Raw genomic sequence first — 60,948 nt, 5'->3', positions numbered from 1 at the left:
GACACTGAGCTCGAGCGAACTCAGGCAGAGTGTGCCGCTCGACCATCGCTCGACACTGAGCTCGAGCGAACTCAGGCAAAGTGTGCCGCTCGACACTCGCTCGACACTGAGCTCGAGCGAACTCAGACAGATTGTGCCTCTCGACATTCGCTCGATACTTCACTCAAGCTAATGTTCCAGATCACTTACAAATTAGGGTTTAAACCGTCTCATTTGATTGGAACTATAAATAGAATAGCTTAACTTCTGTTCTAAGGGTGGAAAATCAGAGCAAAAATCCTAAGGGCCTCTAAGAACTTCTTAGAGAAACTCTTCCCCATTTGGTTGATTCTCCCTTGGATATACACTTCTCCACCACAACATACTCAAAATCAACTCTTACATGAGTCTATTGAAGTGGACATATTTGCTGGCCGGAATAGTCCGGAGCTGCTGTTGATGCAGAGATCGAGAGGTTCTCATGGGAAGCTATAGAAAGGTCGGAGTTCTGACACTACATGCGTGTAGAGATCGAGTGGGTCACTCGTGGTATTGCAAGCCAAGTTTAGCTACTACAAAAGTTTTGTGAGTGTCTCTAAATTGGTTGTAGCGAACTAAAATTTCTATAGTGGATTTGAGGTGGTGTCTTACACCCGGAGTGGTTTTAGATTTTGAAGATGTTCTTCAAATCAGTTTTCACTCCGTGATCAAAATCATGTGTTGATTATTTGTATTATTTGATTCATTTACTAACTGCTTGTTTGACTAATTTTCAAAGGGCCATAAAAATTAGATTACACCTATTCACCCCCCTTTAGGTGAAGTGTCGTGTAGAACCACTGCTTTTTTAAAACTAAACCATCATTAATGTTAATTTAATCAAAAAGGAAAAGCAATATCTAATCAAGTGAAACTGCCATAGAATATGGAATTAATGTGATGTTAATACGATATATATAGAGAAACACACACCACAATATAGCATATGAAAGTGATCATCTTCTATTTATATACATCTGAATTGGAGAAGTCAAATACCATATTTGAAAAAATTGTGCAGTCACAATATCAGAGCTGAGCATATATATATATATATATATAGAGTAGCATCTACTAACTCATTAATGAAATTCTTAGACTTGATTTTGATGCGGTCATGAATTTGATGTCAGACAAAACGTTCTGCACCGGAAGAGAATAATAGTACCGAATAACCTTAAGAGATTCATGTTTTAATTAGAATTTCAATTCGGGTAATGTTACTCATCATCCTCTTATCATTTTATGATGTGATATTAGATGATTAGAAATTATTTATTATATTTTATTTATAAAGTACCTATCATCTAATGTCACGTCATGAAATAATGAAAAAATAAGTAATAAATAGATTTTTCCAAAACATAATTGCACAAGTAAATAATATTGATTATACCACTTGCAAGAGGTGTTTGAAGCCATGAGACATAAAATGCAACGGGACATACTTACCTCAATGCCATTAAAAGATACCCTAAAGATCAGTAAACCCAGTACAACATCTTGTCAGAAAAAAATCATTTGCTTGTAAGATCTTCTATTAGAACTCAAAACAATCTTCTGTACAGATGCATCTGTTATGGCAAATGATGAAACTTCCGTGTCAGCCAAGAGTCGTGCACATTGGCTGATATGGAGCATCTGATTGGGATAATCTTTACTTTAAAATTGTCAGAAGGCAGCAATTACTAAAAACCTATTTGGTCAAATTGCAAGCATCGACTTCTTCAAGCAACACAACACGTTCAAGATGTTGAATGTAAGGGGGACAGGGCCTTACATTTGAGGCATCTACGACATCTTTAAGGAGTTCAGTTTCAAGATGTTTTCATTTTCTTGTGTTGTGTAGGCTTTTGTTTCATAATATATTTGGTTCTTAATTTTTATGTTTTTATTACTTTTAAATCGAATGGTTGAAGTGGAATTAAAACACAACGTGTCAGCTTTTGATTGGTGCAAAAGTGAAGTTCTTTTGCTATCTGGTAATGGCTCACAACAACAACAACATGATGTTACATCTTATACATGATTTGATCCAAGCTGGAAAGGATCATCAAAATCCTTTGTTAGAATAAAAAAGTGAAAAGGTCATGTATGGGTAGGGAGAGGTTGAGCAGTCAAGAAAGAGTGAAGGAGGGAAAGAGCTTCACTAGGCTTGTTGAGAGGTACCAAATGACCTGCCCCTCTCACTGTCACAAATGTTATGCCTTCATACTCCACTATCCTCCCTCCAACCTGCATTTTATTTCCCACAATATCAATCAAAATTCATTTTAACGTGAATGGGTTTACAAACTGAAATACCAAATCACTGCCTGAGGACTGGGGATTGGGTTAGACCTTAATTTGAGGTTTGGGCCTTGAAAATGGAATACGATAAAGAGAAAAAAGACAAGGACCCATAATAAATATTTTTAAAATTGAGAATAGCCCATTGTTATAAAAAAAGAAGGGATGATGAAAGAACCTGATGGTTGTGATACCAAGAACGCCAAGGAGATTTGAGGGGAAGTGAAAGAGCCTCAATCCAGTATCGTGACCCAATGACTGGCACTCTGCCATCTGTGTCCCCACTGTTACCACCACTCAAACCCAACCAATATTTCTTATTAATCAAATTTAAATTTAGTAAATAGCAAACATAGTCAGAATTCAAAAAAAGCTGTCAAAAGCAAGCATGCATGCATGCATTCATGTTTGGCCGGTCTAGACAAAATAGTTTTTGTTCAGAACAAGAAAAAAAAGTTACTGTCATCTTCGTTTTATACACGCCAAAAAAGCCTCCTGCCCCCCCGCTAGCAGCAGCTCACGAACAGTCCCGTATTCACCTCTAGACAGATAAACCGTGACACAATCACCGGAAGGCTGACTGACTGTAGTCTATAAACCACTTTTAGAATATAAAAAATTATAATTACTTTTATATATTTTTTTCTACACTCTGTTAATAGAATTGATTATATTATTTTTTAAATATAAAATAATTAGACCACATTAAAAAAAAAAAATCAAACTGTAACATATATACACGGGAGCACCTACCTAGCCTATGAAAAGTCAAACCATGCTAATTTGTCGGTTTGTTTTTGCATTATTTTTCCGTCCCAAGGGCCCATCTCGACATGATCACGTGTTTCATTGAGAGAGATAAAGAGAGAGAAATTGATTTTTATTTGGGATAAAGAGACTATGAATGAATCTTAAATGGACTTAGATGATAATGAAATGTATTAATTAATTAAGTTTGACAGTAAATCTTTCTTTTGTACCTGTAAATCCATATCTTGAGGCCACCCTTGATGAGTTTGGTGTAGGTGGACAGGAGAGAATAGACGGTGATATTGTATGTGATATAATTACTGATCAAGAATAAAAGTAAAAATAAAAATAATTATTGTTTAGAAATGGGAAATAATATATACAAACTTCAAAGGCATATATCTCACCCAAACATTTTATAAAAAGAAAATCGTTAAATATACTTAAAAAAATTTATAAAATACTTATTTATTTATGTGTTATTTATTAATATGCTGATAATTATAAAATTTAAAATTCAAAAGAAAACTGACAAAACTAATTTTTGTAAATAAAATTGTAAGTATATAATTCTACTCTTCTAAAAAAGTAGACTCCAACAATAGAAATTAGTGTGAATAGCTCGTTATTTTTTTCTTGATGTAGCTCACATTTTTACAAAAATACTTATAAAAAACTTGTATATTTGAACTTTGTACGCATCATTACTCGAAATTTATATACTTACCTGCAGACCATCCATTTTGTACTAGAATCTCTTCCTTTGTTTGCGTGAATGGATGCTTGAACATCTACCCTGTTGAAATACTCTTCTATATATGTGGAAAAACATGGGTCATAGCCTCCTAAAACTCTCAACCTCCTCAACCCTTGATTATTCACCTTTTTGATGAACCACAATTAAAAGTTAATATATATATATATATATAATTGGCTCTGTGCTGCAAGCTCTTATATAAAATATAGCTTGTCAAGACAATGAAAAAGACAGTACTTTTAGTCACACCTTAATGACCTGTGAATGGACGCTGTTCGGCCTGCTGCTATGAGCCAATGAAGAATTGCTGTTGAGGAGGAGACACGAAGGGGCGTAAATGTTGTAGATGTCAATCTCTGCATATTTTTCAAAGACTTGGCCTATGGCATTGTTACATTGATTAGACCAGTTGGAGCTCTTAAAATCACACACTGTTTTAGCCGTGTCATAGAGCTGGTCTGATATGACAGCATGGCTCCAAGCATATTCGAGAAAACCCTTTGAATCATAGTAATCATCAGTTTCTGGGTTTCCTACCTGCATATGTACAGATGTTAGCTAGAGTGGCAAAAAGTGAATAATTTGTTCGATCGTCGTAAAAAAAAGTCAGTAGTTTGGCTTCATTTTACTCTGTAATTTCTCCTCTCTCGATTTCATTTGTTACACACGTACACACACATACATATATATATATATATATGTATAGGATGACTTCAATGACAACTCCATGTGCATGATATGTACATGGATGCATGCTCATCTTGATCATTTGTACAAGCATGCACGAGTATTTTAGGAATTCGAACATTAAAAATATCAGCGCTTGTATGGAACATAGTGTTTAATTGTGGGGCTCACGTACCATAAAACCTTTAAGATTTATCATCGGGTATTTAGTTCTATCCCTGTTCCGGTCATGCACAAGCTCCGCGAGTTGTGGAACGTAGTGGCCTGCAAAATAAGGATTACTGTTTAAATCCTACAATATGAGAGAGAGAGAGAGAGAGAGAGAGGTTAAGTTGAGCAGCTACTTGCCTGCGTAGCTCTCTCCTGCGATGAAGAAATCATGGGTTTGGAACTGTGGAAATCTTTGCAGCCAATTCACCAAGAAGTTGTAGGTATCCTCAGCTAATTAGTAAGATAAGGGATTAGAAGTAATTAACTAGTATATAATAAGGCAACTCGATAATAAAAGGCAGGAAATGGTGAATTACCCACAAAGCCATCATCCAGTGCTTTGGTGAGATCAGAAGATGTGTTGGAGTAAGAGAACCCTACTCCAACCGGCGACTCCACAAATAATAGGTTGGCTTCTGCAGGGTAGAATTTCCAAGCTTAAAATTAACTACGATGGCCCTTTTAATTTTTAGATAACCAAAATATGATGGCAATATTAATGTGAAGGACCTTTATTCCAAGCATATTTATTGAAGTGAAGGCCAACTCCATTTTTGTCCACTCTAAGAGGTCCCAACTCCACAGCTGCACCATACCCAACTGAGGAACATCCAGGTCCTTCAAAGACACAATTGGGCGAAGAAAGATCAAAACATAAATGATTTACATACAAACAAAGATAAATGCATACATCTATATATATACATATATAACTGAATTAAGCAAGATTTTAGAGTAAACAACAGATAAATAAGTCTGATTTCAGTAAAATTAGTCGATGCTTGCAAATTATTAACCTCCATTAAGCCAGAGAAGTAGAGGCTTCTTGGACGGCTGAGACTGAGCTTCAAAGAACCAGTAGAAGAGGGCCCTCCCATTTCCTGGATCGACATTGATGTGACCTGAGAACTGGGAGATTGGTGGGCTGGGAGGCTGGCCTGGTAATTTTATTACTCTGTCAGATTCCTGGGATTGTGGATACTTATCTTCTGATGCTTTAATGTAGGTTAGCATGGAATGATCATCAAGAAAGAGGGACATGGAGAAGAGAGAGATCAGAAAGAGACATCTATATGAAACCAGCGGATTGGCCATCTCTGTTGACAAGCTTTGCGTTTACTCCCACTGGTAGACAGACGTGTGTATAAATATCTAGATCAGGAAATGATTACATATGTATATACACACACTTCAAGACTTTGAATATAAGAAAATGGGTGGGGAGGATCTGATCTGATCTAAAGGAGTATTATTCCGTCGATTATGGTGGACAGAAATGCCAAAATCATTTACACTGATGTATTTGGGGGTGCAAATTAGCATTCTTCAGACTAATCAAGTTGACAATATTAGTTAAGATGGCTGAGGTTGATAGTTTGTCCGGCTTTTTGGCTCTCAATCAATATTCAGGCTGGTCCCCCTTCTCTTTTAATGAATTTGTCTCGAGGTTTATTCCAATCAGTGTCTGTACGCGTACTACTAGTTGCCAAACTGATGGAAATATTCATGCTTTTGAGCGGTTAACTTTTTACGTTCTTCCATGGCAATTAAAATGGTTAAATTTTTAAGGATAAATTTATTATGTCGCTTCATTATTATCGTTTTAGTTGACTGTTGATTAATTTTTTTATTTAATAATTAAAAAAGGTAATTTTAAATATATTAATATCTTTTTTTTTTAAATATTTAAATATATTTAAAAAAATTCAAAAATATTCTAACCATATCAATTAACGGTGCACCGCTCAATATTTAAATCGTGTTGCGTTTATTACTCTATACAAAAAATAAAAAGTTCAAAGTGCTTCTAATTTTAGCTTGTCAGCATTTGGGTTTGTACAATTTCTTGTCTGATAATTATTGGCTTTCTTGTCACGTGTATTCGGAAGTACATGGCAATAGGACTGTAATCAAGCTGAGTCGAGCCGAGCTTTGACTTGTCGAACTCGACTCAAAATATTCGAATTCGAGCTCGAGTCCGAACTCGAGATTTTTTTTAATTCTTTGTTTGATCTCGACTCGATAAGTTGAAATCTCAATTCGAGTTCGAGCTCGAGTTCGTCCCACAAACGAGTTCAAGTCGAGTCGAGCTCGAGCTCGAGCTCGAACTTGAATTATTTTTTTTAATAAGATTTAATAATTAATAAATTAAATAAATAAATAAAAAAGAATTAATATTGAATTTATACAATTAACAAGTAGAACCTCTATTAAATTATAAAATTTTAAAAAATTTATAAATAATTAATATCTAACTAGTTGATATTTATCCAAAATAACAATATATTATATGCCTACATATATTATTAATACATATACTTAATATGATAGAATATATCTATTTCATATATGGTTTCCACATACTAGTATATGAAATTATTAAATTTTATCAACTAATTATTATACAAATTATAAAATATACCTATGAAGTATATTTACTATATAGACATAAGTAATTAGAATACATATTATATATTTAATTATAAAAGTGGTATGCTTATATTATTAACTAATACATATATACATGCATAGGTGTATGTATATATTTATTAATATATGAATGAGTTTTAATCGAGTCGAAACGAGCAAGCCTAAACGAGCCTTAGTCGAGTCGAGTCGAGTTTTGTCGAGTATGTGTCATTTACAAATCGAGCAAGCATCTGCTTTAACGAACAAGCTTTTTTTTTTCACCAGTCGAGTTCGATTTGAGTTTAATCGAGCGAATACCGAGCGAGCTATTGAACAGACTGGTTCATTTACAGCCTTACATGGCAAGGTCCCAGTCGTCTTTCTATTTTGAATCATGCTAGGATACAACTGTACCACTACATTTTTCTTTTCTTTTTTTTTTCTCAGAAATTAAGAAAAAATTATTTAAAATTATTATCAAATTTTTATTTTTTTAAATATTTAAAATATTAAAAAATAATCTAAAAATAAAAAATAGAAAAAATATTTTTTAAACCAGCGAGAGCTTCCAGCAGTAGCTTTAACAGTTCCTTCTATTTTTATTTCATTGCATATTTATTTTATTTTCACTTCACTTCTTTATTTTTTTAATTTTATTTTAAAATTTAAACGATAAATTAAAATAGGATAAAATGATTTGAGAATTAAAAATAAAATTTTTTATATTTAATATTCAAAAAAATTGAATTATTTATTATATTTTATTTAAAAATTTAAAAAAATTATAATAATTAGTTAAAATAAATTGAGGTCAATTCTGAATACCCTTAGGTGCGACTTTGATAGTAAAGTAAGATGAGAGTTAAAAGTTTAAAATTTAATAAAATTTTATTAAAATTTTATTTTTTAATATTATTTATTATTTTGAGATTTAAAAAAATTAAATTATTTATTATATTTTATGTAAAAATTTAAGAAAGTTATATTATTAAATAAAATGAATTAAAATAAATTTTGTATCCAAATAAGGCCTTAGTCTTCTTTGTTTTTATTTATTTATTTATACCGATCTTCTTCACTTTTTGGTTGGCCAGCATCTTCACTTTTTGGTTGGTCTTCTTATGGCTGCAAAAGTAAAATAAATTAAATGAAATTAGGCTAATTGGCATATGAGTGGAATCTATTGTCAGAGCCTTGGCATTGCCAAGTCCAAATTTTAAAGTTTTAGCTAGATCCAAAATTTTTAGTTAAGTTCATCCACATTGGACTAGTTATTTTAAAAGTATAATAATAATATAATATTATATTTTTTTATATTTTACAAAATCACTCTATATATTAATTAATATTTTAATTTTTAAGTCAAATGACCATTGATCAGTAATAGTATCATCCACCTTTCAAAACTTGATTATCAGTATTTTTTCATTATTGTAAGACTATCAGCAAAACAAGTATAGAATCACTGAAACCAGATCCCAAAAAAAAAAAAAAAATACACACAAAGCATTAAATCATCAATACCCGATGCTTCAAACTCAAAGTTAAAACTGCTGCAATTTTCTCTGCAAAAACTACCTCATCGATTGAGAAAAAGTTGAAAAAAATGGAATGAACGAAAAAGCTACAGAGAAGGAGAGGGAGGGAGACAGAAATGGTTTGGGAGAAAAGCAATGCTTGCAAAAATACTTGGGAGAAGACAAAAATGCAATGCTTGGAAGAAGATGTGATTTGCGAAAACTTTATGCTTGGAAGAAGACGAAAATGGTTTCCTGAAAAGAGATGATGAAAAGGGAGAAAGGAGAAAGGAGAGAGTGCAGTCGGCATAACTGGGGGGAAAAAAAGGAAAGTGAGGAAGAGAGATGCGACAAAAACCAACAATGAAAGGGACCCAGTATTTTTCAATCTCGATCAAGGAAGAAAACACTGAGAGAAGAGGGAGGAAGAAAACAGAGAGAAGAGGGAGAGAAGATCGAGGGAGAAAGAGAGAAGTTGATGAAAAATCATAAAATATTGTTTGGTGCTACTACAATAGCTCGCCAGACTTGGAGAGGCACTAACAAATACTGTAGCATAAATGTCAAACTTCATATATATAGTTAGTCCAATGCCAGACGGTTTAAGCCTAAACTAGCCAAATTTTGCATTGGCCTAGCATTTAGCCAGGCCGATGCCAGTGCTCTCAGGCGTGCGATGCGAAGACGAGCAAGTAGAATTTTTCTTAACAAAAACGTGACGAGTGTAAAAATAAAAAAAATTTACATGTCAACAATAAAATAAAAATATATATATATTAGTTGATTAATATAAATAATCAAAGTATTTATATTAAAAAATTAAATTAATCCTTAAACGATTAATATAAATAATCAAAGATAAACAATTAAAAATAAAAGAATATACACCTCGGTAATGAAATAAAAAAGTTGAGTAATGTGGAATTAAGGCATGCATTGTCAGATCTCACATACTCTTTTTAAAGAATGGTATGGTCTATTATTAAAAAATAATTTTTATGTGAATTTTAAATTTACCTATTTTTTAAATGGAGTATGCAGGATTTGCACACCCTAAAACTGCAGATATCATTTCTAAAAGAAAAATTATATTTTGACGATAGTCTAGATCCCGGCCTTAATTAAATAAATCATCAAATGTAGTCAAAGATAAACTCATATACAAATTCAAATTTAAAGACTTAATGCATGCCAATTACTAAGCCACACTACTCTTAAGTAGTGTTTGCTGACCTATTATTCATATTCATAAGTTTACTCACCAATAATTTTCATTGGTGGTTTAATTTCAAAATGGTTGGTACAGTGTTTCTCCAATTATTTTATGGAATTTGTGCTGACTGTTGAGGGAGGGAATCTATCAATTTGCTATCTCTCTTCATTCAAACTCATTTTTTTTTTCCTTCGTTTTAGTGGGTTCTTATCAATTTGACTCTGAGCTATCGATTCCAAGGGATTGTAGTAGTAATGACGGAATGGACTAGATACAAGGAATTAGAAAAGCCGGTGCTTGGGATGAAACAACATCAGGACCTACAAGAACATGAAGTTAAAAATCATCGGAAGTTGTTAGATGATTCAACAAAGAAGATGGATCTATTATTGGAAACTCTTAATGAGGAGTTTCAATCTGAAGGTTCAGGTGTTCTTGGGAGCATGTAGTTCAGATCTATCAAGCTCGATTTCCCAAGGTTTGATAAGGAAAATCCTACTAGGTGGGTATACAAAGTTAACCATTATTTTGCATTACAACCTATGCCAAACCATCAGAAAATTCTGATATCCTCATTTGACACGGAGGGTGTTGCATTAGTGTGGTTCCAAGATGCTAAAGAATCGGGCAGCTTACACACATGAGATTCATTCATTCAAGCACTACAGTTCAAGTTTGGAAGTTCATCCTATGATGATCCCATAGAGGCAATCACTAGATTACGACAAACCTCAACTGTGGCAACTTATATGTCCTAAGTCGAGATACTCTCTAATCGACTTATGGAGCTTGCTGAAAATTATGAGTTCATCTGCTTTTTTAATGGGCTTAAGGATGAAATAAGATTGCCCATAAGAATGCTTAAACCCCACACCCTCAACTCTGCTTTTGGATTGGCAAAATTCAAGGAGTATATTAATAGCTCCAAGAGGAATGGTAAGCCAACACCAACAAATCAATTTAATACACCCTCACTAGGGTCTTGGACTAGTGGAGGGAAGGGCTCAGGTTTATCACCTGGGGCTATTAGGCAGGCAATTTCAGCTTCTAAGGATTCTCGCTTAAGGGTTCTTTCCCTATGCAGAAGGTCAGTGCAAACGAGATGAAAGAAATGAGGGATAAGGGGTTGTGTTACTATTATGACGAAAAATGAAACCCTAGCCATAAGTGTAAGAGGGTTACGATGAATGTTATGGAAGGGGTTGATTTTTCTTATGAAAATGAATTCGAGAAAGAGAGTAATGAGTTACTGGAGCTAGTAAAAGAAAAAATAATTGTACCAAGAGATGGAAGTAAACCACTTGAAATTTCTCTACATGCTATTGCAGAATCTCCTAACCCGAGAACCACGAGGTTGATGGGAAGGGTTAGAGAACAAACAATGGTCATTTTGGTGGACACTAGCAGTACTCATAATTTCCTTGACCCTACCATTGTCTCCAATCCTCACTTAACCCTTAATTCTAAAGATCAAATTGAAGTATGGATTGCCAATGGACAAAGGATCAGGAGTGAAGGGAAGCTAGAGGGTACAAAAATTCTAGTATAGGGGCATGTCTTCACCACAGATTTTTTTTTACTACCTTTGGGAGATTGTGATATTATGTTTAAATTGCAATGTCTTAAGACCTTGGGTCCTGTACTGTGGGATATTGCTGCTCTCACAATGTCCTTCACCCAAGATAATAGGTAAATTAGGCTCAAAAGGTTAAATCCTATTTACTTAGAATGGGTGGATGGTATTGGACTTTCCCAGTTGACTAAGGTGGAGAGGAGGGAAGCTTCTCCAAATTTTTGAAATTGGGCAAGATGAGGTGGAAATGACAGTACCGCGAGCTGTAGAGACAGTTTTGCAGAAGTTCAATGGGGTCTTTGACGAGCCTAGAGGACTACCTTCAAAAAGAAGTCATGATCACTACATTATTCTCAAGGAGTGAACTACTCCGATATCTATTCAACCTTACAAGTATCATTTTTATCAAAAATAAGAAATAGAAAAAATAGTTAGTAGATTATTGATTGCAAGGGGCCACCATATTTTATAAGATAGATCTAAGGTCAGGATACCATTAGATAAGGGTGAAGAATGAGGGCATTTCCAAAATACTGTTTATGACTCATCACGATCACTATGAGTTCCTAGCAATGCTGTTTGGATTGACAAATGCCCCTAGCACATTTCAGAGACTTATGAATCAGATGCTTGGTTCGATTTTGCCATTAGAAATTCACATCTCATCATTATAACTTTCCTAAATCTTCATACAAAATATAATAAATAACTCAACTTTTTCAAATCCCAAAACAATAATAATATTAAAATATATATCTTAAAACTCAAAATTCTCGTCTCAAAATTCTCAGTGGCCAAACTGAACCTTAACCTTATCTAAGGAAATTTGTTAATTTTTTTTTTAATGATATCTTGATCTACAACAAAAATCCAAAAGTGTATTTACTTCACCTAACTGTGGTACTGGAAACACTGGTAGCACACACTTTGTTTGCCAAGAAAAGTAAATGCAAGTTTAAGTGCAAGGAGATCGAATATTTGGGGGTCTTAGTTGAAAGAGTGAAAAATGATCCCTCCAAGATTTAGTCTATGATAAATTGGCTCTTGCCTAATTCGCTTAAGTCCTAGACGGTTTTTCTAGGGTTATGGGGTATTACAAGAAGTTTATAAGGCACTACTGGTTGATAGTTGTCCTTCTCATTACCTTGTTAAAAAAATCCCTTCCAATGGATAGCAGCATTTTCTAAATCTTTTAAGGAACTAAAAACAACAGTGATTAAGCCTCTAGTGTTAGCCCTACCAAATTTCTCTAAACCTTTCATTATTGAGTGTGATGCCTCAGGATTGGGTATAGGTGTTGTTTTGATGCAAGAGGGCAAACTATTGGCTTACCTTAGCTATGCTCACAAGGGAAAGGCCTTGAATCTTTCTACCTATGAGAATGAGCTCTTAGCTCTAGTCTATGTTGTTAACAAATGGAGGCCACACATTTTGGGCAAATCCTTTGTGGTAAGGACATACCAATAGATTCTGAAATTTCTACTAGAGTAAAAAATAGGCACTCCTTCTAAATAGAAATGGATAAGTAAATTGTTGGGGTATGACTTTTCTATCAAGTATAAAAAGAGGAGAGAAAATAGAGTACCAGATGCTTTATCCAGGCAACTTGAATTGGAGGGACAAATTTCCTTGACAGGAATCACAATATTAGACACTGTATGGTTACAATGCCTCAGAACTTCTTACAAAACTGACCTAGAACTTTTTGAACTATGCCAAAAGCTACAATAGAGGCAGCTTGTGAACCAAGGGTTCACATTGGTGAATGGCTTCCTGCTTAAGAAAGTAAGGATTTATTTGTTAAACAAATCACCCTTTAAAGAATAGGTCCTACATTACATACATGATAGCCCATATGGTGGGCATGCTGGATTCCAAAAAACTCTCCATAGGGTTAAAGCTAATTTGTATTGGCCTGGAATGAAGAAATACCTTAAAAGTTACATCAATGAATGCCCCACTTGTCAGCAGTGTAAATTAGAAAATGTACACCCTACAGGCCTACTTCAACCCTTGCCATTCCCACAAAAAGTTGAACAAATATTTCTATGGACTTTATTGATTCTCTACCTACATCTTAGGGATTTTTTGTAATTCTGGTTATGGTAGACCGTCTTACAAAATATGCTCATTTCCTCCCTCTCTCTTATCCTTGTACTGCAGCTACAGTGGCTAAGCTATTCATCTTACAAGTATTTAAGCTTCATGAGATACCCTCTACTACTGCCACTGACATGGATGTGACTTTCTCAAGCTCATTTTGGAAGGAGCTTTTTAGGTTGCATGGAATTTTCCTATCCTATAGCTCAATCTATCACCATCAGTCTGATGCCCAGATCAAGACTATTAACAGAATGATCCAACAATACCTAAGGTGTTTTGTGAGCCATCGCCTTAAAGAGTTAGAGCATTGACAATGGCCTAGCCCAAATCCAAATTTTGGCTAGAACTTCAAGTTTTGGCTTAGTTAACCCAAATTGGACTAGCTATTTTAAAGTCAAAATAGTAATATAATATTATATATTTTAATAATATTTTACAAAAAGTTTTTTTAAATATTTTGTAAATACATTTCATATCTTAATTAATAATTTAATTTTTACTTAAAATTGGCCTATTACATACTGCTTAAAACTTTTATTAACCAATAACTGCCAAAAACCACCTGTTCTTTGGTTCATAACAGCACATGTTAGCTTTGTGTCACTCATGTATACATTGTTTTAAAACATCAGTAACCCTCCAAAAGCAAAATTGCAAAACAACAATGACTTGTTCATCAGGCATGTTGCTTTTGCTCACAAATTGGCACTTGAATGAGATGAAATTCCCACTGCTAATATGATGCATGAGCTCTAGCTTTTGCTCTGGCATGTTAATATCATATTAACCTTTCATGAAAGATCTTGGGCCATGAAATTTTGGATCATCTCTTTCAAGGCAGGGGTGCCATAGGTTGCAAGAGCTCTCTTGACAGTTGTTGCTATTGCATTCACATCAGCTGGATCAACTACAACTATTATCCAACAAGAATAATTCAAGTTATAGTTTTTCTATTGCATTCACACAACAATTATTATCCAACAGTTGTTGCTATTGCATTCACACGAAATTTTCTAAACAGGATGTGATCATGCATGAAATTATAATTTTATAGTTCAACTACATATGATTTATCACCCAGTTTGCTGTCCAGTTTGTTTTTTGGGACTCAATCAGATGGCACCCATTATCAAATAAGTTTGATCTTATTACCTCAAAAACATGAAATTTTTTATCATTACACACCTCATGTAGGATGTAAGATAAGCCTTGATACAAAGGTAGCAAAAAACAAAGAAGTCTAATATGGTATGCAAAGAAGATAAACGGGCTCATGAAATTCTAGTGTGTCCATATGTGTGTGTGTGTGTGTTCTGTTTCGCATAATTTCAATCAACTAATGTCCAATAATGCACAAACATGCTACTAGACTTACATAATATGATTTGGTTGAGAAGGATGTTTTATAGTCAGTTGTTATCAACAAAATGGATATGATTTAAAGGCTCTGAAACTTTACAAACAGTTTCATATGCTATAGATGTGGGCAAACAGTTTCATATGCTATAGATGTAAACATCAAGCTGCTATATGCCTATGTTTGTTGTTTTGAACCATCAAGCTGGCAGTAAATAAGGGGTCAATACCCAATATCAAATGCAATACACCATATAATTTCAGAGAAAAAAATGCAATACACCATACCCAATAACAATATGCCAAAACAAAGAATCAAAAGCAATATCAATAGTTGCCCAAAAAAATACCAAACAAATGTGTGGCAAATTTAATACACGATATCAACATATCATTTCATCCTAAAAAAAAAAAAAAATCCTTCAACTACCCTTGATTCAATAATTTCTTTCATAATTGATAAGGAGATAACCAACCCATCCCATCTTATCCCTTCACTACCTAGCCAAGGCACAAGAGGCAACCGTAATTCAGGCAACAATGAAATTTAATTACTTATTCTTTGTCATGCTTTCACCAAATATGAATGTGCTTAAGAATCAGCACGTACAAAAACCAAGAGGCCTCTGACAATCATATTTCCTAGTGATTCTCAAGTGATTCTCAAGTTTTCCCCCGAAGGTTCTCCCTATAATTGGTACATACACGTGTACATTGACCCATGGTAGAAAAAGTATTTTCTTTCATTTTTTTCAAACTAAATCATACTTGGTGAATATGGATTCTATATAAAAAAAAATATTCATGGTATATGTATTTTCTTCCAATGATGGAAAGTGCAATGCTTGCCAAACTCCCTTATCTATTTCACAAAATTTCTGCTAGCTTTCAGTTTGTAATTTCCATAATAAATTCAGCTCATTGACATTTGAAACTTGCATCAACGCGTTTCCGATGAAAGAAAATCCAAGCACTTCCAAAACAATTTACAATAGCGAAACATGTAATTGAACAGAAAATGCCAATGATCTAATCGGCTCTAGCTAAATCACACTCCAGCGACGGCACAGTGGCTTCAACAGAGAAAAGGGAGAAAAGAGCGAGGAAGAGAGACTTACTTTGGAGAGCACGAAAACAACAACAACTGTTGAAGAAGGCGATCGCTAGAGAGAAGGGAACGCTTGTGGGCTGGGGAAGAGCAACGGGTTGAAGAAGAAAAGGGTTTGTTGGAGAAATAAAGAAAGAAAAGGGATTGCGACGGAGAGAAGGGGATGAAGACAGAGAAGGGAGTTTTGGGAGAAACAAAGAAAGAAAGAGAAATTGAGGATTTTGGGCATGAAGACAACGAAAAACTGAGGGAAAGAAAGAGCGGCATGTAATTAAGAAATGATAAAATATTGCTTTGCTCCTTGTACAGTCCCTTGCCAGACATGGAGAGCTGTTAAGAAATACTGTAGCAGTTATGTTATGTCAAATTTGTCATCTTTAGCTAGGCCATTGCAACTAACTTTTCTCATATTTGCTTTTATTTTAGACTTGCCAATGCTCTAACCTAGCTATCGTTTTTTTTTTTTTTGGGAGAGCGGGGGGGGGGGGGGAGTGGTAGTACAATACTAACCTCCACTCTTCTACCCAGATCACTCCATTGGAGGCCTTATACGGTGTCCCATCACCAACCTTACTATAGTATGTTAGAGCATTGGCAAGTCCAAATTTTGGCTAGAACTTCAATCTTTAGCTAGAGCCAAAACCTTTAGCTAAGTTAATTCACATTGGACTAGTTATTTTAAAGTGAAAATAATAATATAATATTATGTATTTTTATTTTTTTTATTTTACAAAATCACTCTATATATTAATTAATATTTTAATTTTTAAGTCATACCACCATTGATCAATAACAGTATGATCTACCTTTCAAAACTCGATTATCAATATTTTTTCATTATTGCAAGACTATCAGCAAAACAAGTAGGAGAATCAATAGGAACAATATCCCAAAAAAAAAAAAAAACACAAGGCATTAAATCACTAGAAACAAGCATTAAGTCATCTATACCCGATGCTTCAAATACAAAGCCAAAACTGCTGCTATTTTCTCTGCAAATACACACACTGAGTATCCCTACTTAGTCGATCGAGAAAAAGTTGAAAAAAATGGAATGAAAAAAAAAAAACTACAGAGATGGGGAGGGAGGGAGACGGAAATGGTTTAGGAGAAAGGCAATGCATGCAAAAATGCTTGGGAGAGGACAAAAATGCAATGCTTGGAAGAAGATTTGCGAAAACTTTGTACTTGGAAGAACATGAAAATGCTTGCAAGAAGATGAAAATGATTTCCTAAAAGGAGAGGATGAAAAGGGAGAAAGGAGAGGGTGCAATTGGCATAACTGAAAAAAAAAAATGAAAAGTGAGGAAGAGAGGTACGACAAGAACCAGCAACGAAAGGGACCCAGTATTTTGTAATCTCGATCAAGGAAGAAAATACTGAGAGAAGAGTGAGGAAGAAAACAGAGAGAAGAGGGAGAGAAGAGCGAGGGAAAGAGAGAGGGTAGTTGACGGAAAACCATAAAATACTTGCTTGGTGCTACAATGCCAGACGTTTAAAGCCTAAACTAGTCAAATTTTACATTGATCGAGCGTTTAGCCAGACCTATGCCAGGGCTCTTACGGGTACCACACAAAACTTAGAGGTAGATACACAATTAAAATCAAGGGATGAAATCTTGGCCATATTAAAGAAGAATTTACACGCAGCATATGCAGTTATAAAGAAGTAGTATGATGAAAAGCATACAATGAGAGAATTTAAAGAGCGAGACATGGCATACCTCAAACTCCAGAGGTATAAGCAGCAGAGTGTGGCCCATCGTTCAAGCTCTAAACTTTCTCCTCGATATTTTGGCCCCTTTGAGATTTTGTAGTGAATCGGCGATGTAGCTTACAAGTTGAAGCTACCACCAGGACCTAGTGTTGTACATGTCCTACCTCAAAAGGTGCCTGGATCCCTCAACTATAGCGTTGACAGTACTACCTCTGTTGGACTCTCACAGAACCCTCTGAGTTGAGCTTGAATGCATATTGCAATGACGAATGACTAAGTACCCAAATAAACTCCTAATCAAATTGTTAGTGAAATGGAAAGGAGAGCCTAAGGAGAACTCTACCTATGTGCCAATTGAGCAACTGCTAGAGCAATCTGCAAAGTCTTTTGAAGGGGGAGCAGATGTTGCAAATCTAGGGTTCTAACACCCTCACGGCTGGCAAACTGAAGTGAAGATGTGAAGCATGTTTCTTTTACTTAGTTCTTGGTTTGTTAAGAAGTAAAATAGCTAGTCCACTCTTCTACCCGGATCACTCCATTGGAGGCCTTATATGGTGTCCCATCACCAACCTTACTATAGTATGTTAGAGCATTGGCAAGTCCAAATTTTGGCTAGAACTTTAATCTTTAGCTAGAGCCAAAACCTTTAGCTAAGTTAATTCACATTGGACTAGCTATTTTAAAGTGATAATAATAATATAATATTATGTATTTTTATTTTTTTTATTTTACCAAATCACTCTATATATTAATTAATATTTTAATTTTTAAGTCATACCACCATTGATCAATAACAGTATGATCTACCTTTCAAAACTCGATTATCAGTATTTTTTCATTATTGCAAGACTATCAGCAAAACAAGTAGGAGAATCAATGGGAACCATATCCCAAAAAAAAAAGAAAAACACAAGGCATTAAATCACTAGAAACAAGCATTAAGTCATCTATACCCGATGCTTCAAATACAAAGCCAAAACTGCTGCTATTTTCTCTGCAAATACACACACTGAATATCCCTACTTAGTTGATCGAGAAAAAGTTGGAAAAAATGGAATGAAAAAAAAAAACTACAGAGAATGGGAGGGAGGGAGACGAAAATGGTTTAGGAGAAAGGCAATGCGTGCAAAAATGCTTAGGAGAAGACAAAAATGCAATGCTTGGAAGAAGATTTGCGAAAACTTTGTACTTGGAAGAACATGAAAATGCTTGCAAGAAGATGAAAATGATTTCCTAAAAGGTGAGGATGAAAAGGAGAAAGGAGAGGGTGCAATCGGCGTAACTGAAAAAAAAATGGAAAGTGAGGAAGAGAGGTGCGACGAGAACCAGCAACGAAAGGGACCCAGTATTTTGCAATCTTGATCGAGGAAGAAAATACTGAGAGAAGAGTGAGGAAGAAAACAGAGAGAAGAGGGAGGGAAAGAGAGATGGTAGTTGACGGAAAACCATAAAATACTTACTTGGTGCTACAATGCCAGACGTTTTAAGCCTAAACTAGTCAAATTTTGCATTGATCGGGCGTTTAGCCAGGCCTATGCCAGGGCTCTTACGGACACCACACAAAACTTAGAGGTAGATACACAATTAAAATCAAGGGATGAAATCTTGGCCATATTAAAGAAGAATTTACACGCAACATATGCAGTTATAAAGAAGTAGTATGATGAAAAGCATACAATGAGAGAATTTAAAGAGGGAGACATGGTATACCTCAAACTCCAAAGGTATAAGCAGCAGAGTGTGGCCCATCGTTCAAGCTCTAAACTTTCTCCTCGATATTTTGGCCCCTTTGAGATTTTGTAGTGAATCGGCGATGTAGCTTACAAGTTGAAGCTACCACCAGGGTCTTTGGTCCACCCAGTGTTTCACATGTCCTGCCTCAAAAAGGTGCTTAGGTCCCTCAACCATAGCGTTGACATTACTACCTCCGTTGGACTCTCACAGAACCCTCTGAGTTGACTTTGAATGCATATTGCAATGACGAATGAAGAAGTACCAAAATAAACTCCTAATCAAATTGTTAGTGAAATGGAGAGGAGAGCCTAAGGAGAACTCTACCTATGTGCCAATTGAGCAGCTGCTAGGGCAATCTACAAAGTCTTTTGAAGGGAGAGCAGATGTTGCAAATCTAGGGTTCTAACACCCTCACGGCTGGCAAACTGAAGTGAAGACGTGAAGCACGTTTTTTTTACTTAGTTCTGCAGGGAGATTTGGGGGTAGAGATGAGAATTTTGAGTTTGAGATGAGAGTTTAAAATATTAGTTTTAGTAATATTATTGTTTTGGGATTTGAAAAAATTGTATTGAGATTTTAAAAAGTTGAATTATTTATTATATTTTGTATAGGGATTTGGAAAATGTGTAATAATGAGATGAGAATTTTGAAATTGAGATGAGAATTTTGGATTTCCAAACCTGCAGTGTTATTGTTCTGTTGAGTCAATGGGCCAAGTTGTAATTGGGCTCATGTGAGCTTTTTAGTTAGAAACTCGTACAATGCACCGTAGACTATACTTCGGTTAGTTATTGACCAGGCCCATTATCACATTAGGGGCACTATAGTCAATTCTGTTGTTATCTGTTATGCATTTTGTTAGGGAATGGAAGAATGCTCCAGAATGAGTATACACGAGAAAATACAAGGCATTCTGCCCAAATCGAAGGTTCCGGTTTCCTCGTAAAACCGGTTTATTCTCTCTCTTCATTCACACTGCGTTTAAATTTCTTTTCTTTTTTTTAATTTTTTTTTTCAAATATATTTTTTTAATTTAATCAAAAAACTTAAATATAAATATAAATCATAAATTCATTTAAAAATATTTACTTAAATATTAAGTAAAATAAAATAAAAAATAAAAATAAAAATAAAGAATCGGTGATCACCATCTGTATAAACATCATTTCCCTTAATTAATAAGAAACCAACGATGCGATTGCAAAATTTTGCAAATTTGGGACGAATTCAGTATTTAACCAGACTTACAAAACTAAATCTATGGATGGGATGGTTCTCAGAAAGACCATGTGTAGATAAGCAAAAAGAAGTCGAAAAATCATGAAGGAACACAACCTTACAAGATTCAAATTTTATTCAATGAAAGTTATAAGCAGCTATGAGCGAAACTTTAAAGCTAGAATGGTCGTTACCAGTATGCAAATAAAAAAGGGTAACACTACACCTACCGACAAAGACCACCAAAAACTTCTACCGATTGTGTAATTTTTTTTTTCCAAACATTTTTTAAACCCCTTAAATTATTTTAAAAAAAAAAACTACAAATTTATTAAAAATACTTCCTTAACCAGCAAGTAAAAAAAATACAATCGATGGCTTTTCTCGGTACCGGAGTAGCATTATTCAATATAAAATGCAGGATTATAATTCGTACTGTCTTCGCAATGTTGTGGCCTGCCGTGATCCTAAGCAGTACTTCAAGGAGATATTTGGTGTCTTGAGTGCCTACAATAATTAATGTCATGCCTACTACTTTTGTGTGCAAGTAAAATCGTGGCCAACAAAAATAAATATTTCATAGGCAGCTGCTCGAGCTTATATATATATGAAAACGCACAAAGTATCTTATATACAAACTGCCATATGGGTGACACTACCAATACGGATGTCTTTTCTTTTCTTTAAAAGTGAACCAACTGGTAATAAGAAAAATTTCTACAATGTGTTCGATACAGATCACAACTGAGCAACAAAAAATGCCACGAATGCTAGTGTTGGACAGTGTTGTTGATGCCTTTTCTTCCATGCGGTGATCAAAAATTGGTCGTATTGAGCTGTGTATGGTGGTGCCGATGAGAGTGGTGTGCATTCAAGGTTTGTTGAAATGATTAAAATGTAGAAAATAAATCAAGGGTTCTGCAGAATGACTTACGTTCGCGTGGCTTGAGGAAGAAATTACACTATGAAATTTGTTGGACTCAGATCACTCTTTTGCTTTCCACTACATGGTCGTTTTGTAGAGGAAGAAGAAGAAGTTGATAATGAAGAGAAGAAGTCTCCTAACCCGCTATCCACATCAAAACTTTTAGAAAGTTTTAATTACTGTGGGGCTTACAATCAGGAACTCCAATCTTTGCCTTTGCTGCATATTCGGAAAAAAAAAAAACATATATATATGAAGAGGAAAACAAGAACGAGCACCTTTAAGAGTTAAACAAAGTTGTTAAGGAGGAGCTTTGAGAAATACAGAGATACTACTGTAGGACCTTCTGCCAATATGTGTAATATAATAGCAAAATAAGAATGCCATGTCCAAGAGATGAACATGGGTTAGGAATTAATGCTCAAGGTCCTCAACCTGTAGCTACCCATCCTATGGCAACTCTTTCTTAAGTTTTTGTTTGTGGTTTCTCCGCAAGCCAAAACCTTTCCTTTTCGGAAGTTCCCTAATCTACAACTTCTTGAGCGGTCAACGCACTCCAAAGAGTGATATTTGGTGTGGCAAGGGCCCTGTTTTGGAAATTAAGAGATGCTAGCATGCATCTTCCATCCACAAAAGAATAATGATATGAACACTAATTTTAGAACACATTTTACAACCAATCAACGTGACTATGGCACTTCATCAAAACATTCAAACGTTTTTTAATCTTGAGTTTTCCATCTGTATGAGAGAGATATTCTCTCTTCATATTTCATGATACGAAGTGGGTGGAATAAATGCAATTGACTAGCACTTCATCACAATGAATACTTCCTTTAATAGTGTAGTTTTTCTTTCCTTGAGCATCCTTAACAATATGCGCACACATAAAAGATACCAACTACTACCAAGGCACCAAACCCATATGCTAGATCATCACGAAACTCTGGATTGGTTACCAAAAACCAAAAAATCTCATATTATCTAATCATTACAATTTTTTCAAATTTTCATACAAAATATAATAAACAATTCAACTTTTTTAAATTCCAATACAAAACTAACATTAAAAAATTATATTATAACAATATTTTATTCATTACTATTTAAAATATATCTTCTCATCTCATCTCATCTGAACTACGTAAGCAGACGGAAGGATTTGGAGACCTAATTTCTCAGCTTCAGGATAAGCATAAGAAATATACGTACGTGTGTATGAGCAAGCCATCCGATGCTAAAGAGGCAGAAGAACCAACTCAGCATCATCACTTTGAGGCTTCCTTTTCTTTTTGATGGAGAAAGGTCGGAGAAGATATCTCAATAAGCGACTCAATGGGTCCTGCAGACCTTCCATCTCATAGTGTCCAAACCGCCAATCTCGTACCACGTAAGGCCGCTGTATGGGTTCATCAAGGCCTCCTGTTTAAAGGAGGAAGAAGAATCATTATGTGCAATATTTGAAGGGATATCAATACAAAATAATGGCCATTAAAACGAGGACTCGATCGTGTCAATCGTGCACAAGGAAACTTCATTATGTCTATTGAGGCAGTAACATTTAATAAATAAATAAAAAAGAAGAAGAAGAAGCAAGCAGTTTTGGACTAAAATTTGCCAGTGTATTGTGTTTTGAAAAATGCGACTAAGTTTCCAAGGCATTAGAGCGACTGGAGGTTTTGGACTTATTCAAGTTGCCTATGTGGTGGCAACCCAACCCTTAGCACAGTTCTAAGCTGAGGTTGGAGGGCTCCCCATCTATATATTGGTAGGTAGCCAAAGGAAAATATTGCATCTGTTAGTTTCATTTCTTAGGAGTAACCCTTACATTAATTTATAATATATTTCTGGGATTCGATATTTTTGTATTTGGTTATAGAGTCCCAGAATTGAACAAGCAAATAGTTTTCCAGGGAACCGTTCCAAATTCAATTTGTATGTGGCTACCACAAAATTTATTTTGTAGAGTTAGTGGGGTATAAGACAATGTGCAAATCCATCCTCTGAAGAAGCATAATGTGCAGAATGAGAAACAATACCAAGAGACGACAGATTGCAACTTGAAACCAAAAGAGCATGAGTTGCATGGTTACCTGCATACATCAAACCCTGTTTATTAGTGGCCCGATAAAATGGACGTGTTTTGTTCTCTTTAGCAGCTCTTCGTAGCTCAATCCATGCACGTCTTCTGTCTTCACCTGTAATTCTACCTGATTTCACCACCTGAAATCAAGATACCCATTCAAATCCTAATAGAAGAATGCAGAGGAGAGAAATATGACCACAGAAACAAAACAAACACAAAAGTTCTTACCTTAGAAAATAGATGGTAAGAAGGGCGTGGAATCCGGGAAAGACCATCAGCCCGATTAACTGCTACAAGTCCAAATTTGGGACCATATCCATCAGCCCACTCCCAATTATCAGAAATAGTCCAAAACAGGTAGCCAATCACAGGGACACCCTAGAAAACAACAATAGGCATGTCTCACACTCGGTTATCATTCACAAAGGATAACTTATTTCCAAATAATTAAAAAGGGTTAATTCAGACACAATACCATGATCATGGCAGCATAAACAGCGAGCAAATGTTCTAACAGATATGGCTGACGGATCAAGTCTGTCTCATCAGAAACACCGTTTTCACTAAGGATGAAGGGGACATTCAGATGTTTGTATCTTTCATGGAACTGAAGCAGCATGCGGTACAGGCCATCAGGATATACCCCACGTCCAGATTCACTGTACTCATCAGTCTCTACAAGCTTCAGTCCAGAACCAGAGACCACCTCCTAAATACACAAAAAATATGGTCAACTAAACATGTGAGAATGTATGAGCATGTGCTTTATAAAAGAAGTGGAAGTACCTGCCCATAGTAGTTTATGCCTATAAAATCCAGCTTATCAGAGATACTATCCACAAATGGGAATAGTGTCAAGGAATTTGCCAATGAAACAGCAGCAATATCAAAGAGACCATATGGCCGCATAAACGAGACGTGGTGCGCTACTCCGACTACTGGATTTGGTAAGGCACTGAAAGATATATAGAGAAAGTCTCAAGATGCTTAGAAACTTTGAGGAGGAATTAAAAATTATGAATAACTTTGGATAGAGAGAATATGAGATTCACAATGATTAAATGAAGGGTATAGCTCGAGATAGAACACAACAAAAAGGATTGCAATAACCCCTAGGATTATGGATTAAACATTGATGAGTAGTCCATAGAGCAGGCCATATAGAAAGTCCATAGATCATATAATTACAAAAGATTTCAAGAACCAAAATTTCAAAATTATATGAAAATGTTTTACACATGCCAGAGCTTCTGTGAAGAAAAGAAACCTGTGCTCATGGATATAGTCATAGGCTTTTGAGTGTGCACTGGCCATCCAATGCATGGCCTGTTGGAAAACACCAGTTGGTAGGGCAGAAGTGGCAACCTCCAGCATATCAGGATGACCACCAGGCCAAGCACCGGCACAATAAGTCAGCATACAGAAGACATGAGGCTCGTTAAATGTCACCCAATAGTCTACAGCGTCCGATACCCACTCTACAACAAGCCTGCATGAAATAAAAGCGGTGACAGAACTGACAAGACAATTACATGTTACTCCACAACAGAAACAAACCTAATAAAGCTAATTGAAAATGAGTAAAATAACATTCAGGGAATGTGTTTTTCAGAATATTAATGCCTGTCAAATTGGCCCCAGTTTCCTTTCATTGATTTCTCAGAACCGGAATTCTAGGAAATAGACAGCAACCAGAACTAGAATTCCATGCAGATCAGTAACTGGATGTAATCATAACAGCTTAAAAAAAAATGAACACATACTTTCAGCTGATCCAGGTGACGACCCAGGTCAAAGTCTATGTATATGCATGTTCAGTCAATTTCGCAAATGCTTGAGTTCATGATTTTCATGGGATTCGTTTTTCCTCGCAGACAGTAGTATTTGAACCCTATACAGTAACTTCATAACAACTATGCCTTACCATCAACCTACTTCATCTTTTTTGTCAGTTGGCTCCAAAAAAACAACGTGACTTGAATGCATAAGGAAGGGTTTTCTCTCCTCATCAAGTAGGTGGTCAATCAATATGTTTCATAAAGAAGTTGGTACTTTACTTTGATTGAGGATGATTGCAGCCCGAAACTACAAAAGAGGCCTAAAGTTTCACCAGTCCCCGTACCTGAATTTACCCTTTCTCTTGCTTTAGCTGTTTATGGAGAAAAAGGTTCAGCAACCAAAAATTGAGATAAATCTCCACTTTTGCTTCTGTTAGATATGTATGGATACCTGCTGAAATTACCCTTAATTTCTTGACTTGATAATGAGAGAAATGTTTATGCTCCGGTTAGTTTTAAGTTATCATAGATTAAAAAGAAATGAAATATAATTTCAAATGAAAGTTCACTGGAGTGAGTGACAGTAAGTCAGAGCGATATAGAAGTGCTAAAAGGACCAAATGTTAAATTAATAATTTTTAAGGAAAACTTACCTGGTAAAATCGATGAAATAATCAACAGTTTTTTCCAGCTTCCAACCTCCATACTCACCAGCCCAAGGTGGCAATGAGTGATGGAACAGAGTCAGCATCACCTTCATTCCATATGAATGTACCCTGTTTATTATCCACTTGTAACGCTCCAATGCCGCATAATTGACCTAAAAAAGAACGTCAGTCCAGATTTATCTGCGAGTAAGTCAATTAAGACACTTTCATGTTTCATATTGTTAAATATGTTAGAACATTGAGAATAACTTCAAACCGGATGTGGTGTCAAGAGGGACTTTACACCCTCCAATGATCGGACGACACGTCACCATTCTAAGAAAATTAAAATAGAATTAGCCTCAGCTAATCCCATACAAGCCCCATCTCGCCCTCTCTCTTAAGCCGAACGATTTGTGCTCTCTCTCTCTCTCTCCCCAAGCCACATCCCCTCATGAGTCTCTCTCGATAGATGAAGACGCCTCTGTACAAAATGTAGACTGAACATGAAAGAATTGCCCACAACCATTTTATTTGTCTATATTACTCTCTTTTTAGCATTTTTGCTTCTCAATTGTGAGGCTCACAGTTAACAGTAGTGATTGTTAAAAAAGGTATATACAGAAGGTAAGACCTTCACAAGTTGAATTGAAGACATCGAAATGTTTTGAAAAAGAACAGTGATGGAAAAAAAAAGACCTAGACACCCATGTAATATCTTAGGACTGGTATATAAGGTTTTGGAAAGGCCAAAATTGTTTCATAGGTGCATTGTGGACATATAAGAACCTTCTTGTGGAGCCTTCAGCCCTTCAATTGTGTGGGAAAGAGACTTTACCCAGTCAGCTCTAAGCAGAAGCATCTGCAATGTCTGCATCACATTGAATGAAGGGGAGAGAGACTGAGGGGTGTGGCTTGAGAGAGAGAGAGAGAGAGAGAGAGAGAGAGAGAGAGAGCACAAATAGCATTGTTTGGTTTGAGAGAGAGAGAGAGGAGGGGAGAAAGAGAAGGGAGAGGGAAGAGAAACGGAGGGGACTGCATGGGATTAGTTGAGGTTGGTTCTATTCTAATCTTTCTAGAATGGTGATGTGTCATCTATCTATTGGAGAGTGCAAATCGCCTCTTAACACCACATCCGGTTCCTAGTCTCTCTCTAGAACATTTACATGATGCCCATATATCCTAAGCTCAACTCCAGTATCATTTCTTATCTACACTGCGAATCTGGATTTCACCCAAACGCATCATAACACTTCAAAACAGTATAGGAATGATCACGAATAAACTTACATTTTCATTAAGCCTGTTGACTGGCTCTTTGGGCATGATTCTTGACCAATCTATTCCCATTCGGAAGACACTTATTCCAGTGTTCTTAGCCAGATTCAGTTCTACATCAGGATCAGACCAAAACCTTAGCCTTTCTTCCCTGAAAATCAATGCAAGCAAACTAATTCATCCTTATATTTTGTGATCTGCATAATTTTTTTTTTTATAAGTATCTGCATAAATGTAAGGGTGATACATAAGCAAGTTACCTCTTGTTATGCAATCAACCCTAAACTTTTGGACAACGCATCAGAAACTTTTTTTGATAAATACAACACTCAGAAACTCAAGCTTACGGGTGTGGAACATTGTGCCATGCGGCTACATTATGATGACATTCCTCTTTTGGTGCAGTCTCTTCTCCACTCTCTTCTTCTATGTACTTCTCAAACCCCCTAATCATGGCTTCCATAGCTAACTTAAGAGGCTTCTTCTTCTTCACTTTGATATTAAAGCCCTTTTGTGGTAATGAAGCTTGCTGAGACCCACCACCACCAGTAGCAGAACCCATTAATGCATCAGCAGGTTGCGGGCCCAGGTGTGGCTCTGATTTGTCATGAGGGTTTTCTTCGGCAAACTGAAGCCATGCATCATTGAGTTTGTCTTCAACGTGTGCTGGTGCTGTCGCTAGTCCAAAGAAAAACTTACCATTTTCTGCAATGAATCAAACATAGAAATTATACCATAAATCGTCAAAAAAGATACCAAGGCCAAGCACTTAAAGATTCACCAAGTATTCTCCATCCGATACCAGCAAACAGAATTGTGTATACCAAACTTCAACACAAATAACAGTGAATATAAATGATTGCTATCATTCCCATCACATTGCAGCTACATGAAAGTGTAACTTCCCCCTAAAATGGCTACCTTCCTCTCTGTTTCACCACCCCAAGGGTATGAGAGACACTTTGAAAAACATTAAGTTAAGCAAATAGCCTTTCAGTTTCTTGCTTTTGTTGATTGGAGCTTAAAGGTTATGGTTGTCTAAGCTAAGCCGCAATCTATAAAGCAATTGACTTTCAGAAATTGGCTTTGGAATATTGGCAGTTCACTTGAGGAGCCTCCAGGACAACTCCATATATAAATATACATAAAATTCCTGTGATTTCTATGTGCTAGTAAGAAAATGAAATACAAAAAGCTGCTTGAGAGAGAGAGAGAGAGAGAGAGAGAGAGAGAGAGAGAGAGAGAGAGATACAAAGTCTCAGCCTAAAGCAATCCGAATTGATGCCTCTTAAGATGATTTCAACTAGCATAATGTTTATAAGCTATGCAGAGATAACCATTTTAAGTATTTTGGTTGTTAACTATGTCCATGACTGCCCTGGTCAGCACAAACTCGGTATAAGTACATCAATGCACAAGAAGATAACATAAATAGTAAAAGGAATATCTCTTGTCACACTTTTTTACTTCGATTATCCCTACCGTGTCCATATACCACCATTTTTCTATTACATGCTAAAATTCTAGTTCACTACATTAGTACGCTTGAATATACAGTCAAATGCCCACAAATTATTATTATTATTATTATTATTTTTGGTTAAGTGAGAAGTAAATTTTATTGATATGAATGAAATAGACATAGTCCAGAGCCTGTTTGGGATTGAGTTTGAAAGCTTAAAAAGTGCTTTTAACTGTTTAAAAGCTCTTTTAATGAAAAAATGATATGTTTAGTAAATTTAGAAGAAGTGCTTTAATCATTTAAAAAATTTGAAAATCTACTTTTTAAAAAAGTACTACTAAATTGAAGTTTTTATCAAAAAATTATAAATGTATGTTTTAAAAAAATTAATATAACTAACTTTAAAAGTACTTTATAAACATGGTTACCAAACAATAAATGACTTTTTAATAATAAAACTTGTTATTTAAATTATGAATTATAAATTCTAAAATTATAAACTATATTTTCCACCGTAATCCCAAACATGTACTTATTCATCAAACAATTGCGCTTATTCCACAAAAAAAGGGGTATAATTTGAAAATCCTTCGAGATTGTGAAGCTCTTGTATTACACTACAAGTCACTGATTAGTGCTGCTAAGTTTGATACAATACGTTACCCTACCACCATAACTCTAAAACTCAAGCCAATTGACTTGAACTCAATTAGAGCTAGGGCTTGAAAGACTCGGAGTGAACTGCATATAGAAGAACTGAGTTACCATTAACATCGAAGTCGGCTAGTATGTCAGACGACTCGTCGATAGGCGATTGGAAACGCCGGAGATTCTTCCTCCGGTAGCGAGAGAAGGAGACGGCGTTGGCGGCAACGGTAACCGTGACCAAGATTCCGGCGAGCTTCGTTGCCGTTATGAAGAGTGCCACGAACGTCATCTCGGATATTAAACAGAGAGTTTGGAGTTCCCTGAATTTATGGGACGAAATGGCCGCGATCGATCCATTTCGAAGTGCTGTGATGTGAGGGGCTGACTAGCCACGTGTCCCGCGGCCAACGAACTTGTTGTACCACGAAAAAATGAGGATAGCTTGAAATCGGTCGGGTGTACATTTAACTTTTACACCGGACAGTAAAATTGCAACACGTGATAAACGGATAAGTTTGGATGTTGAGAGAAATTTAATTAAGATAAAAATTAAAAAATAAATAAAATATTATTATTATTTTAAAATTAAAAAAATTATATTATTTATTATCTTTTATATTGTTATAATAATTAAATTAAATAAGTTAAAGACGAATTAAGAGTCTTATTGAACTTACGGTGAGTACATATTTATTCTCCCTCCCTCCTTCTCGCTTCCTTCTTCTCTCCCGAAACTCTCTCTCAAGTATCCGACGCTGGAAATTGGTTGTTGGAGGATGGTAATTCGTGTAGCTTGCCAGGTTTAAGGTTATGACAACCACCATTCCTTTTAGTCCCAAACTTGTTGACCATGACGTCGAAGAGATCAGACAAAAACATAATCGTGGGTTTAAGAGTATTGACACCAACCTAGCTAAATATTAATGAAGTTTAAACTTTAGTTAGATATCAAAAAAAGTTAACATTAAACTAGTTAAAAGTTTAAATCTCAACATTTAATTTACAATAAATTGAGAGACTCTCTATTGTTAGAGAGTTATTATTCAATCTCTATCTAATTATTTTATTCTTTTTATTAACCTCTTTCTCTCTCTTTATCACATTAAAATAAATTACTATATCGAAATAAATCATATAAGTACTATATTGAAATAAATTATCATATTTTATTTTTTAATAAAATTATTAATTAATATATGAGTGTATTTATAAAATATAAAAAAATTAATCAAATATTATTAAAATATATAATATTATATTATTATTTTACCCTTAAAATAACTAGTCCAATATGAACTTATTTTACTAAAAATTAATATTATGGTGAAAAAGTGATATTCTAATTAAATTTTAAAATTGGCAATAGCTAAGTCATTACCAATACTTTAACGCATCAAAGCCATATCAAGTAGATATTCACTTCAGTCCCTCTCCTATGCTTCTTCTATTTCGATAATTCATCCCATTTTTTTCTGTCAAAGCTTTCAAGTACTTGGAATTTCAAATTCGATTTATGGCCATTCCTCATTTTTCAAGTGATTTTGAAGAAAATATGCTCCCAAACTATGTCATGTGAATAGCATGAAAATGCATAACATAAATCGTGTACAACAACTAGTTGTTTAAAGAACCTGGCCTAGATTTTGAGGCTGATGGGGATGGGGAGGAGAAGATACTATTTTGAATGGACTTTTTATTTTACACAGTGCGAGAGAGAGACAGGAGAAGAGATCGATGGGGTCGAGGAGGAGGAAAGAGAGAGAGGGGAAGAGATCCGGCACACAGAGAATACAAAAATATGATCATTTACATGCGCGTCTATTGTCTACTTTACTGAAACCCATACGTTGCAGCTCTACATTCATAGGTGTAAAAATGGATATAATAACCGATTGGCTACAAGTGTCTCCCCAAAAAAATAAGATATATATTACAATAAAAAATGATAAAATAACTGTTGTCCAGATGACTAACACAAGAGGGGGTGAATTGAGTTGTATTAAAAAAATAACAATTATAAATCAAATATAAAATATAAACAAAATATGAAATAGCAATAAATATAAAGAGTAAGGGTAAGAGAGAAGCAAACTCGGTATGTTAAAGAGGTTCAACTCCACTGCCTACGTCCTCGCCTCAAGCTACTCCTTGAGGATTCCCAAATTCACTATTCAACCTCCTTCAGGTGGAGATAGAAACCTATTACACCTTTGAACAATACCGCTACAAAGGATCCGTGTAGAACACCATCTACACTTGCAATCACCTTACACGTGGTAATTCAATTATTCTCCATGTAGAACACTTTCTATACGCACAAGGGATATACACACCATTTTTCTGATACAAGAGCTGATAGTGGGTAGGTTATCAGAAAACACTCCTCAATGAGTGAAATAAGAACAATACAGCACAAACTATATCTCTCAAAATGAATAAGGATTAAGACTCAATGCTTAGAGAATAGAGAATGAAAGTTTTGAATGAATGTTGTATGCTCTGAATATTGTGAACGTGAAACTCTCAAATGATCTATTTATAGGCATATGAGACTTCATATTCAAATTAAAAAAGACTCACATGTCAAAGATAACATCATTCACTTTTTCAAAAAATTCAAATAAAAGGTTCTTCTTTTTTAATTGTCAAAGATAACATCATTCATTTTTCAAAAATTTCAAACTTTTACTTTTGGCATATAATAAAAGGAGCACACTTTACTTTTCAAAAAATTCAAACCTAATATTTTACTTTTTGCATATGACAAAAGGAGTACACTTTACTTTCCAAATATTTCAAACAAAATCATCTACCTTTTACATAAGTCAAAAAAAGCATCAATCACTTTTGAAAATATTCAAATAAAACATGCACATGTGAAAAATGACAATCAATCATCTTTAATATTTTCAAAATTCAACCCTTTAATCAAGGTATGCACATGTGAAAGATGACAATCAATCAACTTTCAAATTTTTCAAATTTAATTTTCAAAATATTCATGCACATGTAGAAAATGTATTTTAATGCTTTATGATAAAATATTAATTTTGACCCTTACTCCTAATTTCGAATTTTTAAGAGATTTACAATATTACTCTGTGACTTTAATGTGAACTTATTCACTTCTTGTTCATGCTTGTTTCCTTGATGTACTTGATTCCATTGTGTAGACAACTTGAGTTTGAAACTCCTTTATTCTTTGAATTCATTTGTTATCATCAAAATATTAATTTTGACCATTAATCCTAATTTCGAATTTTTAAGAGATTTACAACATTATTCTATGACTTTAATGTGAACTTATTCTCTTCTTGCTCATGCTTGTTTCCTTGATATGCTTGACTCCATTGTGCAGACAACTTGAGTTTGAAACTCCTTTATTCTTTGAATTCATTTGTTATTATCAAAATCCATGTGTAGATATATAAGTATACAAAATTTGAAATCCTGGGTTCAACAATCTCCCCCTTTTTTATGATGACAAATACTTGATAGAACTCGGAACCTGTATTAACACTTAAGCTCCCTCTGAGAATGTGCATTAGTTATTCAAGCAAAAGTATAAATATAATTTCAAGCATATATAACAAATTTAGCAATTCAAATAATGTTAATGTTCTAATCTAATACTTCTCCCCCTTTTGGTATCATTAAAAATGATCCGCAACAAATAAATAGACTGAAGAAAACGGTGCGTTAGTAGACACTATAGATAGTTGAAAAAAAAATTAGATTCGTCTATGACCCGACAAGTGTGGTTGGAGATTTGAAAAAATCGTCTGATTTTGTTGACAAACGAGATTGAAGGCTCTGAATTTCTAAAAAATGTCATTTTCACCGATCGGAAAAAAAATCACATTGCTCTTTGACTTGGATGATAACTCATCTGGTTCTTTATGCTATCTCTATAAAATCAGTTTTAAAGTTCATTCAATCCGTATCAAGTTTTCTTCTCATCTCTATAACTCATCTGCATTCCTTCAACATTCTCGTTTTAAGACTTCTATTCTTTTCTCAATGGCTCATTCTTCTAACATTTCTCTAGATCCATCCATGAGACATTCTGCACCTCAACCTCATGTCCTTTCTGCAGCTGTCATTGGTACCATGTTGCAGCAAGAAAATAATAATTTGGCTAATAAGTCAGATTCTGATGCTATCTATGACTTGGTGAGTCTTTGGACTCATTCTCTTCCTCTATTGTTGTTTTTTTCCAACGGCTACAAGCCAGAAATCATGAAGTTGAAAAGTTCAAAAAAAAAATTGTTGTACTTCAACGAATTATTCAAGAGTCTCACACAAGGGAATAAATCATTCGGCAGAAGAATAAACAGTTGAAATCTTTATTAGATTTTTCATTCCGCTTGCCGGTTCCCATGGATAAGAATGACATGATATTGTATGAAGAGAATGATCGTATCAAACATGAGGCTAAGAATCTCAAGTTTATGTAAAAGTATTTAAAAAATCTATCTCTATTTTTATTGACTCTGGTCTATCTTTTAAGAGATATTCATAGCATGCATCATACTTATTTCTCTTCTGATCATACATAATCTATCTTCTGGTAAAGATTTTGTGAAAATATCTGCTAACTGATCGCGTGTGTTTGTAAACTCTAGTACTATATCGTCTTTCTGCACATGATCTCGAAGAAAATGATATCTTATTTCAATATGCTTAGTTCTAGAATGTTGTATTGAATTATTTGAAAGATTTATAACACTTGTATTATAACATTTGATTGGAATGTGATTATACATGAGTTTAAAATCTTCAAGTTGTTGCTTCATGTAGAGAACTTGAGCACAACAACTATCCGCAGCAACATATTCTGCCTCAGCAGTAGATAGTGCAACAGAATTTTGTTTTTTATTAAATTAGGAAACTAGTGCATAACCTAAGAAATGGCATGCTCCACTAGTGTTTTTTCGATCTATTTTACAGCCAGTATAATCTACATCTGTGTATCTGATTAGATCGAAAGATGTGTGCTTAGGGTACCATAACCCTAGGTTAATTGTACCACTAAGATATCTAAAAATGTGGTTAATTGCAATTAAATGTGATTCTTTTGGAAATGATTGAAAGCGTGCACATAAGCACACACTAAAAATAATATCTGGTCTACTAGTTGTTAAATATAATAAGCTACCAATCATACCTCGATATATTTTCGAGTCAACTGGCTTACCGGATTCATCTTTATCAAGTTTAGTTGATGGGTTCATTGGTGTTCCAATTTCCTTAACACTTTCCATCCCAAACTTTTTCAATAATTCCTTAATATATTTTGATTGATTGATGAATGTCTCACTTTTTGCTTGCTTAATTTGCAATCCGAGAAAGAATGTAAGTTCTCCCATCATGCTTATCTCAAATTCTTCCTGCATAGTCTTAGCAAAAACTTGACACATATTTTCATTAGTAGCACCGAATATTATATCATCAACATAAATCTGAATTAAAAAAATATCATCATTTTCATATTTAATAAAAAGAGTTGTGTCGATTTTTCCTCTTGAAAAATCTTTTTCAATCAAGAAACCACTGAGTCTCTCATACCAAGCTCTAGGACCTTGTTTAAGTCCATATAATGATTTTGTGAGTTTGAAAACATGATTTGGAGAAATATGATTTTCAAAACCTGGAGGTTGCTCAACATATACCTCTTCATTTATAAAACCATTTAAGAAAGTATTTTTAACATCCATTTGAAAAAGTTTGAAATCTTTATAACAAGCATATGCAAGTAGCATTCGAATAGCATTCGAATAGTTTCTAATCTTGCGACTGATGCATATGTCTCATCATAATCAATTCATTCTTGTTGATTAAAACATTGGGATACAAGTCGAGTCTTACTTCTAGTAATAACTCCGGACTCATCTTTCTTATTTCTAAAAACCCATTTTGTTCCAATAATAGTATAATTTTTGGGTATAGGAACAAATGTTCAAACATCATTTTTTTCAAATTGATTCAACTTTTCTTGCATAGTTAGAATCCAAGATTCATCAATAAGTGCGTCATCAATATTTTTGCGTTCAATCTGAGATAGAAAAGCAGTATGATTGCAAATATTTTTAAGAGATGATCGAGTACTTACACTTCGTGAAGGTTCTCCCAAAATTTGTTTCACTGGATGATCTTTCACAAATTTTCACTGTTTAGTTGCATTTTGTATTAAATTTTGATGATCTTTTATGGTGGTTTCATGTTAAACTTCTTCTATTGTGTTCTCTTTATTGAGATTGAGAATTTCCGTGTTATTTATACCTCATGTTTCTTCATCAATAGATTTCTTGGAGAGTGGATAATTAGATTCATCAAATACTACATGCATAGATTCTTGTACAGTTAAAGTTTTTTTTATTGAATACTCTATAAGCTTTACTATTAGTAGAATATTCGAGAAAAATACTTTCATTAGATTTTGCATCAAACTTGCCTACATTATCCCTGTCATTCAAAATAAAACACTTGCATCCAAATACATGAAAGTAACCAGTGTTGGACTTTTTCTCATTCCAAAGCTCATAGGGGGTTTTATCTAATTTAGACTTTAGCATAACTCTATTTATAATATAACATGCAGTACTTACCGCTTTGACCCAAAAATAATTAGGTAAGTTGTTCTCATTGAGTATTGTTCTTACCATCTCTTGAAGAGATCTATTTTTCCTCTCTACTACCTCATTTTGTTGAGGAGTTCGAGGAGTAGAAAAATTATGCACAAAACCATTTTCATTACAAAATGTTTCAATATTTTTATTAACAAATTTTTTTCTCCTATCACTTCGGATACTTGAAATAGTATAGCCATTTTCATTTTAAATTATCTTGCATAACTTGTTAAAGGCATTATGTATCTCATCTTTATAAGTAAGAAAGATGACCAAAGTATATCTAGAGAAATCATCAACAATAACAAATGCATAATATTTTTCTCCTAGACTTGCAACTCTATTTGGTCCAAAAAAATCCATGTGTATCAGTTACAATGGTCTAATAGTGAAAATATATTTCTTAGTTTTAAAAGAAGTTTTTGTTTGTTTAACAAATTGGCATGCATCACAGATTTTATCTTTAAGAAAATATGTTTCTGGTAAATTTCTCACAAGATCATTTTTTGAAAGTTTGGAAATAAGTTCCATGTTAGCATGACCTAGTCTTCTATGCCATAACCAACTAGTTTCATTTTGAGCTGAAAAATAAATTGCATCTTGTGACGCCCCCAAATTCCGTTTGGGATTGGACGGACATTTGAAGCGTCGAGACATGCAACACAAGGTTACCTGCCCCCGTTCATGACATATAAGATGCAATAATCCTAACATGCATCTAACATTATGCAATATTCGCAGCGGATAATTTTTTTTTTCTTTAGCAATACTATGCACCAAATTAAAATATCCCAAATACTTAAAACATACTTCATATATAAAGATACATTAAATAACTAAGATCACAGAACTATTCCAAAATAGTTATGATCTAAAAGTACTGGAAATGCAACTCCATTGTACAAGTAGTAATTTAACTACTATATTAACCTTAACGACGCACCGTCGTTCAGTCGACTGTATCTAGTTGGTCAGCTCCTGATCTTCCTTCAGGTCCTGTAACAAGATCTACCATTCGGGGGGAATGGTAGTTGGGACTACCACAGTGAGATTTGATTACAAATCTCAGCAAGTTAACAAAAAACTTCCATACAGACTAATGATGCATGTATGACAGTAAAAGCATAAATGCATAATCAAATTCATAAGTAATTAAAGTATAACTTAGCGTACAACATAGCATAATTGACATAGCTTAAATTGAATCATGAACTAAACTTGACTTGACATGAATTTGATCTGAAACTTGACTTAGCATGAACTTGCTCTGAAACTTGAATTAACATGAAAAATTACATACTCCACAGTTGTTGTGGCCCCATGTATTCTACGTGTAAATACATACTCCACAGTTGTTGTGGCCCCATGTATTGTACGTGTAAATACATACTCCACAGTTGTTGTGGCCCCATGTATTCTACGTGTAAATACATACTCCACAGTTGTTGTGGCCCCATGTATTCTACACAAACTTGACTTAACATTAAAAATACATACTCCACAGTTGTTGTGGCCCCATGTATTCTACGTGTAAATACATACTCCACAGTTGTTGTGGCCCCATGTATTCTACACAAACTTGACTTAACATTAAAAATACATACTCCACAGTTGTTGTGGCCCCATGTATTCTACACAAACTTGACTTAACATGAAAAATACATACTCCACAGTTGTTGTGGCCCCATGTATTTTACGCATCACAATTGTAGTTAAATACATACTCCACAGTTGTTGTGGCCCCATGTATTCTACACATCATATTGTACTCAAGATGAAATGTGATTGGAATACGAAAGGACTGAAGTCCTGACGTAACATAACGTGACTTGAACATAACTTAGAATACATGACCAACTTGAGATAGAAACATTTCGTAACATGGCATAACATATAATAGACAACATATTTAACATGACATACTTGCAACAGTGAATATTACATGACTTGACATACATGTAATAGATGGCATACTTAGCATGACGTACTTGTAAGGTACAGTAATACATGACAGAATATATTATGTAACAGATAAAAATTGATGACAGAATAAATTCTGTATAATAGACAATTACGTGATAACTTGGCATGGCATGACATATATGATAACACACATACATACACTGTAATTCCTTTATTTAGCACACATACACAGTAGACTGCTAGTAAGTTAAAAGCTAACTTACCTCGATCTCCGCGTTTCTTATAAAACTTCAAGTGCGATCACGAGGAACTGTAATTAGTAATTCTAAAAGTTATAACTAAATCACTAATAATTTGAAATATGGAAAATACTAACTTAAAGAGTAAAATTTTTATTTTACTCTCTACATGTGGAAAAAAATGACTGTTTTACCCATAACTTAAGGATTTTGCATACTAACTCTAAAAGTTTCTAAAATTTACATTCCTCATGTAAATTTTATCCTAAACTTAAATATCAACTCAGAAAAATTTAAAACAAAACATAACTATGAAGAACACACTATGGTTGAAACATCCATAGGCCATTTCCCTTTATTTTTGTTGCAATTCCTTCCAACTTCAAAACTCATGCTTAAACCAAAATTTTGCAACAAACATCTTCCAATCCTAAGTTCAAAACCATACTTAAAACATCCATTTAGAAAAAGCTAATAATCAACACCAAACTTTTTTGTAAAAAGATCCAAGCACTTGAATCACAAGTTTTGACATTAAATCAAAACATCTCCAAGAGTTTCAAAAAATCAAATCTTACTTCTAACATATTCATAATATCATCCTAACATCAACCATGCTTTAAATCATCAAACCAAAGTCACCAAAATCACAAAATAACATTTGGAGTTTTTGGTTTTACACTTAATCCAAAAACAGAAACTTTTTCCTCAACTAGTTTTGATAAATATCTTGATCTATGACTTATAAATATATGATCTTCAAACCAAACCATCACATGGTTTAAAAAGATGTCCTAAAACATATACAAGCTTCTAATTCAAGATCACATGGTTAGAAATTAACCAAAACATAAATTTAGCCAAGAATATCCACACTTTGGCTTGTTTGAATATCTCTTTGCATAAAATTTCATATCTTTGAAACTAACATCAAATATCTTCAAAATAATAATATAACATGTATATAAGATACTTAGGATCCTCCAATAAAATTATTAAAGTCATTAGAATAGGTTTAGACCACCAAAGAGTTAAACTTTCTCAAAACAGAAACTGTTTTTCTTCTTCCAGTTTCTAAGTTTCTAAATCTAAGTAAATCTTTCATCAAAACCTTTAATCATGCAAAAATCCTCAACCAATAGTCACATATACATGTTAACAATACTCCATAAAAATTTCGGACCAATATCTATCCATTAGCTTGGTCAAAAACTCCAAACTATAACATATTCTCCAGTTTATCTCCCAGAATGACCTTTCTATAGTTTATACAATATTTGACTGACCAAATGATCTTCAAATGGGGCAAATAAGATATCCATGTAAACTAGACTCAAAAAGGAACAACTTATATGAAGGAGACTTTATGATAAAACACTTACAACAGCTTCGAAATGGGTGTGCAAAAGACCTCCTAAAAGCTGTCCGAGAGAGAGTGTTTGATAATCTTTTATTGGAAGGTGTAATTAGATAATTTCGTGGGGAGAGGTGGCTGGAGATAATTATGGATGAGATATGGAAGAGATGAGGCTGGAGTTGAGAGTTGAGTGTAGTTTTCTCCTACCCAAAATATCTATAAAAGATTATCTCATAATATTTTATCTAATAATATCTATAAAAATCAACTCAAAATATTTTTACCCAATAATATTCATGAAAATTACCTCAAGATATTTCTTTTTATCCAATAATATCTACAGTTTTAAACAGACGTTTTGACCGAAAATATAAAAAAAAAGTTATTGCGCCATAAGACTTTAAATAACCCTCCGAGTCTAATGGCACAAACCATAATACATTTTGACACTTCTAACTATCTCCAATAATCAAAAACACACTTCTGATACCATAGTAAATAATAACACTAACTATGTAATTAGACAAAAACCTATATGATTAATGGATTCGTGAAAACTTATGGGGTTTTCACGAGGTTCTTAAAGTTAATAGAAATTTCACAATTGAATTTCTAGCGGGCTGTTACAATCTCCCCTCCTAAAAAAAAGATTTCGTCCTCGAAATCGAAGTAAGTAAGAAATAACAAGTTAAGAAATATGTGTTGCTTACCAACCTGGTGTCTATCCCGTATATATTTACCTTTGAGATTATGTCATTCCTTAACTCTCTTATTTTAATCAACAATTATATTATACTTCTTTGCACAAGGTTGGCCAAGTTGTAACGACATACTCTCCAAACCTAAAACTTTAAGTAAATAATCTTCCGAAACTCTTCTTTAAAAAAGCATAGGTGATATACTTTAAATGTTCTTGTAAATACCATAGTTAGTAAAGAATTCATCAAAATTAAACCGTTAACCTCTCTCTTTTTAACAAAATCGGTGGCACTCTGTTTTAGACCAGACAACTCTGATCCGCGTGATTTTTATAGGTCTTCTGTAGTTGTCATGCGCCGCATAGCTACGACACTACTTTGTTCTTCTGTAATTGTCAGGCACCGCAGCTATGATACTACATTGCTCTTGTCTCTTGTAGAGAAATGATTCACGAGAGGTGATTCGTCATAATTTTCTCTATAAAAGAATTATTCAGTTCATCTTCTTTCTCATCTCATCTTCTTCACTTTTCTGAAATTAATCTGCATTCTTACTCTGCAATCTCTTTCTGCTTACTCACTTTGCAATGGCTCAGCAATCTTCTCATTGCCAAAACATGAGGTATTCTGCACCTCGTTCCCCAGTTGTTTCTGCTTCTTCCATAGGTGCTATTATGCAATCAAATAATGATCTGACTAATAAGTCAGAAAATGAACTTATCTACGAGCTTGTGAGTCTCGGTACTCGATACTCATCAGTCATTGTCGCATATTCTCAGAGACTGCAATCCAGGACTGGTGGGGTTGACAAACTCCACGAGAGTATTTCTCTGCTTCAGAGGCTTCTTATGGAATCCAACATGAAGATAGAAGCAGTAAAGCGAGAGAACAGAGATTTAAAATCTTTGCTTAACTCTTCTTTTCGAGTGGCTACTCCTTTAGATAGGAGAGGCATGCAGATTTTTGAAGAGCAAGAACGTTTAAAGATTGAGGCAAAGAGCCTCAAATTTCTGTAATTTTGCTTTATGATAATAAAATAATACTTCACAAATATTCATATTTGTGTTTCTATCTTCTGGTATATGTTTTATGTACTGCATTTTATTTCTTTCAGGGATTTTCATATATATGACATGATCCAATGACTCATATAAATATGCATTTAATCATGCATATCCAAACTCTCAGTAATCTTCAAGTTAATAAAAACCTCAAGGAGTTCTACTGGTCTAGGACTAACTTACTTCTTTATAATCGCAACAATCAGTCATCTTCCTAGGTGGTACTTTGATAACTGACCAGTTAATAACTTAAACTTGAAACTTTCTCTCTTATGATTGTCATAACTCTTCTATCCATCATAAGTTATCAATTATTCTAACTCTAAATAATTTGTTCCTAATGTTCACATAAATCCTCAAGACCAATATTTTACTCTCCATATAATAGTCTTCAAAAGAAGATCGATCTATGTATCCATAAAGATAGTGCTTTGCCAGAAATCATTTACTGGCGGTGTGGTAATACTATTATCATAAATGAATCCTACTAATGCTAAAGCTTCTCCTAATCAAATTACTCTTCCAAACACAATTTCTATCGTATTTTTAGAATCAAAACAATTCTCCAAATATGTGGAATACCATTCATCAATCCTACATATCCTTTCTCATATTACTAAAATGTATTCTATATCTACATTGGTATTAACAATAATACTTCTAATGAAAATTGTTACTCTTACCACTAGGGTAACAATTTAACTTCCAAGCTGAATTCTCAAGCACCACAATTAATAGAAACAATGACTCGTTTGAATCAAACAATGTACAATTTACCAACTCCAATGACTTGACCTACTCCAAAATAACAATAATGCAATACTACCATCAATTGCAATCAGATCAACGTTAACTATGTTTACCTCAACTAATTCTTCATCCATCGGGGAAATTCTGATCCTCTTGATTGTTATCTCCCTTAGGATTCCGAGGTATTCTATCACGAGTCATGTGTCCCTTCTTGAAACACACGAGCATATATATTAAAACCACATAGTACCCTTCGTATCTTAAGAAATTCAAGCCTACTGACGACTAAAATTTCAAGCCTAATGTTTGGTGCATTTCCTAAGGACATGTGGATTTACTGCCCAGAGACGTATTGCTCTGATACCACCCTGTGACGCCCCCAAATTCCGTTTGGGATTGGACGGACATTTGAAGCGTCGAGACATGCAACACAAGGTTACCTGCCCCCGTTCATGACATATAAGATGCAATAATCCTAACATGCATCTAACATTATGCAATATTCGCAGCGGATAATTTTTTTTTTCTTTAGCAATACTATGCACCAAATTAAAATATCCCAAATACTTAAAACATACTTCATATATAAAGATACATTAAATAACTAAGATCACAGAACTATTCCAAAATAGTTATGATCTAAAAGTACTGGAAATGCAACTCCATTGTACAAGTAGTAATTTAACTACTATATTAACCTTAACGACGCACCGTCGTTCAGTCGACTGTATCTAGTTGGTCAGCTCCTGATCTTCCTTCAGGTCCTGTAACAAGATCTACCATTCGGGGGGAATGGTAGTTGGGACTACCACAGTGAGATTTGATTACAAATCTCAGCAAGTTAACAAAAAACTTCCATACAGACTAATGATGCATGTATGACAGTAAAAGCATAAATGCATAATCAAATTCATAAGTAATTAAAGTATAACTTAGCGTACAACATAGCATAATTGACATAGCTTAAATTGAATCATGAACTAAACTTGACTTGACATGAATTTGATCTGAAACTTGACTTAGCATGAACTTGCTCTGAAACTTGAATTAACATGAAAAATTACATACTCCACAGTTGTTGTGGCCCCATGTATTCTACGTGTAAATACATACTCCACAGTTGTTGTGGCCCCATGTATTGTACGTGTAAATACATACTCCACAGTTGTTGTGGCCCCATGTATTCTACGTGTAAATACATACTCCACAGTTGTTGTGGCCCCATGTATTCTACACAAACTTGACTTAACATTAAAAATACATACTCCACAGTTGTTGTGGCCCCATGTATTCTACGTGTAAATACATACTCCACAGTTGTTGTGGCCCCATGTATTCTACACAAACTTGACTTAACATGAAAAATACATACTCCACAGTTGTTGTGGCCCCATGTATTTTACGCATCACAATTGTAGTTAAATACATACTCCACAGTTGTTGTGGCCCCATGTATTCTACACATCATATTGTACTCAAGATGAAATGTGATTGGAATACGAAAGGACTGAAGTCCTGACGTAACATAACGTGACTTGAACATAACTTAGAATACATGACCAACTTGAGATAGAAACATTTCGTAACATGGCATAACATATAATAGACAACATATTTAACATGACATACTTGCAACAGTGAATATTACATGACTTGACATACATGTAATAGATGGCATACTTAGCATGACGTACTTGTAAGGTACAGTAATACATGACAGAATATATTATGTAACAGATAAAAATTGATGACAGAATAAATTCTGTATAATAGACAATTACGTGATAACTTGGCATGGCATGACATATATGATAACACACATACATACACTGTAATTCCTTTATTTAGCACACATACACAGTAGACTGCTAGTAAGTTAAAAGCTAACTTACCTCGATCTCCGCGTTTCTTATAAAACTTCAAGTGCGATCACGAGGAACTGTAATTAGTAATTCTAAAAGTTATAACTAAATCACTAATAATTTGAAATATGGAAAATACTAACTTAAAGAGTAAAATTTTTATTTTACTCTCTACATGTGGAAAAAATGACTGTTTTACCCATAACTTAAGGATTTTGCATACTAACTCTAAAAGTTTCTAAAATTTACATTCCTCATGTAAATTTTATCCTAAACTTAAATATCAACTCAGAAAAATTTAAAACAAAACATAACTATGAAGAACACACTATGGTTGAAACATCCATAGGCCATTTCCCTTTATTTTTGTTGCAATTCCTTCCAACTTCAAAACTCATGCTTAAACCAAAATTTTGCAACAAACATCTTCCAATCCTAAGTTCAAAACCATACTTAAAACATCCATTTAGAAAAAGCTAATAATCAACACCAAACTTTTTTGTAAAAAGATCCAAGCACTTGAATCACAAGTTTTGACATTAAATCAAAACATCTCCAAGAGTTTCAAAAAATCAAATCTTACTTCTAACATATTCATAATATCATCCTAACATCAACCATGCTTTAAATCATCAAACCAAAGTCACCAAAATCACAAAATAACATTTGGAGTTTTTGGTTTTACACTTAATCCAAAAACAGAAACTTTTTCCTCAACTAGTTTTGATAAATATCTTGATCTATGACTTATAAATATATGATCTTCAAACCAAACCATCACATGGTTTAAAAAGATGTCCTAAAACATATACAAGCTTCTAATTCAAGATCACATGGTTAGAAATTAACCAAAACATAAATTTAGCCAAGAATATCCACACTTTGGCTTGTTTGAATATCTCTTTGCATAAAATTTCATATCTTTGAAACTAACATCAAATATCTTCAAAATAATAATATAACATGTATATAAGATACTTAGGATCCTCCAATAAAATTATTAAAGTCATTAGAATAGGTTTAGACCACCAAAGAGTTAAACTTTCTCAAAACAGAAACTGTTTTTCTTCTTCCAGTTTCTAAGTTTCTAAATCTAAGTAAATCTTTCATCAAAACCTTTAATCATGCAAAAATCCTCAACCAATAGTCACATATACATGTTAACAATACTCCATAAAAATTTCGGACCAATATCTATCCATTAGCTTGGTCAAAAACTCCAAACTATAACATATTCTCCAGTTTATCTCCCAGAATGACCTTTCTATAGTTTATACAATATTTGACTGACCAAATGATCTTCAAATGGGGCAAATAAGATATCCATGTAAACTAGACTCAAAAAGGAACAACTTATATGAAGGAGACTTTATGATAAAACACTTACAACAGCTTCGAAATGGGTGTGCAAAAGACCTCCTAAAAGCTGTCCGAGAGAGAGTGTTTGATAATCTTTTATTGGAAGGTGTAATTAGATAATTTCGTGGGGAGAGGTGGCTGGAGATAATTATGGATGAGATATAGAAGAGATGAGGCTGGAGTTGAGAGTTGAGTGTAGTTTTCTCCTACCCAAAATATCTATAAAAGATTATCTCATAATATTTTATCTAATAATATCTATAAAAATCAACTCAAAATATTTTTACCCAATAATATTCATGAAAATTACCTCAAGATATTTCTTTTTATCCAATAATATCTACAGTTTTAAACAGACGTTTTGACCGAAAATATAAAAAAAAAGTTATTGCGCCATAAGACTTTAAATAACCCTCCGAGTCTAATGGCACAAACCATAATACATTTTGGCACTTCTAACTATCTCCAATAATCAAAAACACACTTCTGATACCATAGTAAATAATAACACTAACTATGTAATTAGACAAAAACCTATATGATTAATGGATTCGTGAAAACTTATGGGGTTTTCACGAGGTTCTTAAAGTTAATAGAAATTTCACAATTGAATTTCTAGCGGGCTGTTACACATCTTGTGAGATAATTTATTCAAAATCGATTGTATACACATTGTTGCTTATAAAAGTAATAAAACAAATATTACAATCATAATCATTCAAAATAATGCACTTATCCATTTTGAAAGTAACTGTAAATCCTTTATCACATAATTGACTTATGCTCAAAAGATTATGTTTTAGACTTTCAACAAGTAGAACGTCTTCAATTATAAGAGAATATTCATTACCAATTTTACATATTTCCACGATCTTCCCTTTTGAGTTGTCTCCAAATGTTACGTGTCCTTCTTCTTTAGATCTAAAATCAAAGAACTTAGTCTTGTCTCCCATCATGTGTCTTGAACATCTACTATCTAAAAACCATTTATTTTTTCTTGTGGATGACTTCATGCATACCTATAAAAATAATTAAAATGATTTTTCTTGGTACCCAAGTTCTTTGGGTCATTTATTTATTAGTATTAGAAGAAACAAGATCTTTAGGTACCCATATGGCCCTAATAGTCATTGTATGATTTCTTCTAATAGAACAAGTATGATAATTATGACAATTTTTATTACAGAAATTGTAAATAGCATGTGACATATATGAAGAACTTGAATGATTATAACAATATCTTTTCTTGACAAAATTATTTTTATGAAAAGAATTTTGAATATTGGTTTTTGATGTAGAATGATTGTTAAAGAAATTTTTATAAGATTTGTATTTTTGTTTTGGCATATATCCCAAGCCTGCCTTGTCAAAAACACATCTTTGACTACCAAGAAGTTTTTCAAAATTTCTTTTTCCATTCGTAAAGTTTTCAACAATATTTTCTAAATTAGTTTTCTTCTTATTCAACTCAAAATTTTCATCTTTCAAAATTATACTTTCTTTTCTTAAAATATCAATTTCGTTTGTTAAAGAAGAATTTTTCTTTTTCAAAGCAGTATACTTGATACCTAATTTTTCAAATTCCTCATATACATCTTCTAAAATATTTTGCAATTCTTCGTATGAAGGATCTTCAATATTATCAAGATTTGTTACCTCAATGTCATCTTTAACCATAAGACAAAAATTTGCTAATTCTCCATTGCTTGCTTCACTATCTAAGCTACTTGAATCATCATCCCATGTAACTTTCATTGTTTTCTTATTCTTGTTTCGATTTTTCTTTAGCAGATGACAATCTGGCTTAATATGACTAGACTTATTGCATTTATAACAAATTAAAGTGTAATTTTTACATGAATCTTTCTTAGAAAACTTTTTGAAGGATTTACTCAGAGGGATTTTATTTTTCTTTAATAACCTCTGAATTCTTCTTGTTATCATTACAATTTCTTTATCTTTGTCTTCATTTTCCTCATCGTCATCACTTTCACTTTTATGAGAAACAATTTTAAGTGTTAAGCTCTTCTTTGGCTTTCATTCTTCTTCTCCTCTTTTCAATGTGTACTCATGGGTGATAAGTGACCCGATGAGTTCATTCACTTCGATCTTCTTGACGTCTCTATCTTCAAGAATCGCTATCACTTTTGATTCCCAGCGTTTTGGTAGAGAGTTGAGAATTTTTCTTACTATCTCCACCTTGGAATAAACTTTGCCAAGAGCTGTCAAGCTGTTTATGATATTAGTAAAACGAGTGTGCATACTAGAAATAGATTCATCATCATTCATCTTAAACATTTTATATTCATGAGTAAGAATATAAATTTTTGATTCCTTGACTTGCGAAGTTCCTTCATAAATAACTTCCAAATTATCTCAAATTTCTTTTGCCGTAGCACAAGTTATTATTTTATTAAATTCATTTCCATTGATAGCATTAAATAATAAATTCATAGCAGTTAAATTCAAAGTATAAAGTCTAATGTCTTCACGATCAAACTCTTCTTCTTCCTTTTTGACCTTTACTCCATCAACCACTTTTGTTGGAATATAAGGTCCATTTACAATGCATTTCCAGATTTCTCGACCTTGAGCCTAAAGGAATATTCTCATTTTAACTTTCCAAAATGAGTAATTATCTCCACAAAAGAGTGAATGCCAACTACTAGATTGACTTTCACCAAATGAAGCTGAAATGTTAGCCATAAGATCTTAACTCAAAAGATAGTTAATCTTATAATAGAGCTCCTAACTCTGATACCAATTGTTGCCCAGATGACTAACACAATAGGGGGTGAATTGAGTTGTATTAAAAAAGTAACAATTATAAATCAAATATATAATATAAAATATAAACAAAATATGAAATAACAATAAATATAAAGAGTAAGGGTAAGAGAGAAGCAAACTCAGTATGTTAACGAGGTTCGGCCCCACTGCTTACGTCATCGCCTCAAGTTACCCCTTGAGGATTCCCAAATTCACTATTCAACCTTTTTCAGGTGGAGATATAAACCTATTATACCTTTGAACAACACCGCTACAAAGGATCCGTGTAGAACACTCTCTACATTTGCAATCACCTTACATGTAGTGATTCAACTATTCCCCGTGTAGAACACTTTCTACACGCACAAGGGTTATACACACATTTTTCTGATACAAGAGCTGATAGTGGATAGATTATCAGAAAACACTCCTCAATGAGTGAAATAAGAACAATACAGCGCAAACTATATCTCTCAAAATGAATAAGGATTAAGACTTAATGCTCAGAGAAAAGAGAATGAAAGCTTAGAATGAATGTTGTATGCTCTAAATGTTGTGAATGTGAAGCTCTCAAATGATCTATTTATAGGCATATGAGACTTCATATTCAAATTAAAAAAAAAATCACATATCAAAAATAACATTATTCACTTTTTCAAAAAATTCAAATAAGAGGTTTTTCTTTTTCAATTATCAAAGACAACATCATTCATTTTTCAAAAACTTCAAACCTAATCTTTTAATTTTGGCATATGACAAAAGAATCACACTTTACTTTTCAAAAAATTCAAATCTAATTTTTTACTTTTTGCATATGACAAAAGGAGCACACTTTACTTTTCAAATATTTCAAACAAAATTATCTACCTTTTGCATAAGTAAAAAAAACATCAATTACTTTTGAAAATATTCAAATAAAACATAAACATGTGAAAGATGACAATCAATCATTTTTAATATTTTCAAAATTCAACCCTTTAATCAAGGTATGCACATATGAAAGATGACAATCAATCATCTTTCAAAATTTTCAAATTTAATTTTCAAAATATTTATGCACATGTGGAAAATGTATTTTAATGCTTTATGATAAAATATTAATTTTGAACCTTAATCCTAATTTCAAATTTTTAAAATATTTACAACATTACTCTGACTTTAATGTGAACTTATTCCCTTCTTGCTCATGCTTGTTTCCTTAATGTGTTTGACTCCATTGTGTGGACAACTAGAGTTTGAAACTCCTTTATTCTTTGAATTCATTTGTTATTATCAAAATATTAATTTTGAGCATTAATCCTAATTTCGAATTTTAAAGAAATTTATAACATTACTCTATGACTTTAATGTGAACTTATTATCTTTTTGCTCATGCTTGTTTCCTTGATTTGCTTGACTCCATTGCGTTGACAACTTGAGTTTGAAACTCCTTTATTTTTTGAATTTATTTGTTATCATCAAAATTTATGTGTAGATATATAATTACACAAAACTTGAAATTTTGGGTTCAACAATGACAACTATTGTAATATTGTTAGTTAAGATATTTTAATGAGTTTGAAAAAAATAGAAATAAAAATATTATAAAATTAAACAAAATATATTGATATAATTTTTATTTAGAATTTGAAAAAATTGTAATGAATAGGTAGATGAAAAAAATTAAGAATTTGAAATTAATAAATGTTTTATATTTAAATGATATTTAAAAAATAAATTGCAAAAAACTCTTAAAATCTTTCATTATAGATCTGTTAAGCCTTGGCTGAAACTCATAAGCCACGCACTTACGTTCCCACCAATAAACGAACAACGGGTGTCACAAGGAAAAAGAAAAATTCTGAAAAAAAGAAACCTTAAAAACCAGAAATAAAATTTAATAAATTTTTTTAAAAAAAATAGAGCCATAATCTACTACCATTATATGCATATTGACCCTTTTGTATAATCATTCTTCAGATCTCAGCTCAAGTGTGAAGCAGTTTACTGGCTACCCTTTTGGACTCACTCTTCACGTTTGAACCAATATTATTGCTGTCTGTTCCTTTGGTTTGGCTGGATCGTTGCAGATGTAGAGTGGAGACCAAGCTCATATAGACTTTTCTAACTACTGAAGTCAGCTGTCCAATCCACAGAAGAACATCATGAGTTTGAAGGAGCTTGTCATGGAGGTTTCTGTTACCATCGGAAAGAGCTAGAATTCCCACTCTATACAATTTGAATTTTTATTTTATAAGTTTAGCTTAATTTTATATATATTATATAATAACAACGTGAATGAAGAGTGAATTATGATCAAGTAGCTTTATAATTGTTTGCTAGAAACAGACAAGAGGGATCAAGACGACAGGAAATTGTAGACGATCTCGCAAGTCGGATTTGAGCCATAGTTTAGATTCAATCCCATTAGAAAATTCAATAAATCTTCAAACAGCCAATACTAATAGTTTAAGGTGAATTCATATTTAAATTCAAAATTTGAACTCTAAAACTTAGGAGATGCCAAAAAATGTGGGCTTAAGTTAAAGATGCACGCAAATCTTATGCAGTTGGAACTCCCATAGAAAATGAGACAAATTAACTTGGCCTAGGATGCATGCATGCCAAGACAATTGGTTTATTAGAATGCTATTATCATTCCAACTTAGATTTTTTAGAGTTCTTGATAATAATAAAAACTCTAAGATCTAAGATGAAAGAAAGATAATTACATAAAGTAGATCTTATTGTATTTACAATTGCTCACATGAATTTTTCAGGAATTTCTATCCCAAGAGGCTAGCTAGAAGAAAAACTATAGGGAATTTCTATCACATTCATTCTAAGGATAATAGGCCATTTGGCATTTTGCTATCACAAGTTCAGTTAATTTTAGTTGTATTTGAGTGTTTTTTCTTTGAAGAGAATGCACAATAATCTTGAAGTTGCAAACCAAGCCACACAATAATCGATCGAGTTCCATGTTCTTCAAGATCAATGAGCATTACAATAGAATGATAGAAATAAATATATGTATGTATATATATATATATATATATGAATTATGAAAAGAGAACAAAAAACTGTCTCCAGTACAGTACTATTCACTAATATGTTACGGAAGTGTTACCGTTTTACTTGGAAATTGTATACATATATGGACTACCACAGATAAAAATTTCGAATTATTCACCTCTCTCTCTCTCTCTCTCTCTCTCTCTGTGTCTGGGAATCTTTGCAGGGTTTTTGTTTCTTTCCTCTTCCAAATGAATGTCTCTCCAGAAAATCAAATTGCTGCCATTTGGACCCCGATTTATTACCAAAAAATAAAAAAATAAAAAACTAGAAATATCCTGATGCCATACATCTTTCAAACTCTCTTTTTTATCCATATTTTCGACATTATTGGTTTGGAAAAATATAATTGTAAATATATTTGTGTATTAATATATGTACCAATATGATGTGATTGGTTAAAAAATAGATTTTATTAAAAATATTGTTAATTTAAATTTTAAATATAAATGAATCAGTATTGGTACACAGATTAGTACATGACTGTGCTTGTATATAGTAAAACTCTATTGGTTTACTATTTGGTATGCCTTGTATAAGTCATTTGAGTGGAACTGATCATTTGGTTGTACCTTTTTTTTTTCTTTTTTTAATTATTGGGTCGTATCTATTAGAGCCTATTTGATATTATGGTAAGAATCTTAAAAAGTATTTAAAAAGCCCTAAAATCTCTTTAATGAAAAAATTAAATTGTTTGGGTATTAGATATTAAAATACTTTTAATCTCAAATAAGTTAAAAAGTACGTTTAAGGAAAAATATACGTGATTTTTCAGATAATGTAAAACATAATTCGAATTTTAAAAAGAATGCTAATGGACAAAAAGACACATATAACTTTAAGATAACTACAATTTTCAAACTTTTAAGAATATGGACATAATTTTTGAAAATTTAAATTTCTACTTCAAAAATCACTTTTTAATTTATTTTCAAACAAATGTAACATGTTTGAAAGTACTTTAAATATATAGTTACCTAACAGTAAATATCTTTTTAATAATAAAACTTATTAATTAAGTTATAAACTATAAACTTTAAGGCTATAAGTTATATTTTTTATGTCAATTCCAAACATGTACTTAGTATAATGATTTATACACAATTCTTTATATATATATATAATCATGTTTTAAAATGAAGATATTTTGATAAAATGCTTTTATTTTTATAATTATCTTATAAAAATATCTTTTATTTAAACATAATTATGAAAAATAATTGTGAATTTATCCGTTTTCATTTATCAAACTGGTAATGTATGTGTCCGTTGTATTAACATTGTCCCAACATGGGTCTCCTTTACAGTGCAGCTGTTTCAACTTTCAAGGACTATCGAGGGTCACATCAACTTCCCCATCTGTATGAGGTCGGGAATTAGCTAGATTCCAACTTCTATACTCCGATGCTACTTTGAAAATTGGCTTTTTTGGTGAATTGTTTGAAGAGACTGAAGAGTTGATTGTACAAACCGCGTTGAAACTTGAAGCAATTTCCTGGTAAGCCTCCCTGACTCCCAGTCGTATAATCATCCGGCAATAAGAATGGAAACTCAGGATCTCGAAAGAAGGAAACCTTCCAGGATTAAGTCAGAAAATGTGATATGATTGTCGATAATTAAGGTTTACAGAGAGTCTTTAGGATGCACCTCTCAGTCTTTAGAATCAACAACAATTGCAGAAAATATGAAAAAATAATTATATATAATATTATTCATCTATTTATAGATGATGAGAGATCCAGTATGGCATTACTCTTTAAGGGGCTTAATTTCTAGTATCTCACATGGTAACACTTCTTAGAGCAGTGTTATTGAATTATGCATCGGCATATGCATAGACATATTTGTATAAAATAATCTTAAATTTCACTATATTGAATTATATATTTTTATATTTTTACATAACTATAAACAGTACTTATATAAATTTAGAGATCCACTATTCACTCTACAAATCTTATTTTACTAATTATTTCTCTCTATGCTCACTCTCTCTCACACAACCCTTTCCTCTTCTCCCTCTCTCAACAACACAAAAAACATTCACCTTCACCTTAATTTTATTATTATAAATTTATAATATATTATATTTTTATTATTATATTTGTATTATTAATGCCAAATGTATGTAGTGGATGCTAATTGTAAAAAATAAATAAAAAGATTAATTTTAGGAAAAAAATTAATAATAAAAAAATAATAATATTTTCACTCAAAGATGTATAATCTAATGTGAAAGCTTTTCTTAAATGGTAAAGTCAATCTCCAAAAAATGTGTTTTAGCATATACATGCACATAAACCAATGCCGCTTAGAGCTTAATCCAGGAATTTAATGTGTTAAATCTTCTTAGAGCTTGATTTGACCATTAATGGGGTTGATTTGGTGCATATGTTCTGCCTGAATTTTTCTCTCTATCAGTTGATCATAGAAAGATTATCCGGTGATAATTTCGAGTCAAGTACGATTTAAGTGACTTGACTCCTATGGCAATATGGTTTGTTTTGACTTGCCCTCCTGTTAAGGCGGGAGTTTTGTAACCACCAGCTCCGATGATGCTTCGTATGCCCATAAGGAAGGGAACACTAGAATGGTCGTGTGTCTCTAACACCACCGATACCAAAGTCAAAAAGTACATTTTATGGGAAAAATAGAGGAAAAGCTAAGAGTCTAAAGAGTGATTAACCTCCTTATATTTTTCTATTTATACGAAATTACTTTAAGGATCCCTAAACCTTTTATCTCTATAATGATCACCCCTATTTTGGATGGCATGGCGAAACATTTAATGTGGCCGTTTCTGTTAGTAATAGGAGCTCAATTTTGGTACCGGCCATTCAACGTCGAATTTAATGTGGATGATACTGCAAATGACAGGATCACGATCGATCTTTCATTCATTAATGCTCCAAGTTCAAGTCAGGATCACTTCTCCTTTATTGGGCCGGCCTGGGCATCTTCCGTGTCATCTCCTAACCCGCCAAGTCATGGTCTGCGAGCTTTAGTAGAGTGGCCTGAGTTGGCCCGATTGGTACGAAAACCCCCCTTCCACCTTCTTTAGTTGCATTGCTTTAATTTCTTGAATAATATTAAATATTTAAGCAATATTATAAGTTCAAACTAACCGCCAATATATTAAACTTCAATTTTGAAATAGGCAATGAGAAGGCACAATGGAACCGAATGGAACAGAACAACAGCCCATGACAGGATATCGATTACTTGGAAGGTTTGGAAAGTTTCTAAAATCCAGGCCCGGCCTGAGTAATTATGCAACGAAATTAGGCAGATCCAATTCGAGTTTCAAGAAACAAAGCAGCCAAGTTCCAAGTGGATGGTACATCATTATGTCTTAGACCTCTTGACTCACATAGGACGTATTAATTTATGCTTCTTCTTTTTTTAGAGAGAGAGAGAGAGAGAGGTGGGGGGCTGAATCAGGATATAAAACACTATAGAATAAGAGAAAATGAAACATGGTATGCATGCAAGAGATAGAAAGTATGGGCAAAAGATGGAGTAAAAGCCACGAATATGCTCCGGAAACTGAAACCAATCACCTGGTTGAGATGTTGCAGCCACAGGCCATGGAGCTAATTATGAGTGATTGTGGAAGAGATTGCATACATACCCATCCCCAGTTGACGTTACCTGTGCATTGTGACAAAACTCACAAATCTAACACCACCACACTATTCCTGCACACACATTTATTTATTTACTTATTCTTTTAAAAAAAAAAAAAAATAGAGAAGAAGAAGAACGTAGGTAATTGCAACCTTTCCTAGCTTCTCATCACTGGAGTGATGGAGATCAAATTATTTCCTCTTAACGTTCTATTACTATATGTTTTTCGGAGATTATCAAAGTCCTCATATAAGAATAGAAAGAATGAGTAAAGAGTCTTAAGATGTTATTTAGATAGTAAGTTGAAATGAGATAAGTTAAGATAAAAATTGAAAGTTGAATTAAATGGATTTGAAAAAATTGAATTGTTTATTATATTTTATATAGAAATTTTAAAAAATTGTAATAATGAGACCGGATGAGATGAAATAAAACAATTTTATTATCTAAACATGACCTGAAATGGAGAGTATACAGAGTATCTCTTTATGGATTTATTTAAATCCATCTTAAAGTACTTCTTGACATATAATGAGAGTGTTATTATAATAATATCCAGATAAAGAATACCAACATTTGGTCTCGTATTCTTTATCCTTTATCTTTTAGGAAAGAAAAAACGATTGAGTTCAAATTCACACATCATTTTGTGAGCAAATTGAGTAGCAAAATGAATATTAAATTGTGTTTAATGGTGTACATATGCGAATTGGGTGTCTCATATTTCATCTTTTGTTTACTTTTCATGATTCATGACTAATGGGGCAACATGTGCTGTTGGCTCTAGGACATTCAAAACCAGTGAAAGAGTCAAAGCATGTGAAACAATGTTATAGACAAAATTTAAATTAACGCAGGCCAAGAAGTTGGGGAAGGTGATTTTTACATTACTTTGACCATATTGTAGGAGACCGTGATAGTGATGCCTTCCCCTCAACCCCTCGAGGTTCCATTCCCCTCAACAGCCACTCCAATAGAATAACAAAAACAAACACCTCTTTTTCCCTCTCTTTTTTTTTTTAAAAATTTCTGTTTGGGAAATTTCAAGCAATTTTTAAAGGTTTATTACAGTTACCAAGATTCCTTGTTCCCTCATCTTTTTGCCCAATTCGGGCCCTTTTGTTACACAATTGACTGATTATATTAAGCAGACACAAGTCTTACAGCAGTCTCAAAAGTGACCTTAATCCTTGCATTAAAATCTACAAACAACTCATAAAATATAATTACCAAAAGTAATTGGCCCATAATTGTATGTGAGAAACAGGCTCTAATCATTTCGTGCCAGCTATAGCTTCGAAAGCTAATCACTCCATCTTTCAAGGCCTTTAACCTTTAACCGGCATTAATTACTTGGTATTTACTTCTTACGAGAGTAATAAATTAAACTTAAAAAAATCTGAAAAATGATAAGAAAAAACTATTTTTTTCATTTAAATGTTATTTAAACAGTGAGATGATTTAGATGTTATTTAAATAATGAGATGACGTGAGATAATTTTAGATAAAAGTTGAAAATTGAATAAAATATTATTATAATATTATTATTATTTTAAAATTTATAAAAATTAAATTATTTATTATATTTTATATAAACATTTTAAAAAATTTGTAAGATTGGGATTAACTTCGCGGCTTGTGCAGTAATGGCTGAACTTTGGCCACAAAAGCATACCAAAATTTGGTTGGGAGCCCCACGAGCATACCGACCCTACCCCAAATTTCCACCAACGGACCAAAAGCTGTCACATGGACTAGAAGAGAGGATCATTTGGTTCTCTAATGGTACGGACATGGCCGAATATGGGAACTGTAAGTAAATATTATTAAAATATGAAAAATATTTTAACCATAAAAATATTACACACAAATAAATTTATAAACTGATATGGCTTTATGTAGTGTGTCAAATTATAAATTTATATTTATTATAATGCAGATCTAATAGATTATATAAAGTCACTTTAATTTATAAATTTATTTTATATAATCTTTTTGCGTATGTCGCAGTTTTCTATTAATATTAGGGCAGGCACCGTTTGGCTTATTTACTCAGCCTCATTCGCTTTGCCTTTATTTTACCCGAGGCGGTCGGCCGGGCACCACGCTCAAGTCCCGGCGGCGAGGGTCACTCTACTGACGTCAGTCTGTCAATTTTCGAAATAAAATAAAATACATTGTTCCTGGGCCTAAACCTGTCGCTTTCAGGTCCATCGGTGCAGCCCATTTGTTGTCCCCATCCCTTTTTCCCCATAAAAGCCTTCGGCTCCTTCACACCTTTTTTCTCACATTGCACTTGCTTCTTCTTCTTCTTCCATTCACATCTCTCTCTCTCGCTCTCTGTTTCTCTCTTCTCTGCGTGTGTGTTTGTGTGAGGAAGAGAAAAGATGAAAGCGAGACAAAAGTTTCTGCAAGGTATGAATATAGTGAAAGATTTACATGCCATTACAAAAACCTTTGTAATTCCATTTTTGCAGAACTTACATTCTCTATTCCACTCTCTTATCCTTATATGTATCCTCAGTGTTCAACCTTTTTTTCTTCCCTCTTTTTCTCAGCCATACACAGTTTATCAGAAAGACAAAGATTGTTTCTACTTCATATAAATGACTAATGTGATTTTTGCCGTAGCTCAAATCGTAACCCCAGCAAAATTCATGATTAATCTAGAGTTAATTATCTCCTGTTTTTCTTATCCTCTAAATATATGTGGTCTCACATTATATATAATTGTTGGTGCAGATCACCTTGATGCGGTTGTCATGCATGAATCCATGAACACCATCACAACCGTACTCAACCCTTTGGAAATTGGAATCCATGGCAAAAGAGAACTTCTTGCAGCAGACATCTCTGCTGGCATTCAATTTGAGGATGGGAGTTCTATTGTGATGTTGGCCTGTTCATGTTGATTGGGTGCTATCCTACCTGAGCTTTAATCTATACCCTCTTCTTCATCCAACCTTTTCTTTATTTATTTCTTTCAATTTTCTTTATTTTTGGTCTTCTTGACCTTGTAAGACCTTTTCTTGATCTTGTAAGACCTTACACCATACCTATTGTCTTTGTTTTTTAATTTGTTATAAGTTATATATCAAAGTTAATTGATATAGAACTTAGTAATTACCTTTCCCCGTTTCCACCCAACTCATCTTCTCCTTCCCTGTCTATCCCTCCTGAGCTGTTTGAAATTACCTTTGGCATGCATCTTGCCTCAAGAACTTGTCCTGTATACAGAGGACTTGATGATCACATCTTAGAGTTCATGCAAGCAATGGAGCCTTCTCGGTTGCAACATGGATGACTTTTTATTCACATGTAAATATAGAAGGATCGAAGAAAAAGCAAGAAGTGGTCCTTGAGGTGGAGCTGTACAAGAATCTAGAATATGTTAAACAAAAAAATTTCCTTGTTGTTTTCATTCACAATCAATACTCTTTGTTTCTTATTCTGTTGAGGCCATCAATTTCAATCTTGTATTATTGTGTACTGCAGAAATATGCTGCTGCGTGCAGGCATCAGTTTCGTTGTTTTATATGTTGTTGGCTGACCCGAAGATGAGGAAGAGAATAAATATTGTTCTCTCAGATCTGTGGAAGAGTTCCCACTCGTGACTGCTCTGATGTGCAAAATAACCACTGTATTATTGGAGCTCTCTCTCTCTCTCTCTCCCCAAAAGACTTTTTTGTAGTACTAAGAAAGTTGTCCATGGAAAAAAGCTGATTGACTCTTTGACGTGAGAAGTCATGTTGTCTTTCCACGCCTCAGAAATTCATGTAGTGAGCGCTTGGAGAGAGGAGAAAAGAAAAGAAAAACCCACCAAAAAAGGAAGAGTGGCCGAGATCGGGGAAATAATTTCCTTATCTCTTTCGTATGGTTGATTTGTTTCTTCTTTTAAACAAGACAAACAAGGATAGACCCGATCGAAGAAACTCAATTTGGCCGTTCACAATCCTAAGCCTTTAATCTCATGTATTTTGTACCATTAATCGTTATTAACTAATAAATATTAAAGTTATTTTCACCGTTTTACAATTTAACACTTCAAAACTTGTCATGATCATGATATATATACTTGAACTGAACATGATCAAAGCATCATGATATCTCAGACCAACAAAAAAAAAATGTACGAGGATGATCATAATTAGCTGAATAACCTAAAACCCAACACAGTAGTGTTCATTATCTTGGCCAGTCGAACGTGTACGTGTTAATTGTTTTCTGCATCTGCCTCTTGAAGATGGTAAATGGCTGCAATTTTTGACGTTCAAAAGTGATGCTGCATTAATCCATTTCCTTTTTTTCACGAGCTCTCTCCACATGTCTGCGGAAAATTGCATTTATTAACTTAGGATATATAGGGTATGTAATAAAGCCTGAGTTCATGGCGAACAACTCACCAAGCAGCAGCTCCCCAAAAAAGGGTAGAGATCGATAGAGATCAGATGATCACCTACCTACCTCACATATGCACAAGTTAACATGATGATGAAGCATGAATTAATGTATTTTCTCCTTTTTCCCCGTTTCTAACTTCGCATGATTATCGGATTAAGATTCTCTTGCCAAATAGGGAACAAGTCCATATCATAATTAAAGAAAAACTCCTACTCTTTGTAGTCATATGGACTATATAATGAGTTAATTTGATTGACCAACCTACCCAAACCATTGCTCCTTAACAAGTGCTAGCTTTAGACCCTACATTTGTCAATTAGCAGTTCCACATGTGTCCCAACAGTAGTAACATGGTTTTTTTTTTTTTTTTTTTTTAAAATATTTGGAGGGCAATTAACTAGTACAAGAAATGCGCATATGGTGCCTTAAATATAGCGCATAGGGTACCTTAAATATATTCTATAAAGAAATTTTATAAAAATAAACTCACCGAATCATAGACTTGGTACGTACTCATATTATAAAGTAAATTTAATTTATTACACGAAGTCTCGTTAATTTATAAGTTTTATTTTCATGAAATTTTTTTATAACTGGAGGATTACTTTTTTGACTGTAGATTTTGTTAAGATATTTTAGGGTTAAAAACTTAATTATGTAAGACATAATTCCCATGCATATCCTTATTTTTACCCACGAAAAGAAATGTCTTATCGTGCTAATGGGGAAGAAATTTAAGCTACTCATTGCATTTGAAATGAGTTTAATCCAACAAATTTTACAGCAATTAATGGGAGATCAGTAGTACTTTTGAATTGCTTTAAGTGAACAGATGGGTGATCTGGTGAAATATAATGTGTCCATCACTGTCATGCAGTTTTGCTGATCGAACAACAGTGCTCTAAAGTAATTCAAAGATGAAGACCAATTTGGTAGCAAATTATTATAAGCAAAGACCCGTGTAACGTTTTTACATTTTTGTATCAAAAGGGGTCAGAGTGGTGACTTCTAGCCCAAAATGATGATGTCCACAAGTGGGTATTGAAAAGCTAAATGCCTTTAGCTTGTCTATGACTTAACAGCAGTTTAAACCCTTTTTTTTTTTTTTTTATGTTGAAAAAGAATTCTTTTATATACAATTATTTTTTTATATTTTTTATATTGTGATTAGTTAAAATAATTATTTTATATTAAAAATAAATGATACAATCAATTATATTAATAAAATATATAATAAAAATGAAAAAATAACTTTATATTAATTTTTGTGGGTAAAAATGAAAGGGAAGAAGGGATGGAGGCACTCTCACAATAATTCCCCTAATATCTACCCAATACATGAGCTCGAGGCATCAGCAACATAGGGCCCATTTTTGTCAAACTCTTTTCCATCTTTAGGTAACATGCTAACATGGCTCTTTCATTAGGTTTTTACTTTTTGTACGAATCATTCCTCTCAAGACCCTTGGAAAGGAGGGCGAATGACCTCTCAATAATGCCTCGATGGAAAAAAACTCAAGGATGCTTACTTTATTGGTAAAATGTGAATGATGGTGCAGCTGTAACTTACACCCATCAATCAATCAGATAAGATAATATTCTTTATTATTACATTTTACATATAAATAAATATTTTTGGACCTTTTTGTTCTGGGTTTCCTCGGCCTTATTATTGTTTTTATTCATTTTATAATAAAAAAAACATTTTAGCCATTACGTTAAAATTATAAATAAATG

General features: G+C 33.5%; 2 protein-coding genes and 2 long non-coding RNA genes across 7 annotated transcripts; 1 reads left to right on the top strand and 3 right to left on the bottom strand.

The window, feature by feature from the left end:
* Nucleotides 1–1,942: 1,942 nt before the first annotated feature.
* On the bottom strand, nt 1,943–6,049 carry LOC122317546 (serine carboxypeptidase-like 33). Of its 4 annotated transcripts, none has more exons than XM_043134690.1 (10): nt 5,509–6,048; nt 5,222–5,329; nt 5,029–5,127; nt 4,850–4,942; nt 4,677–4,765; nt 4,073–4,351; nt 3,785–3,939; nt 3,288–3,377; nt 2,486–2,591; nt 1,943–2,253 (listed from the first exon to the last, which is right to left on the bottom strand). In XM_043134690.1, exons 1-10 carry the CDS (start codon nt 5,804–5,806, stop codon nt 2,107–2,109), a joined length of 1,464 nt encoding a protein of 487 aa, XP_042990624.1. In that variant the 5' UTR covers nt 5,807–6,048; the 3' UTR covers nt 1,943–2,106. The 4 variants fall into 4 exon arrangements, with proteins under 4 accessions (XP_042990624.1, XP_042990615.1, XP_042990634.1 ...); XM_043134681.1 differs by having other exon boundaries at nt 4,064–4,351; nt 5,509–6,038; XM_043134700.1 differs by lacking the exon at nt 3,288–3,377 and having other exon boundaries at nt 4,064–4,351; nt 5,509–6,045.
* Nucleotides 6,050–14,045: 7,996 nt separating this feature from the next.
* LOC122302555 lies at nt 14,046–16,371 on the bottom strand. The gene is made up of 2 exons (XR_006240486.1): nt 16,001–16,371; nt 14,046–14,439 (listed from the first exon to the last, which is right to left on the bottom strand). It is a non-coding gene; the product is annotated as an uncharacterized LOC122302555 (long non-coding RNA).
* Nucleotides 16,372–21,227: 4,856 nt separating this feature from the next.
* On the bottom strand, nt 21,228–29,910 carry LOC122317537 (beta-glucosidase-like SFR2, chloroplastic). Its single transcript, XM_043134671.1, has 11 exons — nt 29,600–29,910; nt 27,720–28,077; nt 27,385–27,523; nt 26,101–26,267; nt 24,937–25,158; nt 24,456–24,624; nt 24,145–24,378; nt 23,898–24,047; nt 23,677–23,806; nt 22,796–23,005; nt 21,228–21,802 (listed from the first exon to the last, which is right to left on the bottom strand). The coding sequence occupies exons 1-10, from the start codon at nt 29,769–29,771 to the stop codon at nt 22,821–22,823; spliced, it is 1,926 nt and encodes a 641-aa protein (XP_042990605.1). The 5' UTR covers nt 29,772–29,910; the 3' UTR covers nt 21,228–21,802; nt 22,796–22,820.
* A 27,084-nt stretch (nt 29,911–56,994) lies between these two features.
* LOC122317530 lies at nt 56,995–58,553 on the top strand. The gene is made up of 2 exons (XR_006244494.1): nt 56,995–57,225; nt 57,553–58,553. It is a non-coding gene; the product is annotated as an uncharacterized LOC122317530 (long non-coding RNA).
* Nucleotides 58,554–60,948: the final 2,395 nt, after the last annotated feature.

Source organism: Carya illinoinensis, chromosome 1, assembly GCF_018687715.1.
Source record: "Carya illinoinensis cultivar Pawnee chromosome 1, C.illinoinensisPawnee_v1, whole genome shotgun sequence".
Lineage (NCBI taxonomy): Eukaryota > Viridiplantae > Streptophyta > Magnoliopsida > Fagales > Juglandaceae > Carya > Carya illinoinensis.
The sequence above is the reverse complement of the archived record's forward strand: the minus strand, read 5'-3'. Positions and strand labels throughout refer to the sequence as shown.

Coding starts and splice junctions, on each gene's coding strand:
- LOC122317546 (XM_043134681.1), bottom strand. CDS start 5,806: ATGGCCAATCCGCTGGTTTCATATAGATGTCTCTTTCTGATCTCTCTC. Junction 5,128..5,221: donor TAAATATGCTTGGAATAAAG/GTCCTTCACATT, acceptor TCTACCCTGCAG/AAGCCAACCTATTATTTGTG. Junction 3,378..3,784: donor ACAAAATGGATGGTCTGCAG/GTAAGTATATAA, acceptor ATTCTTGATCAG/TAATTATATCACATACAATA.
- LOC122317537 (XM_043134671.1), bottom strand. CDS start 29,771: ATGACGTTCGTGGCACTCTTCATAACGGCAACGAAGCTCGCCGGAATC. Junction 26,268..27,384: donor TCAACAGGCTTAATGAAAAT/GTAAGTTTATTC, acceptor GTTCTTTTTTAG/GTCAATTATGCGGCATTGGA. Junction 24,379..24,455: donor GCATAAACTACTATGGGCAG/GTACTTCCACTT, acceptor TTGTGTATTTAG/GAGGTGGTCTCTGGTTCTGG.